At 40.6% G+C, this 70,881-nt stretch overlaps 2 protein-coding genes across 2 annotated transcripts in view; both read left to right on the forward strand.

Moving 5' to 3' along the window:
- Positions 1 to 6,403, forward strand: part of tp53i11b (tumor protein p53 inducible protein 11b) — a 36,861-nt gene extending 30,458 nt beyond the window's left edge. Inside the window, exons 3-7 of the mRNA XM_080505080.1 lie at positions 160 to 218; positions 401 to 449; positions 719 to 815; positions 3,271 to 3,372; positions 3,944 to 6,403. Of these exons, the coding sequence (XP_080361206.1) occupies positions 160 to 218; positions 401 to 449; positions 719 to 815; positions 3,271 to 3,372; positions 3,944 to 4,077 (441 nt within the window). The 3' untranslated portion in view covers positions 4,078 to 6,403. The remainder of the gene's footprint in view (positions 1 to 159; positions 219 to 400; positions 450 to 718; positions 816 to 3,270; positions 3,373 to 3,943) is intronic.
- A 4,390-nt stretch (positions 6,404 to 10,793) lies between these two features.
- cd82b (CD82 molecule b) lies at positions 10,794 to 35,292 on the forward strand. The gene is made up of 9 exons (XM_080504564.1): positions 10,794 to 10,925; positions 16,300 to 16,372; positions 17,496 to 17,568; positions 23,355 to 23,479; positions 25,322 to 25,396; positions 27,742 to 27,840; positions 29,932 to 30,105; positions 31,641 to 31,724; positions 33,368 to 35,292. The coding sequence occupies exons 2-9, from the start codon at positions 16,310 to 16,312 to the stop codon at positions 33,443 to 33,445; spliced, it is 771 nt and encodes a 256-aa protein (XP_080360690.1). The 5' UTR covers positions 10,794 to 10,925; positions 16,300 to 16,309; the 3' UTR covers positions 33,446 to 35,292.
- The last annotated feature ends 35,589 nt before the right edge of the window (positions 35,293 to 70,881 follow it).

A 70,881-nucleotide genomic window follows, 5' to 3' on the forward strand; every position in this document is an offset into this window, starting at 1 on the left:
CACTGCTTTCATATTCATTCCCCCTTTACCTTGGCTGTGTGAAACACACCTCCTCAGAGTACACCTCATTCTTAATGAACATCTGTTAAAGTGACATGACTGTGATTACATTTACCTTCTTGGGGCTCATTTCTTTCTGTCTTTCTTGTCTGCTTGTAGATCAGTCAGATGCTCGGAAATGAGTTGAAGTTTGCGGTGCGAGAGCCGATCGGGCTGAGGTGAGACTTCAGCTGCTCACTCACTCATTCTCAGAACAGCTCACAGTTAACACGACAGATGGTGCAAGATCATCTGTGTATCACTTCCAGTGAAGTCCAACATCCTGTTAAAATCACCGACAACAACTGTACAATCAGTATGAGTAGTCACAAGGATACTGTGTGCAATTTTCTCTTGCTAGGGTGTGGATACTCATCTCAGCGGTGGGATTTACAGCTATGGCTCTCATGGTAAGTTTTGTTTGAATTATGTACAAAACATAAACATGAAGTAGTGAGTTACTGTAGATCCTTTAACAACTGGTCAGAGAGGGACATCTGCAGAAACAACTCTGTCTTTGTCGGCTATACTATCCAAAGTCTCATTATCCTCAGTGTTCAAGGCTTAAACACTGATTCTAACTCTCAAACAGGAAGTCTTTGGGAGAGACAGAATGCTGCTGTGATGATATGACAGAGCTGCATTGTGCTTTTGTGCTTTTTTTTCTTTTTGTACACAGGCGCTGCTGTTTCCAAACCAGCTATATGAGCTCGTTTTTGAGGAGGAGCTCTCCACGACGAGCCTCTCGATCCGCCTTTATGGAGGAGCGTTGCTTAGTAAGTCTTAGTCCCAAGATGACAGCCAGATAATAGATTCATGCATCTATTCTTGCTGTTCCTGTTAATATCCGCAGCACGGGGGACATACTGCATAAATGAGTGCATTTGCTGATGCTGACACAAAAATATTTTCACACTTTGTTATATACCTCCTGAAAATAAACGCCTCTGAAAGGCATGTGGTCTTTAATGTTAATGGCAACTAATGCATTCATCACAGTTCACATAGACGTTCAGAGACTGCGAGGAGCTCCTTTTCTGCTTGAAATATGGTTCTTTGGACTCCAAACGCAGGTTGTTTAATTAAATTCAACTCTTGGTGTCCACAGTTCACTGTGAGCGCCTGCAAGAGGTACAAAGACTGCGTCGGTCGCCTCTGCTTCAGTGGCGTCATATATCAGCTTTAGATCTGGTGGGAACACAGTGGGGGATGGCAGGACAGTGAATGTAGTGTGTGTATGTGTGTTTTGCCTGGAACGCAGAGGGAAGGAGATGCACCACTTTACATTCGGATTTTTGCTGCCTGCTCACAATGAATTAAACTTTTTTGCTCTTATTTGCTCTGCAATTCAAATGGGATGGAGCACATAAACATGTAATTGTGCCGTTGGTGTTTCATGCCCCACTTACATTGAAACTATATGAGATATGAGAGCAATAGTTGTAGTCTGTTTCATTAGACACGACTGCTGGTCAAGGGATTTTAGGTTTCATGATGGCTATGTGAGGGGGTAGAGAGCCTACAGGTTGCAATAAAAGGGAACAACACTTAGACCAACAGCTCAGCTTGCAAATAAATATTCTCGTGATACATTTAATTAAATATCATTATCATGCATTTTGAAACATTGTTTAATGTTGCTAAAGTGTTATAATTGTGGATAAGGATGGTTTGCTATCATTGGTGAAAGGTAAAGCAATGTTTATGTGAATACGTTTAACATTTGATTCAATGGAAATGTTACATTTTTACAGTGATTCTGAAGACAGAAGGCCCATTTGAGCTTAAAATCCCACTCATGTTACATACATTCTGGCCAAATGGGGCTGGTCACATGATTTGCATATAATAAAAGATTAAATAAATGGCTCCAAATGTATTATTTGCCACAAATTTAGCAATACAATAAAAGTAAAATCTTTAAACCATTCTCTAATCAAATAAGAGTGATAGACATGATCATAATGATGTCACAAGTCAAGGATCTGGTCATTGTACTGCCCAAAATGTGTTGCTCCTTTCCTTGTGAGTGTTGGAAGCAACGAGGTAATTCACACGAGCCTCACGTTGTGTAATATGTTCCCAAATGATAGAATTGTTGTATTTCTGTGATTTTCCCCAAATGCGGTTTTGTTCACAGCTCTGAGGGTGCATGAACAATAAGAAAAACAAACACCAAAGGAAGCCTGCCGGAGGCTTTCATTGTATATAGTCAGATACATCTTTATATAAAGCTCTAAAACAGCTCCTGTTACCCTTGTGTTTTTTAACCACCATTTATTTTCTAATTGTAATTGCCCGACATTACATTTATATCACATTTGCATCAAATGTTTTGAGAATTAATTTATGACTTCACTAATTCCATTTTTATCATTTCTTCTCTATTAAGAATAAGGCAAGCTTTAAAACAAAAAAAGTCATAATAAAGTTGTAAAATTTCAGAATTTACAGCTATGCCTGGATATTAAATCGACAAACTGTCAAACCTATTATAGTTTCCTATCCTCCTTATTTTCTTTTAGGGGAATAATCTGGAGAAACAAAATTATGTGGCAGACTGTATAGATATCTTCATTACATCAACAAAGCTTGAACAAATCAAAATTAAGCATTATTTTGATTCCAGTCACAGTAATATGACAGTATATGTTATAGCTTGGCGAGGGATCAAATCTAAATCACACAGCACAGTTGAGGAGCATGTGAACGTTCATGTTTTACTTTCCATAAAGCCAACAATAGACTGGCTTCTTTATTATAAATGTCAGCTGAGCTCTGGGGATTAGTGAAGAAAGGGGATGATGTCTCACAGGATAAGGTGTATTCTGGGGGCCGAAGGACGGGGTCTCATCTGCCACACAGATGGAACCTGGCAGGGAGAGGATGCAGTCCATCAGCCCTCCCAGCTCTCTGCCCACCCCCTCCTCGTTACCATAGCCTCACTGGTCTGTGTGGGTGGGAGTGAAACAGGAAAATAAACTGGAAGCAGGGTAGGAAATGAAATGATTGGATTCCAGCTTTTATCAGGATCAATATTTGAGAGCATTTAGCTCAATAAATACATTGTCAGTAATAGTGTGAAAGATGAAAATCTGAGGGAAGCTCCCAAAAAAACAAAACAAAAAAAAAAACATAGCAGCTTCTCCTTTCCAGAGCTCCTTCCTTTGTCTATTTTAATTCCCATGCCCCTAAACATATTAATTTCCCCTTGATCACGTTGTTTTGCAGGCCTGGCCCTCATCATGTGGAACGGTCTCTACACAGTGGAGAAAGTCATCATCCAGTGGACTCTGCTCAGTGAAGCCTGCTACTTTGCTGTCCAGTTTCTAGGTGATCAAACTAATCCAGTGCATTTGTTTACAGCTCTACTTTCCTCGTTTTGTGTTTTGTATGGTACCTTCACATAGACTCGCTCTCTATCTTAACGTGAGGGTCACTACCTGAGAAAAAACATTTTGCCAGTGTTGTTTTTACCAGTTTTCAACTGAATGTGTAGATAGTGCCCTCTTGTGTTTGAAATATGGAGTCACAGCCTTGTCATTACATGCTTATGATATATTTATTTTACAAGTTTAAGCAGATCTGCATGACTTCTTAGCTGCACTAAGTGTATATCTGTCTAAACATTTCATACAAAATAATACAAAATCACCATGAATCCCTTAGTAATTGTCACACGGGGCATATTTGATTATTCCAGTTATGTGTATTTTGTTTCCCAAATATTTCCCCAAGCTCAACAAGAATAATAAAACAAAACAACAACAAAAAAACAAGCAAGCCATACCCTCTGTCTGAGAATAGCAGTGATCAGTAAATCTTGTGTTCATATAGACAAGTTGAAAATATTGAACAGGGATCAATCATGTCATCTGCTTAAGTCGGTGTTCTTTGGTTTCAGTGACGTCCATCACCTTAATGGAGGTGGGTGCTCTTCCCTACGCCGCCATGCTGCTGCTCCTCAGTCGAATACTTTTCCTGATGATCACAATGGCCTACTACTACCACCTGGGCCGCAAGCCGAAGAAGATCTGAGCTGTGTGACGCTGCAGGGAGGGGACGGTATCGCTCAGATGACGAACACGTTTTCAGAATGTTTGGATTATTGTCTGACTCGGGCTCGGAGCTTTACTTTTGACCCATCGGTGCCCCCTGCCCACAACCACGGGACCAAGCCCAACATTAACCCTCCCCACCCAGTATTTACCAGACAAGCACATTCCTGACTCTGCGAGATGAACGAGAAAGGTTTTGGTGAAAGTGAGCCACTCTTTCACTGGGCTGTGAGGTTAAACCCGTCGTGATGCACAGTCCTCGTTCGTGCAGCTCTTGAGTGCTATCAAGGAGTTAGCAGTCGGTAGTGTATCGTGTTTTCGTGTCACCTGGTTATATATGTACAGAATTAAGTAACTTCTAACATCTGACTTGCTCATGTACAGCTGAGTATTTAGTGTTTTATCTATCTTAATCGCGCTCAAGGACCAAGAGTTTCTGTTGTTTGTTTCCTCTCGGTTGCTGTTGACTCGGGTGTGTACAGTATGTGTGCTAACACTAAACTGAAGTTCTCCTGAGCTCACGGAGGCGTTCGGACCCACTGAATGGAGACAACATCAACATTGCTGTAACACTGACAAGGTAAATGCTGAATGATCACTGTAAGCCATTTTACTCACTGCTCTCTGAAGATTCTGTTAAAGTTGAGGTTTTAATCTCAGTCAGGGCCTTTAATCAAATTCACAAAACCGAAAAAGAATTTCAAATTTCACAGGGTCAAAGCTTCTATTTTCTTTTTGATTCCTTGAGATACAAGTTCAAGATGTACCAACGTGACTTGTTTTATACCGATAACTTTCAGAGCTGAGATTAAATTTACACACGTAATCACAGGCAGTCGGCGTAGTTCTCTCCACTAAACGCTGTGCGCACAGCTTCAGTAAGATTTTGACCTTTACCGCAAAGCTAGTGTGACAAATCGAGCACGTCAGTGTGCATGGTAAATAAACCTGAGCTGGCTCCTCTTTAGTCATGTAGCAGTTTTTTTTTTTTTTTTAAATATACACCATATCGTTAGTCTTGCCTTAAAAATCCATAAAAGAACAGTCATTAACACTGCATCCTACTTCTTGTATAAATGTAAATAAAAGTATTTACTATTTTGTGGTGTTCTTGTGTACCAAACAGGGAATTTGTTCAGTATTAGTTCAATGATTTTCAAAAGTTAATCTTTCACTTGGCGTGTTTTCTTTTGTACCTATTTAAGCGATATTTGTGTTTTGATGCATGCAATGTAATCCACCAAAAGTAAAAGCTCAACATTTGTAGCATGCTGCCACCAACTAGAAAGCACCAATAATAATTCAAGTGGCAGTGGATGGATGCAATAACCAAAAATGGAATTAAAAGACACAGAATGGAAAAGATAAACTTAATGTACTTTGAAACACATTTAATATTTGACATTTTTTCGCCCAGTAAGTCGTTTCTCTACGTATTCTACCTCCCGATACTTGGCATGCCCTCAGGTACGAGGCGTCCCAGCTCACTTTTAGAGCTCTGTCAGTAATTTGCCAACTATGACCTCTGCAGCTGAAACTCCGCAGTCCAGGCCTTTCAGAATTTAACTTGAAACATAGTTTTAGGTCAAACAAGGAACATGCCGTCTCCAAAGGTGGTCCGTATTGTTGGAAATGACCACGTTGAGTCCTGCCTTAGAAGGGAGTGGTCCTGAGGTCAGAGTAATTGAGGGTTTGCAGTGGTGAGTCCAGCGTCGAAGGCAGATGTGCTTGTTATTTGGGCACGCTCTCAGTTCAGATAGGGAACGTGAAACATGGGTGAGGTCTCCCATCCCCCTGGAAATTGGTAGTTTTCCTTTTGCCAGTGTTTAATTAGACGCAGCTCTCCTCAGAGACATTGTGTGCCTCAGCCTACGATCCTGCTCCAGTCTTGACTAGCATGATAATTATTGAGCTTAAGAAAAATGTCAGTCCGCTTCCGTCAATACTCGAGGTTTCAAATCATCAGCCTCGTGAAACGTTCAAAGGTTTGTAGAGCAGGATATTTTCAGAGGGATGGGTAATTTCTGAGGTGGCCGGCTGAAAAAGGGAAGCACAGAGCACTCTTTCATCCTCCTGCTCCTTGACGTACATAAGGCAAAGTCTTGCTTCGGTATATCGTGTCTTTGAACTTTGGCAGTGAGAAGAAATGATAAGTGGAGTTATTCTTCTCTTCCTCTGATGTTTTACTGTTGTGGATAGCAAACATTTTCAAGCTGTTTAAAGTTGTAGCATTGTGTTATGTATATATGTGGTATATTGTACCTCAGAAATGCATTGTTATGGATTTTCATGACTTAGTTTGAAATAAAGAACACCATTGTTTATTTTGAAGACTTGAAGCTGGGTGTTATCATTTCTAACAAACATACAGGGCTGTGATATCTTCACAAGGCCAAAGTCATCAGTTTATAGTAATTTGTGAGAAATAAAGACAGATTGTATTTAGAAAACAAATGTAACAATCAATCATGTATTGGTCTTCCTGAACAAAATAACTACTGAATGGTTGATATACTATGTTTTCAATAATGGAGCCCAAAGACTCAAATCCTGTTTCAAAAGTTTGCATCATCATAATTGGTAACAAGACAAGAGGTGGAACAATGTATGTGAAAACAAACACAAGTAAAGTGCAGATTCAGGTTCTGAAATAAGGGCATGGAGGAAACAGACTCTGAGATGTACTCATGAGTATGAAGATGTGAAGTATCCCGTTGAAGGATATAACCAGCAACATGTTACACTGCTTTATCCACCTTAAATCACATGGTGCTGGAGCCGATTCCAGGTGACGACAGATGAAGGCAGTTGCAACCTGGACAGGTTGAGAAGTCCATCGTAGACGATTCAGATAAAGACCAGAGTCTCCATTCAGCCTCAAATGCATATTGTTGGACATTGGGAGGAAACTGGAGTAGTGCTCACCACTATGTGCACGTCAATTCCATTACAGCGAAACACATTTCTTTTTTTTAATAGAAAAGAAAACTGGATATTGTGCATTAAAGAGACTCGTGACTAACACTTTATGCTAAACATTGCTTTTTGGGGGGACTTATTAGAAATGTACAATACTGGAGCTATTTTGTCTTCTTATATTTACATATTCTAATACAACCCAACCTATGTATCTATTGATTATTTGATATACAGTGGCTTGTAAAAGTATTGATACCCCTGAAACTTTTTCACATTTTGTTAGCATTCATGTGATAGACAAACACAAAGTGTCACAGAATTGTGACATACAAAGTAAATAGTGGTTATCAAACTTTTTTTGTATCTGTACCCATTTATTCTGTCCACAGGACAACTATCCTGCACTCTACAAATCAAGCCTCAATTGAAGAGTGGCAGGATGACGGCCAATGTTGAAACAGAGCCATAAGAAATTCCATGTGCAGTTTGCCACAAGCTAAACATGTGGAGGAAGGTGTTTTGGTCCAGTGAGACCAAAACTGAACTGTTTGGTCTAAATGCAAAATGCAAATGTGTGGTAGAAAACTAGCACTGCACATCACCCGGAACACTCCATCCCCACTGTGAAACACGGTGGAGGCGGCATCATGCTGTGAGGAGGCTTTTCTTCAGGAGGGACAGGGAGGCTGGTCACAATTGAAGGGAAGATGGATGGAGGCAAATACAGGGAAATCTTGGAGAAAAACCTGTTAGAGTCTGCAAAAGCAAAAAAAAATAATAATAAAATAAAATTTGACACTGGACCAAGGTTCAGCCTCCAGCAAGTGGTATGTGTGCACTTCCTCTACTAGTTTGTGGGGTCAAGTCATGTCTCAAATGTCCAACCATCCTTCCACTTTGTTCCAAAATAGTCAGTCGACTGTTATACGCAGTATAACAGTCGACTGACAATAAACTGAGGCACATATCTTTGGACTGTGGGAGAAAACCTCCACATACAAGGCAATCATCCAAACTCAACACAGAAAAGACACGAGAATCGAGCCAGAGATAAACTCCACCTTCATCTCAGATGCATGAACTCAGAATAGTTTGAATCCATGACTTTTAAGTTGACTGAAATGTATAACAAAAATGTGTATACACTACATGAAGGCAAGTAGGTGAGCAGCATTCTTCTTGAGTGCAACATTCAGAGTAACTCAAAGCTCTCTCTTTGTGACATGCGCCTACTAAAAAAGGTTTTACTGACATAACTGATGCACAGCAGCAAGGAAACGACTGCTTTCCAGACACACAGGTATAAACTTGTTTATTAGATAATAAAGGGCCCAGAGCAACACTGACTGTACACTAATGCACACCTAAAATGATCTAATCAGGTGAAAGCCTTCAGCAAAAATTTCCTGCTTAACTTGGCACATGCCGTCAGTAAACTGATGCTACATATTTGTCATAACATGTTTCTACAAAAAAAAAACCTAAGCGACCTCTGATGTAATCTGATTCTTTGTTTGGTGTTTTCTGTTTTGTAGCGTTGAACGTGTCATAACAGGATGATCCTCTCACTGAATTTAAATGATGGCGTCGCCTACTGCTCACTCAGGCGTCACTTTACCCATCCTATCACAGAGATCGCTTTTGCCCTCACACACACACGCACGCACACACACGCACGCACGCACGCACGCACACACACACACACACACACACACACACACACACAGACACACACACACACACACACACACACACACGCTCCCTTGAGCTGAGGGTGAAAAGGAGGATTGTGTGGCCCAGGAAATGTGTGTGTAGTCAGGGCTGTTTATTGGCTAAAAGCTCCTATGTGTCCCTGTGTGGATGCATTCTTGCCATACTTTCCACCTCAAATGTTGAGTCCTGGTTTATTTCTCGGGATGTGTTGGTAAGCAGTGTTTTAGTGTGATGCACAATGGATCCTTTAAAATCTGCAAATGTTTCTCAACGTAAATGAAAATAAAAAGTAATTCATCATTTTTGGGGAAAATTTGCATCAAGCTAGGTTTCCTTCTTGGGTTAAGTAAATAATTATGAAATAATACGAAAACCAAACTTGATAAAAACACAGTAATACCAGTTAAAATCTTTTAAAGCAGTGACGTGTGGTGAGGTTCATGGCTGGTGAGGCACTGACTTCTCTGGACTCAGATTTACATTGTAAGAAGTGTAAAGAGCATCTTATTTCACTATTTATCCAACAGCATCAACTGGTAATGCTTTAAATTCATCAGCATTCCTCTTTCAATCACTTACAACAACACAAACAAACACAGGAACATATTTGTCCTACAAAGAAAGTTTCTTTTATAGAAATGGATGGCGCACCCTTCTTGTGTCCAAGCAATTCATATTTACTGTAAACAAATTAAAGTATAGAGATGTGTGCAGCACAAATTTAACTTTGACCTTCAGTAAAAATGTAAGTTATTTTTCAAACTTTAAATTCTGGTGCTTTAATCAATTTTAACAAAGGTTGTCTATGAAAATGGTAAGGAAGAATTTATTTTAGGACAAAAGTTTAGTTATCACATACTTGAATTTTTCTTCTACTTACTCCCATCTTATTAAAAAAAAAAAAAAAAAACAACAACCCTTCTTCTCAAAAGAGACTGGCCAAAGTTCTGTGTAGGCTCCAATGAGGTGAGGCTGGGTACCTGCATGCCTCACTGGCTTGACTTTTCTCTGAGCTTTATGTATGATCCGCAGGAACAATTCTCTCACACACACATTAAATACATGACACAGGCTGTAGAGAGTCCTGCTGTATAACAAATATTTCTGTAAAGTTCATATTGGCGATATGTTGAGGAACAGACAAGGGCAGCGTCACGTCACCCAGTTTGTATTGGATCACAGTTAGACATGAGGCACAGCTCTTCAGTTCCTCACCCGGGATTTCTGCCCTGGATTTGATTTCCAAATACTCAAACTCTGCCATTTTTAAAATGTCAAAAATGTGTAGAGTCATACTGAAAATGTGTCTTTAACACAGATCAGTGGAAAATATTAATATTTATTTTATGTATGTTTTTCTTTTTTCATATTGGCCTCAGCTGCCTCCCCTGACCGCAGGTCACTGCTAAAGTGTCCACCTTCCAAAGGATAAAGGCCCACAAATACCACCCCAGCCCTCATAATGATATGTGTGCACAAACCCTGCAAACTGTGACACTCATTATCTCTTCTCTAAATATTTATATAAGTGTTTGGATATAATTTACAGGTCTCGCAAACATCCTTGTCGGGATTGGAACTGGGCTCAATAAAACGTCTCTACAGATAGTTTGTGGCTGATTTCCAGCACTTTATAAGTCAGCCGGAAGTTACAGAAGACCAGTTGTTACAGTGGTGAAGTTCGTTTATAAAATGATAACTCGCTGTAGTTACTTGTAATCGATCTCATCAAGTTCTATGTCTCAATAACCTGCACAAGACCGCTGCCAACACAATGTTTTGCAGAGGTTGTTGTTTATTTGTCTCATCAGACTCACTGAGAAATGATACACTTTGTGATCTTGTTATGGGTATGGCTCAGTATGAGTCCTAACTGAAAACATTAAAAGATAAATAAATAAACAATTAATCACACATGGTACGTTGGAGTGATTATTATAAAGAAGGCCCAGAGCGCAATGACCGGGTGTCGGTTTGGAGCAACTTGTTGGGACAGGAGAGGGTTAAGAGGAGAAACCACGTCTGCCCCCGCGCGGAGGGGGAGTGTGCACACACGCACGCACACGCACACACACACCACGCACACACCACGCACACAGACACGGACACACATTGTGTTTCTCAGCCTCTTTCAGTCGCGGTGTCGAGCCGGAGTGAAGCGAAGTGTTGAGCAGCGCCTCTGAAGACCAACTCACAGTAAGTTTTCACCACGTTTCAGTCGGTAACGATCACGGTTTAATGCTTCCAGTGAATAAGACAACACGCCTTTGTGAGTGAGTCACCGTCTGCTCTGCCTTTGGGAAAAGTTTGGCGCGACTTTATTGTATTTCATTTATTTTCTGCACGTAGAAACTCATTACTACACTCTTCACCTCACATCGGCTCATTACTGCACACTTTAATGAGCTATTGTCGGTTTCAACGGTCACGTGCTTCTTTTAAAAGCAAGTTTTGTTTTAACTTTCGTATCCGAGTTTAGGTGTTAGTCAAAAGAGAAACAGACTTGTTTATCAACGTGCTTTATGTATTTTCTGTTTGCGCTTTTTTTTAAAGCCCTTGACATGTGCTGTATGTATCCACAGTCTGAGTTGAGCTTTGTTCACTTGATGATCTGATGAACTAATACTATCCATAAAAATGCTATACTGTTCTCTCAACTTTGATGATTTTTGAAAATTACTTTTTCGGGGGCTCATAAATGTAAACATTTAGCGCACGCAACACATTTGTCCCCATTTGGCTTCCCCCCCCCCCCCCCCCCCCCCCCTCTCTCTCTCTCTCTCTCCCCGAACTGACTCAATTCTATAAATACCCGAATCCTCAACGCATCCGTCTGTCATGGACTGAAGGATAACCTGTAAAGAAGTGTTTCAAATGCTTAAAGTGTAAAATCTCAGCCAGTGTCAGCTTCTTTTTCTAAACCCACTGTGATGAATACTTTAATTTCTCTGTCAGGTCATTGCACTGAAAAGAGCGTCACAGTATCAGAAATATTACGTTACCACAGACAATAAAGAATAAATTAAACAAATGATGTTTTCACATTAACAATATTGATTTCTTCTGTTTTCACTCAGTTAAACCCCAGAAACCCACACACACAGTATTACACTCATATTACATTTACAACTTTTTCCTTTATAGAATAGATGGTGGTTGGTCCTCACTGCCAGGAACACTGCATATAGGCCTGAATGTTCTTGTTTGATTGTCAGTCTATTGCAGACACTGGCAACCTGTCCAGTCCTGACCTGCATTATTTAGATATAGAAGATGGATGGACAAATGGAAAACCACCAGAAGTATTTCTAAGAGATAGGGTACTTTTAGTGGCCACTTAATGAACCGGCTCGTGTGTAGCATCCCAAATAATATGATTATAAGATGGCGATGATGCAGCCACTTTGCTGAGTTCTGTAGTGCTCCATTTATCGCCAAATTTAGCGTTATGATAGCAGCTATCGCTGTAAGGGCACATTACTTTCGTGGTGTGTATTGGCACCTCATATTACTGTGCTGGAGAACGGAGTGGAATGAAAGATTTTCACTTTTAAGAAAGTTTAGATATCAGCATGGTTTTATGTCGCTATGACAACATCATTTGTCAGGTTCAATGAGGCAAACTGAGAGGAAGTAATGAGTCAACCACACAGTCTTGATAACATCCAGTTACTATAGTCTCCTTGCAGCTGTCAGCTTTTCAGTGGCACGAGGTGATCAGATTTGAGAATGTAAAATGTTTGTTACTTATTTTGCTGTCTGCTGTCCTCCACTGTGCTCTGAATTAGTTTAGCTCGGTTGATTAAGAATTGTATTAAACGTGCTTCAGATTATGTTGTATTTGTATAATTATTATTTCAATTATTTCCAATAAAAAATGTTTAGTTTTCTTACAAAAAATACCCAAACCAATACATCAATGAAAACATAGTAATAAAGTTGAAGAAGAAAATAATACAGTTCAATAGAGAACCTTTGTCCATGACAAAAAAATGGAAAATTATATGCTTCATTTTTAAAAAGCTCTATTGAATAGACACCACAATGAAAGATTTTACTGTTATTGAACATGGCACCAGTAGCTTGGTGGTTTTTTACAGCTGTTTGCATCTGGTCACTTTAAGCATTATTTTACACATCAATGAAATGATGGAAATGAGGCCAAATTATCACTTCCACTGAATGCTGGGAAGTTGCTGGTAGACAACCAGGGTGAGGGATTTCACCAATATCACTCAGAGCTGAACAGCCTGATAGATGCTTAATGGGAAATCCCCATCATCCCACAAAATGCTTTGCTGTTTATCAGTTGGAAAGGCTGCAGAACTCTTGGCTCCATTCTACAGATAGCACATGACATAGATCAATAAACATCTTTGTAAATGTGAACAATCACCTGTTTATAAACATTGTCCCCATTTGCACCTGTAATATTACTCAAAGCCACATTTTGTTATCAGACCATAAGCTGCTTGTGGAAATGGATGTATGGTGAAGCTGTTTCCTGTCACCAAACTGCCCCAGTCGAGCCAACAAGCTGCATCCTGTCCGTGCAGAGGGATAAACATTGTTGCAGATGTTAATGCAGGATTCTGGAGTGGCATTAAGAGCTTTAATAGTAGCAGGTCAGTGGCGGCAGGTCCATTCCAACGTCAATGGCCTCACAGACGTGTAAGTGGGTCATATATGAATATGTTGAAGAGGGATGGTGAGACGGAAGCTGGCACATAGCTTGACTTTTTGTGTCCAACGGGGCTGTAGTTGATCCATGCTGGGTCCATTACAGACACAGTTGCTGCCATCTGCCACCAACGCTGTCTTAGTAATCATCTCAGTACGCTGTGCGACTGAGCAGGCTGCTCCTACTAGAAACAAAGACTGATTTAAGCTGAGCAGTTTTTGGTTTGGTATTTCACTGCACCCCCAACGACCATATTCTGGTGATCACACCTTGTGCCAAAGCACAAAGAGAGAAATGAGCACTGGAAAGAGAAAAATAAATGTCTGTGTGAGGTCATGGAGTTTGGAAAGTCCAGGTGACTCACTTGTAGTGATTCGTTTCTGTTGTGCACATGTTTGTTTTAACCAATGTCGGCCTCGTCTCTTCTCTTACAGCTGTTTCATTTCAGATAAACACCGTCTACTGTATTTGTCTTTCTTTTAGCAGTAGTATATATCCCAGTTGTTATACAAGGTTATAATGACACTGTTGGCATTGCTTCTTGGCTCCATTTGATTTTCCGTCTGACTTTCCAGTCTTCATTTTTCTTGGGAATAGATTTGTTACTTGAATCCAGGGAGACCAACATGTTTTGGTCTGCATTTATAGATACAGATGTATGCAACCTGCTCACTATTGCAAGGACACATCACCAGGAAGGTAAAACTAACCCGACTCACAACAGTCTCATTCTTCCTCGTCATGTTCCCTATCAGTGAGTGAACAACTACACTGGCCTGGTAAATTGCTAGTTCGCATTTAAGTATTGTCTATGAACTGTTTTCATCTGTTTGGAGCTCAGTCAGCAAACAAAGGTTGTCATAACTAAGCCCTATTTTAATCTGCTCAGCTTTTCAACAACTAGACATAAAGACCACCAATCTCCTTTAAGGATTATCTACTTTGCAGGAGTATCTGCTGCCTGATTCGGGTTTCACATTGTATTCTGCTTTGTAAACAGTGAATGTTACTTGTATGTGGGTTATAAATATATTTCAAAGACGGTTCATAATAATAGCATTAATGTCATCTGTCTATTCATGGAGTCACTCTCCAGACAGTGTGCTCCACGTAAAGCTCAAACTGAGCCAAACATATTGAACCACAAGCAGGGAAATGGATTATGCATGTTTGCACTCTGTGTTGAGTTATTTGTGCTCCTGTGTTGGTCCCCAGCCCCTAAAATCCCAGAACTTGCTCAACCCAAGCAATGATGTTTTATTAGTTTTACCTCCTTATAATTCTGTGTAATTTTGTATACCACTCGTGTCATAGAGAAGATATTTGCACTACTGAAAAGCACAACACTGTTTTTTTCGCCTTTTATTTATTTATTTATTTTTTATTATTCACAGTGGAGATAGACAAGAAATGGGAGGGGAGAAAGCGGGGAATGATATGCTGTGAAAGTCTGACCTGGCTAGAAGCTGAACTGGGGATTTCACAGCAAAATGCATCTTAACCGATGTGTTGTGCTCCGCTAACGTTTCAGCCTCTGAATCTGTCCCAGCATGACAACGTTTTTTTTCCCAGGGTTGTTATTCTTTTTAAATACCCTGTTCCACATTTAAATCGGGCTGTAAGTCATTTCCTGTTCTTGTGTTTTAAAGATGGGACAGCGAGCGTCATTGCTTCACTTTACCCACAAACACACAACAAACCAAGTGAAGAGGAAGACAAAAGTCAAGTAGTCTGGTGAAACTGAATGACGTCACCAAGCTTAAGTTGCGTTATTTTGATTTTTTTTTTTTTTTTAGGAAAATACCTCAAAAGTAATTTGCAAAATATAATGAGTAATACTATTTCAGCCCTGTTGAAAGGGATGTCTTTTTCTCCCCAAATCTCATGTTACCAAATATTCACGAGATAATAATGACCTAAAAATAGTGTAAAGTGGCATATTTCAAACAGTGAACTGCTATATATAGATTTAACACACAGTTAACATCAGGTGCTGCTTTTAGCTTCCAAAAGTGATGTTCTCATATTTCAAAGGCACACATCATTGAAGGTGCAGTCTCAGGACAAACCTGCTGTTTTCATTTAAAAAGAAGCGACAGAAGAGAGCAGCATGTCATCTGATACATGGGGAGTTGTCTTCCCTGGGTATTTTCAGACTCCTCAAATAACCACAATGGCTGGGTACATTTTCAGGGCTCCCAGTGTCTGGCGGTAGTGATTTATTTTTTTATTTTTACTTTTGAGGCTGACTCATTCTGCCAAGAGTTTCCCAGTGTGTGCTGTATGAGTTGCGGGGCTGGCCAGCCTACAGGTGTCAGAGGAAAATGTTATTCACAGAGAGTGAATGAAGTCATATGAAGGAGTCATACGAAGGAGTCAGTATCATGTCTGATGGTTAATCTAGTTGTAAGACTGTAACGAACATCATTCTGACATGTTCAAAATGGCTTGACTGCAGGATTTTTCACATTATCGTGTTGTGTTTCTTTGTTTGTGGGACCTGAGATAAGATCTGAATTGTGTTCCTGTTGTGCCGTTATGTTGACAAGCTTACGGGCAAAAACAGACAATATAGCTATAAAACCAATGATAGTTTCACATAAAAGTGGAGAATACTGAAGGTTGGGATATTTATTAAGATGAGAGAATTAGTCGGATGTTGTTGCTTTTAAGATTAAAGCTGTGATTAATCATGAATCCATCTGTGCAGATTTTAATGTTTCCCTGCTCTTTGGGTCTTTCACTAGTTTGACAAGGCTGACTCAAGGCTAAGTATGTTTTGTTGCTGTTGTGTCTTTTCAGTCTCCGTTTTTTATCTCACGCCCCCGCCACACTGCAACATTACCCTCTGGTGTTTATTAAGCTAATAAATTCTCCTCTGCCTTTCAGAAAGACAACAATGGGGAAAGGATGCATCACAGTCACCAAGTACTTTCTGTTCCTCTTCAACCTCCTCTTCTTTGTAAGTAAATCACATTTCTTCATCACTGTTTTACCACCATCCTGCAATACCTGCACTATTTCACAATGCATGACTTCCAACGTGTTAGCAGCTCTCCTTACCCAATGCACTGCTTCAGACACTCATGACGCATTGAAAGCCACTTGTTGCCTTTTCAGCTTTATTCTTTATTCATATATCACCAAAGATTAGTGAAGGTGCACACAGAACTGCTGCCATGAGTCTGCCTGGAGCATGAGACTTTACAGGGCAGTCACCTAAATAGCAGCAGATGGTGTGTGTTTGCTTCCTCTTTTCTTCCACTGGTCATTACATAAAGTCCAATGGGTGGATGAAGCCCCCCCAGACTCCTAAACCTGACTCTGCAAGGATGTCCAGACCTTTTCAATGAGTCTGCGGCTGTAAACCTGAAGCAGACCTTTTGATGTGAACACTCGACTGGTGTCTAATCGAAAGCGTGTGTGAGTCCATGTTTGTCCATGCGGATAGATTAGATTCGGGGGGGGCTCGGGAAGCCAGGAAGTGGTGGGCTAATGATGGCTGCTGGGAGCTCCACGGTTTCCCTAAATGAACAGCTCTTAACCAAGGCTCTAATTATTGTTGTTGGGCAGGGGAGGGGCAACGCGACAAGAAGAAAGCTGATGACTCCACAGAACCGCTCATCTAAGGGTTTTGCCCCCATTTCAGTACCCCGCAACTTCTAAACAAGGACTGCTTCATTGCACAACCATTTTGAACTGCATAACCTCATTTATGAGGGTAGATAAGGTCAAATGGATCATTTCTGGAGCTCCCGTAGCCCAGTTTTGCATAGTATTCCACTTTAAAGGCTGATAATCTTTTCACTCTTGATTTGAACAATGCTTTCATTAAAACTGTTCAGTGTGTTTTTAACATGAGATGGAAGAACCACCACAAGTTATTGTCTTGATCCTCTCCTCACATCCTCTTTCGATCTAAGTTTAACTGTGGGAGAAAGAGACAAGCAGACAGAAAAACTGAGCGGAATTCTGATTGATCCCAAATGTGACTGGCATTTAGAAGAAAAAAAAAAAATCAGTTTTAAGACATACCAGCACATATTCTGTGTTTCAGACTGATTACTTTCTTCTTCTCTCCACAGATCTTTGGAGCATTGATCATGGGCTTTGGACTGTGGGTCCTTTTTGATGACCAAAGCTTCATTGCTGTTCTCCGTAAGTGCTGCAACAGTCATGCTCACCCACTGTTTTACTTACACATCTGTCAGTGGTAAGAAACTCTTAAGAAAACAGCAGGCATTTGTGACCTGGTTGCTATGAGCACACTTGGACTCTCAAGCAGAGATTGGAAGATACATCACATTCCGACAACAGTTGGATTTTTCTGGATCATTCTCATGAAGTCATTCCCATCCAAGGGAGGTTCACACTTATTCAGAAATATGAGTCAAAGGTAACCGGATGACATCCTCAGCTGCATCAAATCTGCCCTTGAGCCATGCAGACACATGCTGGCAGGCACATCTTCAGAGAGAACGTTAGTCAGGGAAGGTGACATGCCCCTGACTAACAAGACGCGTCAAGTTGTTTCATCTTTTGTTGGAAAATGGCAGTTAGATTTCCCACACGACTTCCGTAGTGTTGGACTTTGAACTTGCTCCACAGATGGCACAGATAGAAACACCCCCCCCTTCACATGTGTTGTCACAGATCGACGCCGTCGGAGAAACTCCAAGCCTTGAAAACAACACCCTGTTAGAGGCTTAGTTATTGGGTTTGTGAAAACAACAATGTATTAAAAGCTGGGTTATCTACTCTGACACTGGAAAGAGCTTAATGAAACACAGGTCGAATCTTTTTCTTCTGGATGGAAATTCTTAGTCACCATAAATCTCTTCATAAATGCTTTCATTGTATTCGTCCCTCATGGAGAACGTCCAGGAGCTGCAGTTTTGTTTTCTCTCAGTTTAGAGAAAGAAAATACTTCAATTTATTATCTGGCAACTTAGCAGGCTACATGTTGGAAACCATATATAGAGGCTCTCTCAACTGATACTACATTCCAGGAGGCTCATGCATATGATAAAGCACAGTCTCGTGACGAATGTGTTAACGAGTTCAGCTCTGATGGGACCTCTCTGCATATTTTGGTTTTTAGTTCCAAATTTGACAGTCTGTCAAATATATTGGCTGCATGGTGAAGTCGTAGTTATCTCTCTCATCTCACTGCAGTAACATTCCCAGTTTGACAGTTTTTTTTTTTTGTGTAGAGTTTGCATGTTCTCGCTGTGCAACCATGGGCTTCATAGTGATTTTCCTCGCACAGCATCAAAACGTGTTTGAAGTTGAGTAGAAATTGATTGTAAGTGTGAATGTTTGTCTGAGGCTTTTGTGTGTCTGATGAACTGATAACTGACACAAAATATACTTTGGCCTTCACTTGTAGTCTGCTATGCATTAGCTATTACCTAATCTGGAATTATCTTTTGTGCGTTGGTCATATTGTACATTACTTTTTTAATCTCTATAACATTTTAATGACAATATGACTTATAGATTGAACAAAACAATATTGGTAGTTGCCTCTCGGGCTGCTCTTTGCTCGCCCTTAGTTTGTGAAGGTCATACAGAGTTGAAGACATTTTCAGTACATTCAAGGTTATTTGATTGATGACCTGTGACAAGGTCAGAGTTTTGATGGCGACTATGACTGACCTTGTGTCCAATACCGGTCACATTGAGTGGTGTCTTCCTGTTTCAGTCCTGTAGGTCTCGAACAGGGGGAAGCATCATTCCAAGGTTGTTATTCTGCTGAATTTGCTTATCTGTAGTCAGGCCTCCAGAAAAAAAAAAGCCAGTCCACTATCTATCATCCCTGCCTGCCCCAGGCCTATTGTGATTATCCAGCTGTTCCTCCAGGAATAGAATGATTCATCGATGAACTAAAGATATTCCTTCTATGGGGGGGATTGATGACCTTCTGTCTTATGTGTATTTGTTTTGGCCCTACCTAGGACGGGTCAACCTGAGCTCCCTCGATTTGTAACCTCACTGGAAATCTCTTACCACTTTGTAGAGGAACAAAAGCTCTATTTATTGATTCTGTGTGTTCCCCTCAGAAGTTCTACCATTGCTCGACCATAAACAGGATTTCTGTGTTTTCATTTTCCATTCTTTATGAGTTATATTCGTAGAGGCCTCTGCAGCTGCCCTCATGACTTCAGGCAGGGAACATTTGAGAAGGTTGTTGCTCTCAGGCTCTTTTATTGTTCAGTTAAAAGAGCATCTTCCTTCAGTGTGTCCCTCTCTTTATCAAAACAGTGATGGTAATAGTTTACTGCAGTCAATTGATGACAAGAGTTTATCTTGCTGTTGCTAGCAAAAACACAGCTTCCCCCATGTTTAAACAAGAGACAGGCTTGGAAATGAGGTATGTGGGCCACAGAGTGCGCCAAAGCACAGTTTGGAAATGTGCCGCTTATTAATTCAGAAACCTTTACAAAGTCTCACTGAGAGGAGAGCTTGTAAATGGATTTACTTTGGACCGTTTAAAGTCAAATCCAGTGTTCAGCTCAAAGTTTATCTACTCATGTTTGCATTTCAAACCTGGACATAATGTCAACTGTGACTTCTCACCATCTGAATGCAAGCTGAACCTGTGGCTCCGGATGTGTTTACAGAACCAGGACCTGCAATACTAAACAGCGCTCCCTCCTCCGTCAGCAGCTTTCTCCAAGGGGACCATAATTCTTTCCTCTTTAAATGGAAAGTTCCATGGAAACCGCTAAAGGTCCTATTTTTGAATATCTAGCAAGGACCTACATGGAAACTTGCCATAGTACATGAGGGAGCAGCACAGCACCAAGGCAAACACATGCTGACTGCAGGAGAATTACATGTTTTAGCATTACCGCAGAAAAACACAGAACCTCGCTACACAGCAGGAAACATGTCAGGTGTGGTATCTGGTGTGCGACAAGTTTCATGCACCTGCAAAGAGGAAGCACTTTTGTTTTGTTGAAGAACTTCCTGAAACTACTTTCTATTAAGCAACCACATTTCGTAATGTCTGTAACTGCTCTGTCATCGACGCAAAAAGCAGTCAGTTTATCGATTATGCTCTGCTGTACTGTACCAGATGTATTAGAATGACATTGAATACATTCTTCTGAGAGGCAGGATTGTAACACTGCGTGTGTGTATTCACTCAGACATGACCGAGAGTTACCTCCAGCGTCAGGCCAGGAAACATTTGCATGGTGGCTTTCTCTGCTCTGCGTCCATGCCAGATATCGATCTGCTGTCGTCCTAACTTTAGTCCTTTGCATGCTTTGGTTTGGCAGCACTCAGCATGTTCACTGCCGATCAGTGCACTCTGTCCCAACTGTGACCAGTTTGAGACCTCTACTTAAAGTACTTCATGCAGGCCCCCCAAATCCTCCAAGTAATTAGTGTGTTCAAGAAACCTTGGACATCTGTTGGATTTGCAGAAACGTGTGTACGTCTGTGCGTGTGTGCATGTCAGAGAAACTGAAATAACATGCTTCAGCAGAGTGCTGGATATAGAACCTACAGTATGCTTGTCCGCCTCCCTTTAAATGTTACCCTGTAGCCACATAAATACTCTGCATATGTTGACTCAAGTACTTTTAGCTTACAATTATTCTCAAACCGCCACAAGTGCTGTGCTCTGCTGTGGTAACTCGTGTAGAGTCAGCGATGTGCATCCATTTCGTGACGACTTGGTGCTAGCTTTGGGCAAAGTTAAGGTGAGTACACACACAAAGTTGTTGAAGTACACAACATCTTTGCATGAACCCTTATGTACATTATTGCTAAGGGTGCATTAAGGCTACAACTCGGTAAGACATTTGGAATGAGCACATATGATTTGCAGGGCCTCATAAACATTGTCACTTCAATTTCAAACATGTTATAAAGTTTTGCAAAACATTCCCTTTCTAACAAAATAGCATTGTGGCCCTTGCGAATGTCTCAAACCCTTCCCAATTCAGTTTCCCGAAAGTGTGTGAAATGAGCATTCAGCAGGTCAGCCTGGTTCCAGTTGGAGTCTTCATCCAGCAGCTTCTGCACTTCCTGTTTGAACTCTGTGGTTCTTGATGTCTGATGACAGAACATTTGCTGGTCTAGCGCAGTGTTTTTCAACCTTTTTTGAGCCAAGGCACATTTTTTTCTTTGGAAAAATCTCGAGGCACACCACCACCCGAAAATGTTAACATTTGAAACTCTGTAGCCTATATTAACAATATAAAGTCATTCTCATCAAAGTTTTATCAGTAGGAATCAAATAAATACAGAAAAAAAGTATTTCCCAATGTCTTTTTTTTTAATTTTTACTCACTCAGTGTGAAACCTGGGCCTGTTTGGATGAACACAGAGCTGAGATCCTGCCAGGAATAGAAGACAGACAAACACGAACATGTCTAGTTCGGAGTTCGAATCCTCCCTTTTCAAAAACTTCTCCATCACTGTCACTGACACAGTACTTTGATACAAGATGGTAGCAGCCGCAGGTGGTGGTGATTAACAAGCCTGACGTCTGTCAGTTTCGATTTCACCGGCACACCTTAACGTCTTGTCTCAAAGTACTGTGCTGCCATCTATTGGCGAAGAGTATTTATATATGATTACTCTGCGACACACTGCTCTCACAGCCGACAACGGCTGTGAGGCCAAATGTTTTTTTAGAAAAAATTTTTAAATTGGATAATTTCCCACGGCACACCTGACTATATCTCGTGGAACACCAGTGTGCCGCTGCACAGTGGTTGAAAAACACTGGTCTAGAGAGAGAGAGATGTAAATTTTATGAATTTTATGTAAATGCAGCATTACGTTTGTGACATGGAGGCGAACACCAGGTGAATCTTCACCCATATATTCTGCTGGAAGCTTGCAATGTTCGTGTCTAAAATGTGCTTTCACACCAGCAATATAATATTTGGGTTGATTTAGTGGAGTTTTTGGTGTGAGTGCAGTCCGGCTGAGCTGCTGCAGAACCAGCAGAACTAAACTCTGGTCTGCATTGAAGCAGCTGCCCTGGAGAGCTGGTCTCAGAGCAGCTGCAGTTGAACTCTGCAGTGACCTGAATGCAGTGTGAAAGCATTAGAAAAAAAAAAAAAAAAAAAAAAAAGGAATGCTCAGTATGCCTTATCTACTTTACCTCAACATCATAGGTGATATCAGAACTAAAAGTAGCTTCATATTAAAAAAAAAACTTTTTTGAGCAATCTCCAAAAAGCAACAATGTGTTCATGCATAGCAGAGCAGCAATGGTGGAGCTGCTGCGTCTTTTAGCCTCTTTATCAAATCGATGGGAAGGAGTTTGATTGCTCTGCCTGGTCTGGTTGGCTCAGGAATCCATGAAAGTTGGAACCATTTCACAAAGCTCAGAATCTGGCTTCATCTGCAGACCAGACTCTGTCTCTGGAGCTCCTCCAGCCCAGATAACAAACTGCCACAAAATGGCTCCAGTTTATCTCCTCTCCAACCTCCAGTTTTCATTTTCAGTCCCCGCCTCTATCTCACCCTGAATCGCTCTCACATTATGTGAAAGAAAAAGAGGAGAATCAATTCATCTTGCTGCACATATTCTTTCTTTGCCTAATGTTTGCTGGAGGGCTTCTGTTTCAAAATAATCATCCATGTGGGGAAAAGGGGGACATTTCAGTGCTCTGTGAAGCATTTCAAGTTGATTGTACCCATCTGTGTATAAAAAAATAGTTTTTCAACTGAATAATGCCTAACTATTTCATTTGTTGGCAGGAGCACATTGTGGTTAAAGACTAACAAATGTTACATTGCCAGTGGAGTTGTGCTTTGCAGAAATAAGAGCTCACTAACAAAAGCTTAACTGTCAATTAAAACAATTGACAAAATACTGACAGATAATGTAGAGCTGCCGCAGCAGATGTATAGTTTGCGTGTAGTTTTCAGTGGTTCTGTGTACGCTAAACTCTTTGTGTTCATGTTTTCTCCAGAGGAATCATCAGACACCGTGAAGGTGGCTTCATACATACTCATCGGAGTGGGATCCCTGTCGATGGCCATGGGCTTCTTCGGCTGCATCGGAGCAATCTATGAAGTCCGCTGCCTGCTGGGTCTGGTGAGCGATTCATTCTGCCTTTCAACATGAAAATGCATTTTATTAATGGAGCTCTTTTCATAAAACTCAAAGTGTCTTTTCAGTTTAAGCACTGAACATACACATAAACAACACTGTGTGTAATACAAATATTTTAACAAAAATGCTATTCTGATTATGGTTCAAACATGACTACGTAATACACATAGTTGTGTTGGATGAGAGAGATTTTGACTGTAAAGTGAATAACAGAGAATATATTTAGCATCTGGATAGGCTGTTTCAGACTGCAGTTCTTGCAAGGTTATCCTGGTCTGCAGTTGCCAGTATTTCTCAATAGGGTACCCATGGAAGGAAATGTTAGGCAAGTGGTTATAATGCAATTTTTGCAAAACAACAACAGAACCCTGAGGGAATATACGTAGTATACTTGCCAAGATTTCTACTCTACTCAATTTGTATATTGTTGTGCCGACAAGTTCTGCATTCAACGTGTTTATACTCATAGCAAAACCTTTTTTTTTTCTTTTTTTTTTGCCTGAAACATTCACCTTAATGCACCTGCTGGCGCTCTAAAGCATGGCTAAGAACACGTGACGGATTCCTGCTGACAGTAAAGCCCTTCAGCGTCTCTGCTAATGTGTGGGGACGGGAGCTCACAGTATGTGTGGATTTACTGAGGGGAGGGGGTGACAGAGATAAAGCCAGTGAAATGTAGGGGGTACAACAAGAGTGGGGAGGGGGGCACGACCTCTGCAATGTTAAACCTGCTCGGGGTTAACTGAAGAACAGCCCTGACCTACTTCCCCACAGTGACCAGCTGGCATCAGGAGCCCCCATATCTCTTTCACACACATGCACACAATTAAAATTGTTCCTCTGTGTGTGTGTGTGTGTGTGGGGGGGGGGGGGGGGATGTGGGTGTATATATATTATTATTATTATTATTATTATTATTATTATTATTATTATTATTATTATTATTATTATTAATAATTTATTTATTTATTTATTTTTAGACCTACGTGACAGGGTTGCTGAGTGGCGTCAGTAGGTTTGTGGGTTTTTAGAGCATTTCTATCAAAAATAGCTCTGACGTGAGAGATGAGAATGAACGGATTTTTTGAGCCAGGGTAGAACGGCCAAGCAGCTGTTACTTTCTACTAAACCAATCCAAGCTGAGAGGGGGCAACAGATTGGGCAGTTAAGTCTGTTTTGGGTTGTTACTATAAGTGTACCATCAATTCTGCAAAGCGCATGTTTAGTTTTATGTCGCCATCTGGTCATTTCATTGCTGGTTGAAGGTGTAGAAGAATGATGGCGGGCGGATTTTCCAACATTTCCAAAGTTTGTGACAGAGCTGAAGCAGCATGTGAGTTAGAAGAAGTTGCATGGTGCTAATTCTGCTAAATCTTAAAGCGCATATGATGTATGTGAAAGACCTTATTAACAGCTAAATCAGAGTGTAATTTATTGTTATTGTTAGAGCATTTTTGATTTTTTTTTTTTATTCTTCTCTTCTTCCAGAGAGAAACAGGGAGAACAAGTGTCCAGGGTGGGTGGGAACCTTTATAATACAGCTGGCCTTTGTTTTTTGGCTCGTCTGTGTTAATGTCTCTCTAAGGGGGGGTCATGTTCTGTTAGGATGTGCTCATATTGGATTTAGCATTACTGCTCTCTCATGACATGAGAGTGAAAATGAAAGTCACAGTCATTACGGCTTTACGCCTGGCTGTTGTGAAAACACTAATTGCAGGAGATGATTTCCCCCCTGGTGTTACAGCGCTTTGTGTCGCAGGTGTTCAAAAAGCATTTATTGTAAATGTTGGACTGTGACATTTCCCTTTGTCCCCCCCACCACAGTACTTCACCTGCCTGCTGCTCATCCTCATCGCTCAGGTCACTGCTGGCGTTCTCATTTACTTCCAGAGAGATCGGGTAAGACACCGACTGTGATCGTCAATATCTGCTTTCTCTCTTATTTCTTGTTTTCACTTATTTGTGATCTGACCTTTTTTTTTTTAACTATTCTGTTTTGAGCATTTGCTTTCTGGTCTAATTTGGCCTTCTTCCACACTTTGACTACTGCTTCTTATTCATTCTCACTGACATGCCCTTCCACTCACATGTGTCGATGGGGCTCACAGTGTCCTGGTTGTCTCTACTCCACAGCTGTAATTGGCAGCTTGTAGGTCTTCCCCACCTGTCAAGAAGCCCCCTGCATCCTGTCATGAAAGGCAGTTTTGTTGTTCAGTGACTGGAAAGTGACAGGATGTCGGTTTGTGACTGACGTGACTTTGGATGCTGAAAGAAAGTGAGGCGAACAGGTGGACTGAGGGAGAAATGTGACAGTTACACGGGAAGCAGCTCACGGCCGCTTTTATTAAATGTTTCCATTGTTGTCTCGCTTCCCCCGCTGGATGTTTTTTGTTTTTTTTGTGTTGGTGGGAGGGAGGGCACATGAATTCCTTCTGAATGAGTGTTGCTGAAGCTGCTGTCATGTGCTGACAAATTAAATAGGTTTGCCCACCAGACGAAGACAGTAATCATCCCACAAACACAGCTGGCGACTGGTTTTAGTTGTTTGTTAGCACGGCATTTTTAAAGTTGATAACACAATTATCAGGCTCCTGAAAAGCTACTAAAATAGATATAATTGTATTAAATATGTGATTGGGGAAAAAATAAATAAAAAACACAAATTACCCTTTGTTAGCTAATACTCAAGATAAGGACAAGTTAATAAGTAATAAGTGAGTAAATATTGCCAAAGTGCAGATAGAGGCTTTCTAACTTAAATGTTGTAGACATTATTCTTGCAAAGCAGTGTCTAATCTGACAATCTCTCAAGAGAATGGACTCAGCAATACGTTTTGACTAATGAAGGCTAATGAGAAGCCACCTACTAAAACCAAAATGAGGTCAGCAGAGAGCACACAGGGAAAAACATCAAGAAGTTACAGTAAAAAAAAAAAAAAAATCCTTTTTAGAACAAATTAGAGAGCCAGCCTTAAATAATAGAGCTTGTGTTTGTTTTGAGGGCGTGTCCAGTCTGCGCACGTCTCAAACCGGTTTCATACTCTGAACATGGACATTCCCTCCCAGGACATGAAAAGCCATTCCCTTGATAAACTTCACCCCTGCAGGAATCATGATAGGTGGAGCCAGTTGGAGCTGTTCGCCCTCCAGCATGTCTATAAGTGTGTCTTTATGTGTACATATATGTTAGTGGCGGCACATGTGTGCCTGTATCCTCAGACACACTCCCTGTGTTTTAAACTCACCACAGCGCAGGGTGGTACCCTTTCCCAGAAAAGGGTGAGGCTCGCTCTGACCTCCTAAAGAGCACAGAAGCTACAGAGCTGCCGTTGCTCTGTGGTCTTACACACATAAACACAGTCATTCTCTTGCTAAGTTGTAGATGTGGGATATTTTCATGCAGCGTGGAACTTCACAGAGCAGCGTCACATGTGGTGATGTCCTGAGTTGTGAAGTTGAGTTGCAGGAAGTAAATTAGGGAAATAAACAATGTAGTGAGTAATTCTGTTAACTTATGTGTGGGTGGTTTGAGTTGCGAGCACTTGCTTCACACTTGGAATTTTCCTTGTTTAAACCCGCTGTTCACTGAGCCTTTCTGTGGGAAGTTTGCATGTTCCTCCTGTGATGTTTTCTCCAGCCATTTGGATTTTTTAGTGATTCAAATTTGGACGTAGATGATACTTTGGGTGTGGGTGATTATGTGTGTCTCTTTTTCTTTGCCCTGTGATGGCTTGTCCAAGATGTACACCAGGGGTGCCAAACATATGACTCACAGGCTCGTAAAGTATATGCGTGCCAAAGAAGAATTTTACTAAGTTCATGGCAGCATCACTTGTCTTTGAAAGATCCATGATGCATTTATAGAGTTTTGTGCCAGGATACACTGAAAAAGAAAATAATAATAATAATCTAATTCATAAACTTAACTTAATTAAGTTTGAAGAACTTAATTCATTTAGATGTAACCAATTGAAACAATTGAGTTGAGTTGTTCCAACTACTTTATTTTTTCAGTGTACCTCATGACAATTGGCACGATGTTGACATTTTTAGAGGTTCAAATTTCAAATTCTGTTGAATGTATGAACTTAAATGAGATAAACTGGTTTACCATTGTTGAGTGTCTCTCCTTCATGAAACAAAAATGTATATGTGCAACAGTACAGTTCCATTGTTTTGGCTTTTTTTTTTTGTTTTGTTTTAAATTCTGTACTGATAAAAATGTGTTTTCATCTATTTTCCAGTTGAAACATGAGATGTCCAACATCATAAAGGGGATGATCATTAACTACACCGGCCAGAACAGGACCACAGAGCACACCTGGGACTACATTCAGAGGACGGTCAGTAAATAAATCATTCTGTTTACTTATCCATGGTTTAAAAAAAAAACAAAGAAACAGTCCACTCTATACCGTGAAGGTTTTTTTTAATCCAAACCCAAGTGGTTTTCCAGACAGTAGCAGGAGACAATTAAGGCTGAGAAGGTGGAAGTGTCCAGTCTGTCATCACCTATTAATGTTGCTCCTTGTTCTTTCACGATACACTCAAAATTGATGAACTGTGAGAAATCTGACAAGAAGAGCTTGTTTTGTAAAATACAACAAATACAACCACATGTTAATGTTCATTTGCATTAGTTGAAACGTGCTGTTCTCTCTCTGGAATAGTTAATGTTGAGTGTACAATTGGTTTAATCTATTTGAAATCACAGTGTGGCAATGCTCACAGCTAACAATAGTGACATTATGCAAGCCATGTTTAAAACCATTAGCCCCCATCTGACAGTGATTTAACTCCTGAAGGCCAATGTTTTGCCACTCAGACTCAAATCCAGACTAGATTGAAAACAATCATTTTGTCCCTTTGACGACCTTATGTTATGATTCTTACTGAGGTAACTACTGAATGTTGAAATATTTTATGTCTCTTTAGGAATCTAAAGGAAATGCTTTCAGTTGTTAGGTCAGATTTCATTAAACCTATATCAGTTTCCAAACTTATTACAGACTCAATACAAAAAATGTTATGACTCCCTGAGATAGCCTCATAGCATGAGTACATTTAGTACTGCTGGGTTCTTCGGTAATGAACACAACAACAGTTTAATTTAGAACGTTTGAACATTTATTACATTCATTACAAAGTAGACTTCACTAAACAGTTTTAACTAATCACAAAGTAAATCTGTGGCTACTAAAAATAAAGAGAAAAAAAGAAACATCCAATAGTTTTATACCCAGTACATTGTTATTCCAATATAACAAAATGAGACTTCGCTCGTCTTATTTCCAACAATTTGGGGGAAAGATATTTTTATTAAATCTGTTTTGTATCTTCATTTGGTTGCCATTTTCAGGCTAGAATGAATACAGGTATACAGTACAGTTACTGCACACTCTTAATTTTGTTTTAATTCCCAAAATTCTGAAAATGTCATTCTATTCCTGACTTGTAGTTTGGTAAACACTGATAAATATGAATTAATGGTTTGTAGCACTCGGTATCCATTGTGGGTCTTCAATAGCTTTAATGCATCTTCATTTTGGAAAGCAACCCTTTGCATAGCCTGCTGATGATTTCATAAGAACGTATGCTGAAACTTATATAATCAGAGCTATTATCTGAAGTGACTCACAGGATGTTGAGTGCTGTTATTTTTAGAAAAGGAGGCCTGAGTGTGTTACCAAACATGTTGTGCTTTTTCAGTTAGTTTCTAAGATTCACTTACGTTAAATTAAAAGTGGACTTCCTGTTACTTAAACTCATTTGAATATTTTTTTGTCACGACCTAAACCCTTAATTGAGTCTAACTTCACGTATTCTGAGTACTGAAGATAATTTCTTGTCTTATTTACTTACTTTGAAAGATCCACAGAAGATGGAGAGGAAACGAATTGCGTTGAAATTGTCCAACCTCTACATATGTGGATATTCCTGATTAATAGACATTACTTGAAGAGAAACATTTTGTTGCTGGGTATTTCACATTTCTTTGATTAATCGTGCACAAAAAAGCCTTCCTTCTCTTCCATAGTATTGCAGGGGAAACACAATACAGAAGCCACATGATCAGACATGAAAGAGAATGGAAAGATTGAACATACTAGACTCCTGATGAACTGACTCATTAAACTAATCAGCCCATTCCACCCCTATCTGCTTCTATCAATTCTTGCCAAGACTCCCTTCTCCCCCTGATCCTCCAGGAAAACAGCAGCCCAGAAGACATTGCTCTCAGACACTACAATAAAAATATTCCTTCTCTAAAGCCAATGGATTTGTGAGCTCTTGCCTTCATCTTTTCATTCCATCAATTACTGTCTTTTCTTTTATGGGGTCTTCGCCTTTGTGCTCTTTCATCCGAGGCTCTTCTCTTTGTCTCCCGACGTTTTGAGCCACATCCTTTCTTTCTCTTTGCCTCGCGTCACCAGATGAAATGCTGTGGATGGACTGGCCCAGGCAACTGGTCCGAGAACGTTTTGATCAAGAACAGTTCCCAGACCCTCTACTCGTGCTCCTGTCGCAACGACTCCCTGCCTGGCACAGAGAAAAGGGAATACGGCCTTTGTGAGCACCTGTCTTCAGAAGCACCTGTCTATGAAACGGTATGTGTCACGGGGCTCAATCTGCAGTGTGGTTTCTAGATGGGTTTGATACTGTAAATTTACATCCTTGTCTTATCAAATTCCCAACTATCAAAGCTCAAATAACAATTATCACTGCGACATTATTTACAGTACTAATGGAGACATTTAGTTATAATGGGATTTGACATGGCATACTCCTCATACCTCCTTTATGAGAAGAATCTGTAGCTACCTGTACATGAAAACAGATACATATAGTCATTATGGTAACCGAAAGGACTTTTGTCCAAAAACAGAAAAGATTCATGAGCATGTCATTGATTTGTATAATTTTTTGGTCTGTCAGATCAATACTCAATACTGCAGAGGCACGTCAACCTAACTCGCCCCACAATATCCAGAGCGTTCAGCACTTACATGGATGAGCATATCTCATCTACCCCGGGGTCTTGCCATCAAGGGGGAAATATATGTGGCCTCCCCAGAGGCCTCCAGCCTGGCTTCCTGTGAGGGAGCCATGGCACTCGGGGTCAGGACTGACTCAAAGTGCTCCCTCACCCTCCTCATAACATCTTCTTCAGAGGTCAGAGGATGTCATCTTACTGAGCACAGCTTGAGCAAGACTCCCTCAGCCAGCAAGTCCCTTCCTACAGTAACCATGGAAACACTTCCAAGTATGGAAAGTTAAAGTCATTGGGGTAAAAGAGACAAAAGAACTCACTCATTCAACATGTTTTTGTTTTTTTTATTCTGAATGTTGTTGTAGTCATGGGCTCTGTGCTTTACAAACACGAGGAAGGTTTTACGTCACATGTCAGTAATTACATTTTATTTATTGATCCTTTGAGAATTTTTGGTTGTTGTTTTTGTTTTTTTAAATATTTGCTCTGGGATACTTTATAGATATAGTAAAATAATGTGACAAGAAGTTGTGTACAAATATCTCACAGCTATAATTAAGTAAAGCTCCCTTCCCTTGCATTCCCCCACTGTGAAACACAATTTGCATTGTTTTCCATAATAAATGCCAACCACTCGCATTGTTCGTTACGTAAGAAGTAACATTTCATCTTGACGTTCAGACCGTGTTGAGTTATCGTTCCCATGCACCTGCGTTGCTCTGACCGACACCTTTTAATCAGTGCTGAACTTGGTTCAACTTGCATTGTGTAACTCTGGCTGCCTGCTCAGTGTGGCACTGCGCTTGAACTCAATCAGCTCGGCCATTAGTGACGGCTGAGGCAAGTTGTGCTGCGTGATTTGTTTGAGCGCCAGGAAAGCTCTGTTGTTCTGCTGTTTGGTCTGCGTGTTTCAGAAACTGTACACTCTCTCCCAACATTTTGCTCAGCTCAGATAAGCCATGTTATTCTTTCCCCACTCTCGCTGGGTCCAAAGCCAACAGTGGTGTTTTGAAAAGGCTCTGTCCGTGTCCGGCTGGGATCACGTAGCCATTCATCTCTCGGCATGTCAGCCTGCAACCGCCCCTCCTTTCTTTCCATGTGTGTCTTAACCTCATTCTTCCTTTGTCCCTCCTCTCTTGTTCTCTCCTGCAGGGCTGTATAACCAGTGTGGAGAAGTGGCTGTTGGACAACTGTGGTGTTATTCTGGGAATCTGTGTCGGTGTTGCAGTCATAGAGGTACAGTATTTTGTATGATCGATCTCGACCTGTTGTGAGTTTCGACAATTGCACACATCATGACGACTCCGCATTTCTTGGGAGCACAAGCTGTGAAACGCAACAACAAGATGCTGTTCAGAACGTAAGGTCAGATCATCACATTGGAGGAAAGTTTGCCAACAATTCAGCACAAAAGTATTTTGAGTAGGCTGTAATCTTCCTCTGAGTGAATCTTCCTCTATCACGACCCTCCATGACAAAGCTCTCACGTTCTACTCTAAAGCAGAAGGACAGACAGCCGTAGTAAAATGATGAATAAAAACTGAAATATTTACTGATCCTGGTGGAAGTTCTCGAATTGTGAAAGTCGTGCGGTCATTTGAAAGACATTTTCTCCATTGTTTTCAGCAAGCGTGTCCAAGCTGAGAAAATGTTGAAAATGTCTCCGGAGTACCACCACTGTAACCAACATGACCATAAAATAACTGCAGCTCCGGGCAGTTCACAGAGAAGACCTACTTACTCCTATTATGAGGAGTAGTCATTGGTCACTTTCGCTGCACTGCTTTATCTCCTATAAATACAGTGAGCCATATTTTAGCTGTTTCTCCTCAAAGCAAAGGTATTACTTATTTTAAGTGTCATATAAATATACATCTATGCAGGTCAATCCGAGCTAACTGAGGCAAATGCAGAATACAGGAACAGTCCACTCCTGAGCAAACAGAGGTGGAAAGAGAGACAGACAGACAGACAGAGACAGACAGACAGACAAGAGTCACACATGCGCACCAATTAATCTTGGATGCATGTTTTTTGGACTGTGGAAGGAAACTCATGCTCGAAGGGACAACATGCAAAGTCCACTGACAGCCCACGTCTAAATTTGAATTCCTATTTCCCTTTTGTCATTATGCGGAAAATGCCTCACCACTACACCATCATGCTTGATAATACTTGTTTCAAAAGAAATTATATATTTTTCAAATATGACTTTGGCTGCTGTACCACTAGAGGGAACTCGGGTACCGCCGGTGGTACACATGTCGCGCTTTGTGAATCGTTTCTCTGATTGATTCATAAAGAGCTCATTCTCTAAATGCTCGAAGCTCTTTTGTTTTAAATCTTCATTAAAAAGTTGTTCTTTTCCATTGCAAACATATTGATTAAACTTAATCAGGAACCTGAAATATGTTTCAAGGTTAAAGATGTATGCACTACTCACCTTTCGGGTGAAATTTCTACTATGGCGAGGCAGTGTTGATCACTGAGTTGTGTATGAAATATGAAATGGTAAATAGTAGTCAGAATAAGGAACATGTAAAAGAAATATGTACATATACACAGAATCTCCACCCCTACGACAAAGTATTTGTACTCCTCTGTTGTATATCTCTGTTACTCTCTGGTGTTTGAATTCTGATTGACCGGGCTTCATGTCCTCCAGATACAATTGTGAATGCAAATATGATAGACATGTGTTGAATCTGTCATATACTAAAACCTGATAAGAAAGCTATGGAAAAAAATGGTAACAATTCCTCATAAAAAGTACCTTGTGGTAATTTCAAACATGAACATTTTCTAGCTTCAACACCTGCTTATTGAAATGAACGCTGAGCCGGTCAGTTTTTCACAGTGATGACTTAATTTCTCTGCAGCTCCTCGGGATGATCCTCTCCATGTGTCTGTGCAAGAGTGTTGTTCAGGAGGATTATACCAAAGTACCCAAGTACTAAGAAGAAACCAGCTCCACATCACACACAGATGGACGGACTCTCTCTCGCTCTCTCTCTCCTCACTACACACACACACACACACACACACACACACACACACACACACACACACACACACACACACACACACACACACACACACACACACACACACACACACACACACACAAAGACAGCTGTCTTCACCATTTAAGCTTCCTGTGTGTTCACAGCTGCCCCCCCCCCCCCCAACACACACACATAGCAGTAACACCTTTCAGCTTTCAACCTTGACACACTTGTTGAACACAAGTTGACAAGTCATCTTTTTTTGTCTTATTTGTGTGTTTCAAGAGGAATTCTCTGAAGCTAATGAGTTTTGTGGTTTGATATCATGCAAATGTGTTGTTTTTTTCATTTTATGTTTTTTTTTTGTTCTTGGCTGACCGCAAATCAAGCGCTTAATGTAACGGTAGCGAGAGAGAGCACTTTAGTGATATATTGAGTCATTGAGATGAGAGGGACACGGGAGGGTGTGTGTGTGTGTGTGTGTGTGTGTGTGTGTGTGTGTGTGTGTGTGTGTGTGTGTGTGTGTGTGTGTGCGTGCGTGTGTTGTTGGTAAACCCTCTGAAGGATTAATGCCACTCTGGGATCCTGCAGCTGGTATTTTTTGGTGCAGAGGATGGAGGAAAGGCCCAGGGCAGGGCTGCTGCGGTGGAGGTTTTGGCTTCTTGTCATCAGCTCCTTGTACCCGCTAGGCCTGATATTAGTCTCCACCGACACCCACTGTCACTGCCTTCTCCTCCTCCTCCTCCCTCCTGCTATCCGTCATCTGTTAGTGTCTCTAAATCTACGTCTTCCTCCCGGGTGTGTATGACTGGTAACCAGTAGTTCTTCAAAATGATCCGTTTTGCATGAAGTAAAGAAGTGTGTGTGTGGGATACGTTGAGTTAATATTATATGTCTTTTTTTATATTCTTGTGTCATTTTTTTAAACAACTGTATATATGACTTGGTAAGGGATTACAGCACTTGAGTGCTTGGTCAGTGTTTTATGTAGGAAAGCATTCACCCACATGCTCTTGTTTTAGGAGTCCTATTGTTCTTCATTTCCTCTCTATTGTTATGGTGTGCAGCGTATGGCTGCCGCAGCAGCTCGTCAGCACAGTTTTGGTTTGAGTAAGAGAAATTGAAACCCTTGGAGGGACTCGCATCATCACATAAAGCCATGTTTTTATGACTTGTACATGGTATGACTTCCTGCTCTGAACATCCTTATTTAAGCTCCTCACATTGGCCTATATTGTTATTACTTTCTTAACTGTAATACGAAAACGGCAGCTTTGTGACCACATTGTACATTTCCCTGTCTGCACAAATCTTTCCTGAGAAGTCATTATTCCTTGTTTATATAATTAGTAACAAGATCAGCAATGAGCTCTGAGAGATATGTGGCTTATTATTTCAGGCTGCTCTTCCAGTTTTCTCGTCCCATTTGTCAGCCATCTCATCATTTCAGTCCTTCCACTTCATTTCAAGCACACTATTATAGCTGTAATTAAGGTTAATTTAGGGAGTAGATTGCACTTTTATGTGGCTTGTGCCATTTGACACAAGTCTTCAGATTATCTTCATCATCTGTGGGTTACACACAAGGGAGGAAACTGACCATATAAACAGCAGCAGTCAGCTTCTGTTTTTTGACTCAAACATTGATATGAACTCGATGAAAATGAAGGCTTATTTTATTGTTAAAGTATTTTGTACACTTTTTGGAAAAAACTAAATCTGTTAAATGGAAAAGCAATGTTTCAATAATGTTTATTTTTCTTTATTACTGAGAATTAATAAACCTGAACACACCAGAATTTGTTGATGTTGTTGATTTCTTAAAAACCATATATATACAGTGTTTAGTTAAATACCTGGGATCCATGATTTAAACAACATTTGTATGATCAGAATTTTTATTCCGATTTCCAACATTTTTTACCTCAACAACTAAATGTTCTCTTTTTGTGAAATAGGAAATCAGACTCACCTGTGGGGTTGAAGCTCAGTCATCACATGACATCATTTTGACCAATAAATTGTGATTTCAGTGCATCAAGGCAGGAAGTTGGTTCCTGTTTGTCCTTTACAACATTGAAGAAAAAAGATGCATGAGATGTATCAAAAAAAGTGTTTACAAAATGTATTAAAGGATGCTTCAGGACATGGAGTTATGAGGAATGCAATGAGGAGAAGTCTGTTGTTTGGTTTGGTATGAAAAGCACCACGCAGCACCATAGATGAAAGCTGAAGAGGACAACAGCGCTGGAGTTCAACACAAAAAGGCAAGACAATATTGATACTCATCAATGAGTTCAGTTTTTCCTGTTTGCATCAATTTGTTTATGGAAATAAAAATGTGGCGATGCAGCCAAACTTTAAGCTTTAGATTTGCTCATACTATGGAACTACATTTAGACCTTTGGCACTGGAAAAATTGTCATGTCAAAAGATTATATTGCAAATGATGATTACCAAAACTTTATGGGGAAAAATGTTTTCTGAGAGTTTCACATAAATAAAGCTGAGGTTACAGTATTGACTGTTTGAGCAGGACAACGAGCCAAAGCGCACATCCACCAGCATAAAGGAAAGGCTGGACTGTTAACTGGCCAGCTATGAGTTTTGACCTAAACTCCATTGAAAACCTTTGGAGGGAGGTAAAATCTGCAGAAAGATCTCATGCAGAGTAGAAAACACCACAGCGGGGGACTGGCACAAATAGTTTTAAGCAGCTATTGTGCATAAAAGAAATACTCAGCAGCTGCCATTGCTGTGATAATGACATGTGTCTTATTTTATCTCTAGAAAACCTATCGTTCTTAAATTCTTTAAAAATATAGCTGTACAAAAGAAAACAAATATTTGGAGAACATGAGCTGATGTGTGCAGAAGTAGGAATGCTGACTATTCATTTTTTTTTTTAAAGTTATATGCCTAAAGTTACCAGTAGATGGCAGTGTGTACTCACATGGCTCAGGCGGACAGACATTGCACAAAATGAGCATCATTGGTGTGCCATGGTCTATTCGGTGTAGAATGAGGAGTACTTCATTATTGCTCTAATTATCTTCTAAAAGTTGCTGCAGGTTTAATTTCTGGGTTTTATCCAGGATCCGTAGAAATTAATTCCCTTTCTATGTTCGCAGTTTTACACCTCCAAGCTTTTTTTTTTTTTGATGACTCTCTAATTTAGTCTCTGTGTTTTCTGTTAATTTAGTCTGACTGCCCCGTGGCTCCTCAGAACAAAGAGCTCCACATACATAAATTTCACTGCTGGAAGACAAATTGTCCCTAGCAACAAATGCAAAGGAGTTTCTTTCTTGTAAAATGTAAGCGCGATGACTTTTATCAAAGAAAGAGAGCCTTATGATGTCACGTCATGCCAGAAGCTCATACGTCAACACTGACTTTGTTGCTCTTCGGCAAAAACAACACGACCACAGCAGTGACCTTTCTGCTCTAATCCTCTGTTTAGGAAGGCACTTAACCTCAGCATGAGTACAACCCAGTGCTTTTTCTGGAAAATGTTTACGAGTTACTCTTCTGAAAGAAGAGGCTTTTGTTTTGCTTTGTTTTTTGTCATGTCAAACAAAAGCTGTATTGTTGTGGTTGTAAAACGCTAACGGCCCAGTATGATCCCCTTGAGATATAACATCTCGGTTTCAAGATCCCAACCGCCTTCCATCAACCCTCCATCCATGTTGCTTTAAGTCATTGTCACTGATCAAATCCGACTATGTTGAAAACGGACAACTTCGAGAAGAAGAAAAAAAAAAACCTACTCAAATGGAGAACATGCAAACACAGAATCCAGTGTCTCCTTATCAAATGAATGTTGGCATAAGTCTCCCACTTCTTGTGTCACATGATCTTTGCAGTCTTCTGGATGTGATTTACCCTCCCAGTATGCTAATGCTACTTCTCTACCTATATCAATGATCTTTATGTGGCGTGTTATGTTGGTCCCTCTTTACTCAAACAGACCGGCCAATAACCACCACCGGAGAAATGCAAACGTTCAGTTACTTTTACCGAAAAAATGATAATTTTACTTCAGATTTACTGATCTGTTTCTGTTGCAATAAAAATAAATAAATAACAGGGCGAGTTTATTTCATGGCTCTTTTTGACTCATTCACAAGAGGTGAATCAAGTAGTCTTACGAGATGTGTAATGTTTCATCAAACTGCATCAGTCAGTGGAACAATTTAATATAGATATATCTGATAGATCAGATTTAACATAAGTAATGAAGGTTCTCCACATACTTTTCTGGACAGCAGTCCATCACAGGGAAAACACTGAGAGAAGGAGAATCTCCTGAGCCCGGAGTTAAGTGAGGCTGAAATGAAGACTAAAAGTGCTGACTGTGTCACCGCCATGAAATCCCTCGAACATAACTCCTCCACCTTTCAATATGAAAGTTATTCATTCAAGACATCTTGACGGAATAATTTTTTCCCCCCATTTGACAGAATATGGTTTCTTGAATTTTACCCAAATGAACAGTACAGTATAGCTGTATTTTGTTGAGAAACAATATGTAAGTTTTCTTTCATGCTAAATATAATTATATTTAGCTGGATACAGATCTATTGAGACCTTTCTTTTATAATGATTATACTAATGACTATGGATGAAGAAGCAGTTGATTATGAAAACAGTACAATAGTTTATTAAGATTGTTTAATTTTCATGTAGGCTGTGGAAAATGTGCATATCCATCAGGACAGTGTGCTGCAGCTGCATTCAACACAACATGACGGGAGGAAGCAGCCTCATATTCTTTCCACATAACTGTCAGTCAGTGAGTTGGGGGCAGAGGAAGTGGGTCAAATGATGGCCCCTCGGAGACCAAATGAAATAAAAGGTGAAGAATGAAGATATCGAGTTCATGTTATGGGTAAAACACTGTGTGACCAGTACAGATTCAGACATGCATCGATCTTTGACAGACAGTTAAAACTTCTGTAATACTGTTCTTTGTCAGTGTGGAGTATGTATTTATTCACACCAACACACTATATTCATGGAAATAAGTTGCATTTTTACCAGTCTGTTCTGTGTAATTGTGTCCTGGAGCTCATCCAGCACATCATTTTGGAGGTCTCTCTGCAGCTGCTGGCGCTCTTGTCCCCAGCATCCTGTTCACACTATTTCACGGACATGTTGGGGCAGCACACTTACCCTCCCACCCACTCACCCCCAGCCCCCCCCCATCCTATCTGCCCCTCAGGGCCCCCAACTCTGGACCCCACCTCCACCTGCAAACCGACAGCCCACCCCACCACGCCGTCCCAGTCCCTTCCTGCTGCACTGTCCTTCCTGTGTTTAATCTCTCTGAGGCATCATACATAAACAAACCGTGTGCTCTGTGTCTGCTGCACATTTCCTCCTGATAGATGTGTATAATAACATAACGAGCTGAGTCGATCCCCTGTCTGGTGCAGAGTAGTCTTTAAGCCCGAAGAGCTCTAATCAGAAAAGAGCAGCATGAGTCACGGTGTCCTCGTATGGGACAGAAAGCGGGATCATCCTCCTCCCATTAGCCGTTTAAATTGTTTCTGTGATAGGCTAAGAGGTGCAGGCAGCTGCAGGTCAGTTGGTGTGCTCTGCCTCATTTCCTGCTCAGCAGCTTGTAGGATTCAGAATGATCCTTTGCACTCAAAAGCTACATTCTCTCCTCTCTCCTTCATACCCCTCTCCTCCCCCTTGTGAGTAAATTTCGTGTGATAGGGCCAGGATCTCCTCCTCCCGGGGTCTCTCTGGCCCAAGGAGAGTAAAGGTTGCTGAAAACACTCTTGGCACAACTCTAGTGCCTTGCCAAACACCAACATGAGCAGAGCCTGTGAAAAGCGACCCTTTTTGCCATGCTGTCCTCAGAAACCGAGGTGTGAGACTCTCTGGGCACAGTGTGGAGTTGAAGAGCAAGAAAACATAGCTGAATGGTAAAACAACAGCACAGAGCCAATTCACTATGGTGGACCATAGTATAAAGTATATGTGTCAGGCATATTTTGAGTTAAGAGTACCGAGGGGAACCTACATCATGTATACCTGCTCTCATTGCTTCACGGTGTAAGGTTTTATTTTAAAATAAACAGATAATTTCCTAGAATACCATGCAAAGATGTCAAGTTAATGAAATCGTCAGTGAAATGCCAGATATTTGTAACACTACTTCAGACCTGGGTTTTCAGTGTAGGAGGATGAGCACACCTCATAAAGCAGATTGAATCCTTCCACTCCCTCCACAATAGACCATTTGTCTCACACCAAGTAGTAATTTTTGCACGAATGCTGGACTTCTGTACACTGTACTTCCTAATGTTTTTTTCATGTAATAGTGGCATTATTTTTCTGTTGCGGTCTCCATAATAATATGAGCTTTGTATACAGCCTGAATTTTCCACTGTTTGCCACACCATTTTAAAATTGTAGATTAGCAAAATAATTACAGTTTCATCCTCAACGTCATGTTGGGACAAGACTTTTCCCTGACCCCAGAATCTGTTGCCCCTTTTCAAGGTTTGTAATGCCCCTCCAGGAGATCCCAGGCCCATGCTTTTGAAACTACGAGTTGATATGATTTGTATTTGATCCGATTTGTATCGTATGATGGTAATTTCTAAATGAACTGGCCAGAGGGTGAGGATCTGAAGTGTGTGATTACATCGGCAATGCTCATTATCTCAAAAGCCTTCAAAAACCTTTTTTTGTGTTTTGCAATTAGACTCCAATCAAGTGATTGAATACATGAAGAAGCATTTTGTTTCTATCAATGAGTTTAACAGTCCTGATTACTTTTGATTTAGATATTTCTTACATCCATTTATTATCTGGTGCAATGTTGAAAGCTGGACTCAGACATTATGTGGATTATTTTCACTGTAAATATGACTAAACCATACCTACAAAACAAAGGTTAGAGTAATTACTGTATATGTTAATCATAAATATTCAATCTAGAGAAGAAAATGTGAACGTCTTTAACATGGAGGCAAAACTGCTATTTATGTTGGAGTGTCAAAGCACATTTTAATCACATTTTTCTCAGACATAAACAAAGATGATCCATTTAAAGCTGGAGTTTGAAGAAAAGGAAAACCTCTTCAGCTGCACTTTATCTGAACTGTGTGGGAGTGAGCTGATCAGAGTTGACTCCGTGGCAACATCAGTATCGGCTATCTCCATTGGTGCATAATAACATGACATCAGCTTCGTCCAACAGAGCTGAACAAAGAGCTCAGATAAAACCAGAGCTGATGAAATCTGTAATGTGAAAAGCCGTTCTTTGGCTGCCTTCACCACTTAATATGCTGAAAGTCATGAGAATGCTGGGAATGGGGGGCGGGTGTCTGTTTTCAGGGCCTTAAGAATCTGACACCACTGTCTTTACAGAGATTGCAGACTGCAGCACCACCTGTACTTAACATATTTTGATGATCACACTTCAGGTCGGTGCTCGAGGTGCTAATTATCTGTTGTTGTGTCCAGAATTACCTCATATTCACACTGTCCTCTTCTGCATCCATTTGCTGCCATAATATTGCTTTAACAGTGCAAAACCACAATCTATTCGTGGCCACCTCTGCATTGAATTGTTGTGGGTGTTGTAGGCCTGCAAGTGTTGCTATAACTGTATACACCTGTGTGTTGGTGCACGTGTGCTGGGTGCTGGAGTGAGAGTTTATGTCTGATCTGATTGATGGAGGCGGTTGTGGAGGCAGCACTCCCTTGATGGCAGCTACAGGCAGCACGAGGCTTCTCATTAACCTATGATAATGTACCTGTCACCCCATACGAAAGCCTCTCAGCACATTTGTTGCGGATGGCTGTTCCCGCTTCTTCTTCTTCACGTTTTTTTTTTCTTTCCTTTTGCCAGACTTCCCATCTTGCTCCATCCATCTCCTTGTATCTCTATCTCAGCCCATTCTGTGCTCATGGGCTTTAATATGCAAAAAGTAAGCTCTGCCGTTTGGGGAGTCTTGCTGACGCCGTGCCAAAGCTGACCACAGCAGATGGAGGTTTGTGCATTTGTGCAACCCCTGCGCTCCCCGTCCTCTGCTGAATGCAGCAGCAGCTACACGTATTTAATGAGATCTGTGTTCAGCAACCCACTGGGACCAGGCTTGATACGGGATCAACTGTTCCAGCTTTCACAACTTGTGTTGTGTATGGACTACAAATGTGGCGGCAAGAATGTGCCACAGTGTGTGCTTTCACACAACATAAGCCCGCTTGTGTTGACTTGTGTGCTGGCTGGAAAAGATGTGATCTTCCCTTCTGGTCAGTGGCTTTAGCTCTGAATTATCAAACAATTCAAGTTTGTTGCTGCACCAACACCAGCATCAGACTGTAACAAATCTTTCTTAATGTTTTGTAGATTTTTATTTTTATTTTATCCTTAAAAAGCATTATGATTATCTTAATAAAGGGCTGATATATGAAAAAAAAAAAAAAAAAAGCATTATGATTATAACCTCATTACATATTAATGATTTGATCAATCTAAGAAATCTCCTAATAAATTAAGAAATGTGTAAAAATGTAAAATGATTGCTAGGACATATCTAAAGTTGTTACAGTCCACCAAAATGACATAATGTCATTACAATGTTATTCATTAACATAACCAAATGTGAGCATTTCATAATTGATATTGTTTTGTGCTGATGAAAATAAGATTTTTGCTTGTTTTAAGGCAGTTTACCACCTTCAGATCTTCACCCTCTTTGAAGCATCTCTCTTTTGCTTTTTCAAAGTGCAACGGCTTCTCCGTCTTCTTTTTTTTTATACTTTAATTTACTTTTAGGTGCCACATGTGACACTTGAATAGAAGGATGCTTCAAGATCTGTCACCTAAACTACGTGTCGTAGTCTACATCTTTTTCTCAGTGCCTTTCACTGCAGATGATTAATGTAGAGTTTCCAACCCCACATCTCTGTGAGCTCATGATGCATGAATCACAAAAAGTTTAAAAGGGAAATTGAGAGTATTATTCAATTTGTAGAAACTCTCTAGAGAATGTTAAGCTGCGGCCAAAATGGATCTTCTGGCAGGGAAGGTAGCAGACCTTTGGTTTAAAGATTTAGTCTAACTTTTGAAATGCTAGGAGTGAAAGTTCGCATGAGTTTCAATTATAATTTTATGATCTCATAAAGGTAGGGGTAGGTAAGCACTAAAGTGCGTAACTATAAAAATCCCACGCCTTCCATTTGGGCATCTCTCTAAAGACACTCCAGATAAATGCATGTACGTGGACCATCTGGACATGTAGAGATGAGTCCGACACCGAGAATATAAGGTTGATGAGCACATTGTCACACAGTTTCAGTCTCATACACATGTTACAAAACCACCCTGAAATACTGCCAATAGTCTTTGATATGAAATACTCAAAATTGATTTATGATCTCTAAATTTGGTCTTCCTTATGTTGAACAAAAGTAACCTTATATGTTAAAGAAGCAAAAGTGGGAGTGAGTTTCTGGTTGCTACCATGTGACTACTCTAATACCTAGTCAGTAATTCGGGTCACACACACTGAATAAAGAGGAAGGTGGGAGACGAGACAGGCTGGTCTGCCGTCGTATCACTTTCCTGTGGGCATCAGACTCTATAACTAGTCCTTGTAAATATTACAACCTGTATTTACTCATTTAATATTTTACTTATTCAGTATTTTATTCAGTTTCTTATTCTAAATGTGATTCTCTTTGTGAAGCAACTCTATCAAGAATTTCCTCCTGGGACTAATTAAGTATTTATCTTGGTGCAAAAACAATGGAAAAAATTAATATTAAATGGCAACTCCTTCACATTTATCTATTAATTTATTTGATTTATTCAGTTGATTGTCGTTGAAATAAAAAGAAAGTTACTTATGAAATGCATTACCAGTTCTTTCAATAAGCAGCTTTCCCAGGTCAGTTGGCACCGTGGGCTCCGCAATGGCCATTAAATCGTGAAGAATAACTAATCTCAATGTTTGCATGATATGGCACGCTTTAATTTACCGAGTGTTTGCTTAATGAACACCTAAATTAAATTTGATGAGCTGATGTGATGAGCTCCAGTAGTCAATGTCTCCCTATAAGTCATTTTCTCTTCCTCACAACAGCTCCAACTCCTGTGCCAGATGTCTTCTTTATCCCCTATAGCCCATTTCACTGGGCTTTTCTGCACTCGGGAGGGCCTGTGTTTGATTTATTTATCCTATCTGAACATTCAGTGCCAGGAACACACCCCGAGAGCTCAAAGGACGAGGGCAATGCTGCTTCAAGCCACTGGAGAGAGTCGAGAAAGGGAGAGGACTTCGAGGACAGGCGGTAAATCAACCTGGACCTGAAAAAGAGCATCACGTGAAGTTCAGAGCTGCTTCAGAGGACATAAACTGAGGGACTTGGAATACATGAAATTGTTGAGGCTGTTTAGGGTCGGGATTTTGGGGGAGTGAAGCTTCCGTAGCTCCCATTAGTTACTCTGTCAGATGCTTGCGAGCTGGAGGAGGCTGTGCCGGTTTCATCTGATGCCGAACAGCCTTTGGAATTTAGATTTCCCAGTATTGGCAGGACTTGATCATGATTAAAGAATGAGCATGTGTGGTGTTGGGAATGTTATTGGCATGACACATCGCTTCCAACCTCTGATCTTCACTGTTTTATCTTATGCCATCCTTATGCCAAATTTCTCCAAGGACAATGAAATGGTGCATGCCCTGTTAATGTCTCTGGACAAAAGCCCAAGTTTGTTTGTGTTGGATACCAGCTGCTGGCATTAAGGAAAAACAGAGGAACAACCCTTTGTGGGGGTCACACTTTCCTGTTTAGCAACCAGCCAACTTCCTGTTGGACCCCATCGTGTGAAAAATGTGACTGATCTGTCACTGACACCCTTTGTCCTGTGACTTTCTGAGGTGTGAACCTGCTCAGCACTTTGGATACCCACACACACATCCTGCCTTTCTTTTTATCCACACACTGATCAATGATGCGTGAAAAGCCTTAGCAAATGACTTCACAAACTTCAAGTTCCCAGCATCATTTGTTCAAAACTTCTGAAAGTAATTCAACTGTATTTATCTTGTAAGCTGTCATTTGGAAATGACACGTTTTCAGCATGACTGCTCATTTATTTCCGCTACTTATTGAGCGGGGCTGAAATGATGGAAAACAAGCTGCTCCTGATGTGACAAGGGCAGAGTGGGGATCTTTAACGTGACAGCCTGCTGTGTTTCACATGTAAAGAAAGCCCGCTGGACATAATGCAGGCAGGGAGCAACAGATACAATTTTCCCCAGTTTGAATTAGACCAATTCAATAAAAAAAAATAAAAAAAGAGGGGGGGGGTTAATGGTAAATTCATGCATCGGAGTAATGAAAATGAGAGAAGGAGGTGGGGAGCAGAGCGGATGGCCTTCAGTGAATATTCTCAGCTGCTGATTAGAGAAGCCATGTTAATGAGATGCATTGACAGTCTAATACAGAGAACAGCATGCCCCCTGCTGTGGCTGTCTGTGCCGTCCCTTTCTCTGAGCCGTCTTCCTCGCCTCATATTTTGCTCTTTTTCTTGGTTTCTCCCCCGCTGCTCGTCTCCTCCTCACAGAGGGAGCCATGTCTTCACCGGACTCAGTCAGTGGGGGATCTGACTGTTTTCCACCAAATTCTGTAATGATCACAGCTGAGGAGTCGTACCTTTAACATCACATGCTGCTGACAGCCCAACTGTCTCATCTTCCTCTAGGGCTTTAAGCACACACACACACACACACACACACACACACACACACACACACACACACACACACACACACACACACACACACACACACACACACACACACACACACGCACCTTCTCCAAACCTGGAGATATTCCAGCACATTTGTATCCCTTTCTGTATTTGGCCAGTGTTTTACTCTTCTGTCTTTGTTTTCCACTACTTATGCAAAAACAGTAATTAGGTCATAGCATTCTTTTCTTAAACAAAAGTACTTGAACAATAGTTGCATCTTTGGGTTTTATTTTATTTTTTTTTATATATATAAATACTGTTTACATACATGTTGTGGAAGTGACGGCAGTAAGGGTTTTTGTTCTTGGGTCAACACAGCTGAAAGCCTCAGATGTTCTTGCCATGAACTCATCCTTCAGCTTACTGAGCTAAAACATCTGGGTCTCCGACTTCAGCTCCCAAATTTTCCACTGAGTCCAGAGATGGGTCCCACAGGATACAGCAGGTGGACAGCACACACAGTTTGCACACAGACACACACCTGCACAGCACACATACAGGGATTGAGTGACGGGATTGGAGAAGCTAAAAGAAAATATATATCTTGACATCGTTTGTCAAAATGTCTGTTAACATGGCTCAGCTGCTTGCTCTTCGTGTGTGTGTGTGTGTGTGTGTGTGTGTGTGTGTGCGTGTGCGCGCATTAGTTTAGAGCCAGACTAAAGTGGCCCAACACAGAAATGTGTATGTGCGTGTTTAAAGGTGTGATCTTGTTGCACAGCGAAAAAAAAAAAAAAAAGTCAGACAGGTCTTAATGGCCTTTTTCAAGTCACACACTTCCTCATTGGTGTTAGCTGAGTGGCCGTGGCTTCAGTGTTGTGACAAAAAGGCAGAGGTCAGTAGAGGTCGGGGTCAGTGGTGGATCCAGGGGGGCTGCAGCTTCCAGGAAAAACAAAGTCGCTAAACCACAAGAACAACATTTAAAAGAGGCCTCATATACTCTGTCTGTGTCTGTTTTGACGATGTTGACTCTTCCTATCATTTTGAAGCAGAATTCACCAAGCGTTGGATTGTTCAGCCACTATGGCCCCATTTACACAACAACGGTTTCAAGTGAAAATGCTAAATTTTCATTCACTGGAAATGCTTGGGGCCCATCTCCTTGTCGACTGTGGAGAAGCTGCTATTGCGTATTTGAACCACGGCCGTAGTAAACAGTTCTTCTCCACATGCACCAGGAGATGGACAATAACAACAATGGTGGCCTCCAGAGTGGCATGACTCCCAGTTGATATTCTCTTGGAACTTGATAGCTTGATAGTTGAATGTCTCTGGGAAGAGCAATCCAACTTGGTCGTCTGTCCCTATCAATATTGGTGTACGAGCCATTGTTTATGTTTATAGCATGTTGTTGTCTGTGCACATGTGTGTGGTTTCATTACAAAGGCAAAGAGCACCCACTCATGGCCATACATGAAAACGTCATCCTTTTCAGTGCCATTGCAGCGTAAATGGAAATTGTTTTCAGAACGATGCCGTGTATAAACCCAAAACCTTTCTGAAATGAAAATGTGTGCATTTTCACTTGAAATGTGGTAAGAACTGGGCCTCATAGGGGAAAATAAGCTGAGTTTAGACAGTAATATTGATGAAGCTAAAAAGAAATTCACTTACCCACACGGCGCTGACAGGTCAGCTAATGGGGCATAGCAACATCACGATAATTCTGCTGTATGAACATCAGTAAGAGTTCCAATTGAGAAAGACTGTTAAACACTGTTTGAGAATTGTATTTATTTTTCAGAGTAATCAGCTACATTTTTGATTCAGTAATTAATAAAATAAGAACTAGTGAATGTATTCAGATACTAATATTCAGTAACTTGCACCAAATGTGATGAGTTATTCCTTTGTCACAGTGCAGAAGGCCATATTTACCAGATTGCTCATTTACAATCTGTCCTGCGATGCTGCAAGTACTTGGAGAGAAAGAACATGAGGTGAAACGTTGGCTAAATACATGTTACGCTTATGAAAACAACGGAGAAAGAATTGCAAATCAATTCTGCTGTAATTTTCAAGGAGTGATGACTGTTCATTAAACTCAACTATTCACATACCTCAGTTTCTACTTTCACTCTGAGAAGAACTTTTCTTGAAAGCCAGAACAACGTTCATACAAACTTCTTATCCACTGCCTGTGGTTCAGGACCTGTTATCTTCTCTCACAGACGAGGAGGAGGAGGTGACCCTTCCTCAGACTAAGCAGCAGGACAGGATGAGAACCACTGTCTGAACACAGACAGACAATCAGGTTGCTTCTTTCTGAGGGTTCAACCAATCATGGCGCGGGTAGACAGAGGGCTCATATGAGACTAGTTAAGTGGTTTATGAGACCATACCAGACAGGCGGTGGGAGTGAGATGGAGGCGTACTGTCTTTTAAGAGCTGTTGGGGATAGTGTCCTTCCATCTCAAGGCTGTTAAAGGTGTCCTCGGCATGGGGCCTGTCACAGCCTCGGGGTGAGGCTTACCGCACCTGGGCTCAGGCTGGAGAAAGAAATTTGCCCCCTTTTCACCTCATCGCAGCTGACCTTACCCTTCATATTCTTTTTAGTATCCGGTCTGGAATTAATGTATTCAAACTGTATTATCTGTCCATCGGGCTTGCATCATTGCAGAGGGAAACCTGAATTCACTCAAGAGAAAATATGTATATGTTTTTAGAGTCGGCACAACATCCAGAGAGAAGAGATAACTGCGGTTGATGGTGAATGAATATCCAGTGTCTTACATTCGCTACAATTTTCTTCAACAACTGTTTTCAAGTTTCTCTTTCAAATGTACTAACCGTTACCTCCGCCAAGTTTGTTGGGTAATTGTGCTATTATGTTCTAGAATCTCAAAAGGCCATATATTTGAGTGATATCAACTGTGATGACTAAATCTGAGCATTTTCAAAACAACAGGTCTTGTAGATAGGTCTTTAGATCCCCAAATAAATGTTCTTTTGAGTTCATTGTGCTGCTGCGAGACCCCAAATATTTTCACAAGTGATGTTGGCATGTGCCAAAACATTAGCGCAGACAGACACTGTCCACCCATTCATTCAGCGGGATTATGTTTCCCAGCACACAGCAAACACTGTACTGTAGAATCCATTTCACAAATACAAGTTCAAGGTATTGGGTTGGTCTTTATGTTCCCAACAACCCAGGTGAAAACATGGAAGAACAAGTTGGCTCTACTACACAATTGGGAGAACTTGGAAAAATGTCCTGCAGAGGTCTTATTACAGCTACTGCAATCAGTTATTTGTTAATTTTTGAACCAGTGTAGGGCACTTTTTAAAGTACTTAGAAACTGAACATTTCATAAATAGGTCTTATTAAAAGATGTAAACAATAATGTAAGGATATTAACTCCATTATATGCTATATCTATATAATCACATTTGTTGGGAAGTGTAAAACTGATAAATGCATCCTTCCTCATCTTTTTATTTTAATAACAAAACCTGTTATTGGTCAAAAAGAAAACAAAGGCATCAGCAACTCCTATAAGGTTAACATTCATTTTATTTGAGGTCACATGTACTGTGGAAGGAAGATGTTTCATGTTAGTTCAGTGGTAATGAGGTGGTCTTTACCAATAAACAGGAGTTTGTTGAAATCGTAACTTCTGGTGTGACAGTTTCAAACTTAAAAGCTGCCACACTGATGGAGAGAGACATCGCCTCAACATTTTTTTTTTCTGAAACAGCAAAAGTAACAGGCTCCCAGGAATCTTTAATTATAACTAAGTTATCAGTTTTTCTGTTAAAGCTTAACTTTACACTTCACTATTTCCAACACTGCTGACCTCACGGGACAGGTTCACAGATCTTTATAAGTCCATACCTGCATAGGTCAAAGCTGTTTGTCAGAGGATTTACACAACATACAGCAGGTGGCTGTAATGTTCAGTCTGATCCGGTATCTGTGCCCTCTCGAGGTGCTATTAGTTTTAAGTCATGGGGCAGCTGCCGTGTAAGTGAAAGTGTTTGACTTTTACCAACCTTCCTCGTCTCTGTTGACGGGCCCTTTATGATACGCATGTGGTCTCACATAAAGCCAATGCCTTTATTACTGGGAAAATGCTGGTCCAGTAAACCACTGTGTGATTAACTCCACTGCGGGGAATAGGAGGTGTGGTTGTGGAGGCTTCACACATAACTGACTTCCACTTTTTAAAATTTAACTCGCAATTTCCCCAGCCTGTCCTCCTGTATTCAGCCTTCCGGAAAGCGGAGCCGTTTACAGCCAGCAAGAGTGAATTTGTTGCTAGATTGGCTTTGTCATTTTGATTCATGTGGGGCGCACTGCTGAGTGTGTTATTGTGCAATTCTGCTCTCCTGCTTCACCATGCTCCCCTCCTGGTGTTATTAACTTAGCATCCTAGACGTGCCCTGTAGAAGATGAGTAGTCACACAGGGGCACTTTGATAATAATAAATTGTCAAAGGAAAGTTTTTCTTTTCTCTCACTCCCAAAATGTTTTTTTCTCCTAAAGTTCTGACTGAACTCTTTGTGTCTTTACATATTGCTCCTTTTCAGAGAGCTGAATGTTGGAGGATGCTGAGGAAAACAGAAGAGGAGTAAAAAAAAAAAAGAAGAGCTTGAGGAGAAGGGAAAGTGTTTGCATTTTGACTGCAGCACATGGCACAGGTTGACAATATATGACTAAAGATGTGACATCCAGCTTTTTCCACCTTCTACCTTCCCTGCTGCCACTGAACAACTTGCTCCTTCCTCGCGGACTGATCAAACTGTGTTCACGCAAGACAGGGGAAAATGCAGCGTTCTGAGTTATTTCCTGATTTGACTGAACCGTCAAAACCTCAACATCTGTTTCGAGTGCAGCTCCAAGTGAGTGCAGTGCCATGACATGATGATGAGATGAAGACACAAAAATAAGATTATTACATTCTTTTCCAAGTTTAGGGCAAATATTTAGCTATCGCTGGAAAAGTAGGTCTGGAACTGTTGTTTCCACTGAAAATAAAATAACTAAATGATTGTGTCATATTATGAATGCTGTGTAATTCTCTCGATATTTAACGGAACTGGACTTTTAATTCCTTTCATTTACAAACAGGTTTGTGACATCTTTGCAAATTATTGCCAATTAAAATAACATGCCCCACTTTTGTACTTTTATTTGGAATCCCAAAATATGCTACCAACTGTAATATTCTAGTATTAATGTGACTCATTAGCGGAGTTGTTGGTACTGTGTGGGTCACCCTAATTGGTGATTAACTCATTACATTCAGCTGAATTACTATCAATTAAAAGGAGGAAGATGCTCTAAATTCTTAATGTTAGCATGTTACGCAACAAAGTGATTTTTATAAACAAATTTCAACAAGAAGAAACATTATTGGGAATAAGCTACAAGCATTTAAATGGCAGCAAGCTCATGAGTTACTACAAACATGGTCTTAAAAGGAGAACTATTTTGCGTCCATCATGTGTTTATGTTAAAACGGGGAAGAGACGAATGTGTGACCACACAGAAAGGACACAAAGTGAAAGTGATGGATGTATTATTAGAGAATGGTTGAACACAAACTTGATAACATCGATAATGAAATAGACTCAGACCAGCAAGACATTTACAGAAATATTATTCAAAGACTAGTATTCTCTGCTCACACAAGTAAAGATGGTAAATTTGTGGTTTTATTGTTATGCGTTACATTATATTTTGCCTCAAGTCTTGTTAAGTGAAGAACTTCTGTATTAATGTTGCCCTTGAAACTTTGGTCTGTATCTTGTTTCCAGTTTTCAAGCTGACCTAAGCTGAGCAGCTACTGGCAGCAGCTTCATATTTAGCATCCAGGCATGTGAGAAGTATCAGTCTTTCCATCTCATTTCGAACGGCAAGAGGAAAACCATATTTCACAAAAAGTAATCTGTTTTTCAGATCAGTGCTAAGAAAAAAAAATATATATGTCCGTCACTCAATTTGTAGCATCTGTGTTTCTTTTCCAACTGTTTTGTAATTTTTCCTTCTTCTACAAGTGTGTGCTGAATTGCAGTTGGGACCTGTGCCACACGATTCCTGGTCTGTAGATACTAAAGCGAAAGTGACATGGCAGGACAGCAGCAGTCCCTGGAGAGACTTGATGTCCTTCTGCCTCAGCGGTGAGCGAGCATCAGCCAATCCTAAATGAACGCCTCAGCCCAGACTAATGATGGAGCCTCAGCTCAACCCTGATGTTGGTGACCAGACTTATTCTGTCCAGTGGCCACGTTTACATGCAAAACCCCACCCATGTGATATATAAAAAAAAAAAATCCATCTATTAGAAGGAGAGCATCTTATAAAATGCTTTTGACAGTTCAGTCTTCTCAACAGGTGTCATAAGTTTGGCTCGGAGCCACAGTAGTTTGCGGTGAGGAGACATGACATGGCAGCAGCCATCGAGTGTCATTATAAATCACTCATGGTGGAGTTTTATGGGCTGGGCTGCTTTAGTGCATAAGCAGTCGTGCTGGTAGACCACAAAAGTCTGCTCTGTGATTGGAGGGAGAAATGATGGGCCTCTTGGTTAATGGGGAAAGCAAGCAGCAGTGGAAGCTTGTGTTTTTGTTGCTCATCTGGCTTAGATTAGAGCATGTCTGCTCTGCACTGTCACAGGGAGAGTGGAGAGGAGATAGAGGCATTAAGAGATGACTGGAGCACAGAGTAGGGAGGGGACTGGGTTAAGACTGGGGGAGGGAGAGCGGGGCCTGGGGGGGGGGCAATAATAAAGACTGAGAACAGTGATGGAGCAGAAAAAAGGCCTTTGCAAAAGGTTTTTGGATTTGTGATGAGCTTTGGCTCTGTCACCCAACGTGCTTAGCACAAGTCACAGGCATAAACCCTTTAGATATGCCTTGTGTAACAATGAAGAAGGGAAAAGCTTTTAAGATGAGACTGTGAATGAAAGCTCAGGGTCTGGATGCAGGGAACAGAGCCAAAGACAACCTCCTCTAACTGCCACGTCCTTGCCCGCTAACTAAATGCACACACCCTTTCCAGAAGGGCAACTTTCAACCCCCTCACCTTCTGAACATCTTTCTGCCTCAGCGGCCACCCCCTCCTCCCCTGCGAATGCACTTGAGATGGCCCCTAACACTCTGACAAGTCACTCTATGCACTCCAGAAGAAGGAATGAAAAGCACAGCCACAGCATGGAGAGGGGATCCATATCAAAGACTGCAGGTTGATGTTGTTTACATGGTTTCCCAGTGATTTCTGCCGTTCCGTACCTGCACAGACAAAGAAACAATTTACAGACATCCTGTAACTAATTATTTCTTGTGCTGACAGCGTTGCGGTTTCAATGTCATATTTTAGCTGACTGAGTCAGTGATGGTGCATCGCCTATATCTGTTTACCTTCTTTCAGTATGTACATCTGTTTCGGGGTGAGACATTTTTTTAAGTGGCATTTTCTGTCTGCATGTATTTTGTTTAATGAACGGGTGTACTTATGTTTGTGAGTTAATCCAGGCTTTCAGACAGTGAACTGAGGGATTGTAGAATATTTTGAGCCTCTCAGTCTGTTTCAGCTTGTTATGCAGCCTTCGTGCAGACATGCTTTCTGGGTCAGGTCTAATTGACAACCTGTATTAATAATAGTAAGTGGTGTGTGTGTGTGTGTGTGTGTGTGTGTGTGTGTGTGTGTGTGTGTGTGTGTGTGTGTGTGTGTGTGTGTGTGTGTGTGTGTGTGTGTGTGTGTGTGTGTGTGTGTGTGTTACTGTCCTGGATTTTGCAGCCTCACTGTCCTCAGGCATAGCTGAGACCCCCCATGAGCACCATCTAGTCCCCTGAGAATCCCGTCCTCCACCTCCACCCGACAGTGTGAGCGTGAGAGTGAGAGTGAGGGTGAGGGTGAGGGTGAGGGTGAGGGTGAGGGTGAGGGGCTCTTCTGTCACTGTGGACTGGTACACTGTCATTCACACTATTGTCCTTACATGGCATCTTCTCAGACTGGAGTTGGGGGAGTTGAGCCTGAAATCTTAACTAATACCACTTCTACAAAAAGGTAGTTGACACAAAGCTGGGTTTAGTGGCAGGCGTGTTTTCCAGCAGACACAATGTGAAAAAAAAAAAGTGTTTGGATTTTTATCTGAAAAACAATGTCTTATTTTTCTACTGAAGAAGGCAGCAAGGGACCCAATGAAAAGAAAATGTCAACAGGTTGATGGAGGCTGGAGCTTAAGGGACGTGCAGTCATCCGCACTTTTCATCATGAAAAGTGAAAAAACTATTTGTGTTAAATAAAAGCTATTGTAATATTTGTGATATTTGATGTGCAATAGTGGTTTATAATTCTGATAATTTTCTAGTATATAATGACAATTTTGTCTATTTCCTGGTCAAACAATGAGGAGATAAGCAGGTTTCATGTTTTGCCATGCTGAGATGCATATATTCAGGGAAATAAAGATGTTGGTTCTTATATAAAATGCCTGTCCATCATTTCTACTGGCTATGCCAGCGTGATACTTTTATGCAGTCTTTGATACAGGATAAAGACACGCACTTGTGTTTAGAAGGTCACTGGTTTGATTTGAAGGCTGTTGAATATATTGAACTTTGCTTGTACTGAGGTGCTCTTGAGAAAAGGCTGTATATTTTAACTGCTTCAGTGGCTCTGTTTAGTGGTCAGCACTGTACAGGTTTACCAATGTCGGAATATGGCTGAGGTGGTTTGACTTCCTTTAATAAAAGATAAAATAAAGACATGTCTTTCAGAGTTTGCACTGATATGGATTGATTTACCAAACATGACATTGTCATACTGTACATCATATTCCCAGAAGTCTTATTTTTGGAAGTAGAACCGTAAAAACTGAAGTGTGCTGGACTGTATCTTAGTGCACACAGTTATTTAAAAAATGTAGTTCTAATCATAGTTTTCTTCTTTTCTTTTTTTTTCCAGTGGAGTTCATAGAACGAATTTAAAAGTAGTGGGATAGGCCATTGAATCATTCCGTTCAGTTGGTTTCCAGTCTCGCCTCACAGTGAGAATATCCCCAGTTCAGTTCTGGGTTTCGGGTCATGTTAAACACTGTCTGGGTAATGATTTCTCCAGGTAATCCAGGTTCTTTCCTTAATTTGAGGACGTCTATTAAGTCAATTGGTTTCTGTCTCCGTGTAGGTCCGTCTCTGTGTGTATGTCCTGTGATGGACTGCTGACCTGTTCATTTTGCTCTGGAGCCCCCAACAAGTTAGGCGAAGCCATAATATTTTAAATGCATTTGGACTATTTCTTTGCCACTGGAGTAAAGGAACTAAACGTTGATGTCACTTAACAAATTGCTCTCTGATTCCTCCTTCACTGTGGCGTTAAATGAGTACATTTGCTCTGACTGTTTTGCTCTTTAGGTCATCTCTGATTCGGAGAGTGAAAGATGACGTTAGAGTCAGACCCCTGTCATTACAGAGGATCTCTTCATCCTGGAAAATTGCTGGTATATTCATTTAATTTCACTTTCCATTTTGATGATTTTCCAATTCTACTACTGTATCTCTTATAAAACATCTCTCTAGACAACATGTAAGCTTCCTTTGAACCAATAAGTCGGTGAAAACTGTTACTTTAAAAGCCAGTAAGTTGTTGTCTGCGCAGCACCAGGCTCTTGCTGCATGTCTTCCCGATCAATCATGGAGCTGCTGTTGCCAACACACGCCATAATACCCTCCACCTTATTATTCTGACACGAACTTCAGCTTTATTTGGTGTTTCCTGGCTCTTATTTGTGTTTCATTCACCAGCTGTAGCTGGAGAGAATCTCTGTTTCAGTCTCCATCAATCTTCTGTCCCAAAACCGCTGCTGTTCCCAGAGGAAATGTCAGCGTGGAGAGAAATCATGTCCGTGTTTGCAGAAACTTCAGTACTCTGACAGGATAAAACCCAGAGCACCAGCAGCAGCGCATGTGCACGAGGGAGTGATGGAGAGAAGTGAAGGAGAGGGGGGATATATGTTTGCTTTGCATAAGTGATTGTGTTCATGCATGCACTCTGATGTGCTGGTTTCAAAAGTCCTCTCTTTGGTTCAAATCCAAGTTTGGGACAACAATAAATCCCAGGCTCCTTGTTAAAATTGTCGTGCACTTGGACTCAAGCACACACTGGTCTGTGGAATGTAATAGTGATAGCTTGTAACTCCTCACATCTGCTTTCCTCATAAGAGTTCACATCTTTATATGGTCAAAGTATTCTGCGAGGCTCGTGCTATTCTGTAACAGCATCTAGAAATGACCTGAGATCATCTAATCACATCCATACCTACACTGGGACATCTGTGGTGGAGCTTATTCCCACAGCGAACAAACTCTGTAATTCTAAAACGTGTGTCTTTGCAACGTTGAAGTCAATACAAGCACACAATAACATGAACATCGCTTCTGGAGCACGCTTGATGTGCACATTGTTTCACCTCTCTGGGAGAATTGTACTTTTGTCTGAGCAGACTGACGGGGCCAAGTCCCGCTCGCCTCGCACACACTGAACTCTGTTGTCATGGTGACAGAGACGTCGCGGCAGCCAGCAGTGCATCTCCTTCGAAAATAAGACCAGCGCGTAGCATTATGCATCTACTCGTGCTGCCTCTTTACTATTAATGGACATAAATATTTATGTGGTTTGGAAGCTATTTTCACAGTGGAGGAGAGCCGGTGGCCTGTGGTGAGTGCAGACATGAGCTGATGAAGTGGTCTGTGTCAGACATTTGTGACCAAGCGCTCATGTGTGGATGCACAAGTGCATCTCTAAGCAGCACACTATATAGGAATAATAACGATGGGTTTGAATGCAATATGCAAACTGGGCTGTAATTGTACTCAGCGTTCACTTAAAAGTCTCTTTCATCTCCAGTGGTGCTCCAAATTCAAATCATTAATCTTTGTTGCAAACATTGAGTCGCTGCACTGCTCTCTCTGTTGATGCAATTAGAAATGGGCATGCAAGAAATGTATTTGGATAAGATAAAATGTCAATGTATTACCTGATGAGGTACTTAGATTATCAAACCAAATTACAAATAACACTTTAACTTACCGGTAATCATTTAATGAGGGCAACATTTAGGATTTTCAATCATAAGCCTAATTTCCAATCTAAATGTTTAAATGACACATAATGGACTTAAATTGTTGGATTGCAGTCAGGTGGAAATGTGATCTTTTTTTTCTCTGTTGACAGAGGAGGTCTCATGGGAAGCTCTGTGGACTGTGATATTTGCCGATGATGCCGTGATTTGTAGTGAGAGTCGAGCGGAAGTGGAAAAGAAACAAAAGAAAAGGTAGTCGGCAATGGAGAGAGGAACAACGGTCCAACACAAGACACAATAAATGTGTATGAGTGAGAGGGAGGCAGGTGGAAAGGTGAAGACACAAGCAGTGGTGGTAGTAAAGGTGAATGAGTTCAAGTAACGGTTGAGGAGGTCGACGGTATGGGGAGATAGAGGCATATTATGTATTGACTCTAAAGAGAAGCATTGTCAACGTTGTTGTTGGCATTTTCAGTGTGAGAGCTCACAAAAGAGTGATGCTATCTTCATGCACAATTTCTATGCAACAATCACTTCCTTCCTAAAACTGCTTCCTAAAAGCTACTGAAAGGAGTGTTTGTTGTGGAAAAGAGGAGTATGTCAGAGTAACGCAATTTACTATGTTGTGCCTCCAAATAGGACTTTGGCAAACAAACTCCACATAATTAAGTAAAGATGCACTGAACCACAATAACATTTTACACCCTGAAGAGATAAGGAGTGGTGCCGCCATTCACACAGAGGACGGTACATGAAGCTGAATCTGATTGGCCAAATTGTGATGCCAAGTGATTCTTATCACTATGTTAAGTTTCTACCTGTAATTTTAATATACAAAATAAATTAAACTCTAACTTGAAAACCATTAAAACCTAAAGTGCTTGCTGCACTCATCATGTGCTTGATTTTATTTTGATGATAATTTTGTCTCTTTTTCAGTGTAAAAAAATGGAAAAAACCATTCCACAATGTGATGAATGACAATGCAAACATAAGCTGCTTAGGATCCTGTTAATGATTTCAGTTACTGCACTGAAGAAGCAGATGGTGAAGAAAATAATGTAAACAAGGGGGCATGTCCAATTTAAAACTGTCAGAGGAAAACTGGAACGGCAGTTGCACCTTTTTTACAGAGACATATACTTAACTTTGTAAAACAAAAGCAAGATGAATGAATGAATGAATGAATTAAAAAATACACTAACTGAACAATTACAAAAACATTTCCCAGTTTGTGGTGTAAACATGTAAGCAAGTGTACAATTCATGGATGTGTAAAAGGCCCCATACAATGAGTATCTATAAAGGTTACTTAACATTTAACATGGTCACTTAGGGGGAAAAAAAAGTTGTGTCCATTTGTCAATAAAATCAGTTTGGTTTGACACATAAAGGAACTCGCTAAGGCTCGGGGAATGTGTTTAATTTGCTTTGTTGGCTGATCTTGTCGATACCACTCTGCACACACAGGAGCATCAATCTTCTTATTGACAGACTCTCAGCAGAAATAGGAATCTTAATTTGTTACCCACATCTCTGTCTAACATTTCATATTGATTTTGGTTAATTATTCTTACTCATTACATTTTTAACTATTATAAATTAGGATGTTTTTCACAAAGACATGAATGCATTCATTGAAACATGCAACGTGACAATAAAACGTACATACTTGAATAAGTGTTTCTTCTCTAAAAAGTTTTTTACTGGTCAATAAAAAAATTCATAAATTGAATTTGCCTTTTATAATTAATTGTCTCTTTTATTGAGGATATTTTAATGATGTACATCTCGCTGGTTTGTTTTGACACATTCGCTGAGCTGTCGGCTCTTTGTGGGTCACCCTGACTGATCCACTCATTACGATCAACTGAAGCTGCATCACTTGGAAGTCAAATGGTGCTGCACACATGTTGCTTTTGGTCTGTTTGATTTCATTAGTCTTCATTAAAGTGAAGTAATTTCAACTACACAAGCTCTCCAAGTTATTTGCAGAACTCGGCTTAACAAATGTCCTTGAAGGAAAAGAAAAACTTGACAAATTACAAAGACAAAAAGCAGCAACAAAATCACTGTGACAACACATTTATGATATAATGGTAATTGAATGTTAGTGAGATAATGTGATGACGACTCCGACACAAAACAAGAGTCCCTACCACTAAACCATTGTGAGACAGTATTGTTTGTACTCTAATCTGGATTAAAGTCAAGAATGTCAGCTTATCAGGAAGATAACTTCTTCACCAAACACATACAGTGGAAACGATTCCAATAAAAAAATGTGCATACCAAAAGAAAAATTTGTGTCTTCAGTATCACCTTAATGCAAAATATGCAGTAATGCAACAGCAAACAACAAAAATGTGTTTGTTTGTTTGTTTAAACATATATAGATCTATTCATTCGTTCATCCACCAAAGCCTGTTTTGCTTCAAGATTGACAAAAAAAAAGTGAATCACTCATTATTTTTCAATGTGACACACAGGACATTCCTTATTGAGTTCATTGAAATGTTTCTCATCTGTGACATGAATTTTGAGTCAAAAGTGTCAATATAGACTGAATGTGCCCTGGTAAATCCATAAATAATTTCCTCATAATAATGTTACAGTCAAAAGTAAGGCCATTACAGTAATCCATCATCTCTTTATGCTGCATGTCAGGCTTTGAGAGTTGTGGGATCACATTTAATGAATGCAGTCTAACCTACCTATATTTACATTTCCCTTTCCTCTTCTCAGCGCCTGATAAAAGGTATTCTCTGGCTACAAGGTCACCCCTATCACTTCAATGTGATGTCTGAGATCTATATTTTATTGGCTGTCTTTTACTGTGCCGCCTGCATTTTGCACCGGTCGCCTTGCTCCTCCATTTCTCTCTCCAGCTTTGTTCTCCAACACACACATCCTTCCTTTGTTTCCCCCTCCCTCTTGAATCTGCAACATTATTCCTGTTAAAAGTATGGCACAGAGGCTCCCACAGTGGGCTCAGATTTATCGCAGATTAAATTATAAGTAGAACCCGTGGATTCTACTGGGAGGGAAGAAAAATCCTCCTCTTTATATTTCATTTGCATGCTTTCCTCATCTTTCCTCCAGGCCTTTTGGTTAACATGACCCACCTCCCATGGCTGTCTCACAATCTATCCTCTCCATAATGACTAATTTAAATGGCTCTGATAATCCGTTAGTACTATGAATTAAACGGCCATTAGCGGAGGTTTCACAGGGAACGATGGCCAGAGTTTTCAGTTCACTCCTCACGCTGCAAAAAACAGAGGAAGCTCTTATTCTATCCTTCTAACTTTTTTTTTTTTTTTTATTATGATGGCAGGTATTTCATTCAAAAAGCTTTTTTTTATCTTCTCACAAATTCAACATACTTGCCAAGTGGGTGGTACTTTAACCTTACAGCAACAATACCTATCTGAATGTTTGTTGGTTTTTTTTTATCCTGGTAGTTCAAGCATATGTGGGATTCATCAATGACCAGAATTTTCTGTGGGTTGACTTCTGACCAGTTTCTTGTTGCCCTTTTCCATTTACCTTTTGCCTGGGCTCCAGCCCTGTGGCTATAAAATGGTGAGCGCAGGTGTGAAAAAATGGAAGGGTGTTGGTTTGTTTCCACCTTTCAAATGACTCTAATTAATTTATTTTTAAACAAAGCTATAGTTTTACAACTTGTCAATGTCTTTACATAGACTGCATGTTTTCAAAACCTTCAAAATTATTACAAATTATAATTAAATGGAAAAAAGGGAACACACTAAACCAAGCTTGAGCATCAGCTTGATGTAAAATTTCATATTTTGTTCCTTATCATTATTAACTTCTTTATTTTTAATTAGCCAGGAGATTCACATTGAGGTTAATAATCTATTTTACAAGTGTGTCCTGGGCCAGGACAGCTGGGGGCGGGGGGGGGGGGGGGGACGACAACTTTCTTGCTGTCATTCGAGAGTGCTAACCAGGGCGCCACGGTAACTCCTGAATGATTCTTTTGTGCCAACAAGCAAAAAAGTCATTTTATCCAGTTATGCCTTTCTGAGACATAAACCTTTCTGTCATACTGCCATAAACAAGGCCTTGGCATTTTGGAATCTACTCCCTATGCGGAGTTGCATAGAAGATCAATACCACTCTCACATGTACAATAAATATCAAGATAAAGGAGCAAATATAAATGTTGGAATGAGAAAAACAATAGCAGCTTGAATGTGATAGAAATCAACCCATATCGCTAAAGTTCAATAACGGACCCTTTGTTGTCTTGTTTGTCGATGTACAGTACAGCACGTCTCCCAGGGTGCTTTGACAACACATCTGTCATATCTGATGGTGAGAGCTACCACATTTTCCCTGTATCTTCTAGTATGTGTGTAACCAGAGCAAAAAGCTGTGGCTGAAACTGATGGGTGGAGTTGGAATCATTGAGTCTAAGGAAAGTCTTAAGTTCATGGCTCAAGTACGTTCAAGCTTGCCCACATCAACATTTTATAGTTTCAGAATAGAAATGTTAGCTTATGATTCAAAAGTACTGGAATTAATCTCTGTTTTTTAACCCAGGCCTTGCCTTCAGCATATCTTAATATACCATCTCATTCTCATTTAAGAACCAGGTACAATTACATTAAAGAACCATGAACCCTTATTTTCCCATAATCAGATGGTATCAGCTCCAGTGCCCTCCCACCCCGAGGATCAAGTGGTATAGAAAATGGATCTATAGATGATTGGTTTTTCCAAGGACCAGATAATTAAGCTTCTCTACAGAGGAAACAGGCACTTAAAATACAAGGCTTAAGCTCCCTGTCACATGTCTGTCCTCCCCAAATAATATACTGAGGAGAACAGTAATCTGTTGTTTCAAGGAAGAGTCCAGACCCACAATGCCCCTTTCCTTAATTTTGGAGCTGTCCTCTTGTTTGAAATGAAGCAACACTCCTGCAACCCATCCACTAACATCTTCACCCACTTTGTTCAGATTAGGACTGTGAAGGCTGAAGCATGTCCCAGCTGACAGTGGGCAAAGGGCAGAGTACATCCCGGAGAGCTGTCCAGTCCATCACACAGTAAACAAAGAGAGACAGAAGGTCAACAATGTAGTCACTCACACCTGCAGGCAATCTAAAATCACAATGAACCTCATAAGCATGTCTTTTGATTATATGAGGACGCTGGAGTACACGGACACAGGCCAGCAGGCACAGAAATAACTCCAACCAGACAGTCCTGCATGGGAACACTTGTTTGTTTGCTTTGACATAAGAGTGCTGAAGAATTTGAAGATGTTGGGGGGTGGGGGGGGGGTGGAAGACATAACATTATAAAAAGGACATGTGCAGATTGTTAGCTTCCAGGTTTTCACAGTTTTTTTTTCTTAAGTAAATATCAGCTGATTTATTTCTGCCCTCCTTGGTTGTCAACAGCATTTTTTATGGACACTAAAAATAAACTTTAAAGTTCCTGGCTGCAAATGCATTATCAGACCAACGCACGGATGATCACACGTACAGTATATTGAATCAATCAGATAGATGTAATTGTTACACAAATAAAACTAAATCTAGATTTGTAGCTGAATGACTGATCATTTAAGGTGCAATGTTAGTCATGAGTGTTTTTTGTTTTTGTTTTTTTGTGGCAGTTATTGTGATGAGTGGGTGGTAGGGATGAGTCGAATGAGTGGTGATGGAGGATGGATCGCTTGGGGTAAAGAAGTAGTTTCTCAGTCTGCTTATGTGAGATTGTGTTGCTCGGCAGCGTTTGCCTGTGGGCAAACGTGTAAATAGTGGATGAGCGGTTTGAGAGGTCTCTGGAATGGTGCTGCTGGCCTTCATTTTTAGACGGTTGATGTGGACATCCTCCAATCTGACCACACGCTGTGCAATCTTCACCACATGGCGTGGGTCCTTCTGCTCAGACGCTGTGCAGCTTCTGTACCCGACCATGATGCTGTTAATGAGGATGGTATCAACGGTGGTCTTGTGGAAGGTCAGCAGCAGTGTTTATGTCTGATGGCGTCACGCAACAACAGTGGACATTTTCCTGTCCATTTTTGTGGCTCGTTTGCACAAAGACATTTTCAGTGTGTTTTCAGTCCACTGAGAGCAATCAAACTGAGGACAATTGTTTTACATGTGACACAACTGTCTTCTATACTGTAGAAGTCTATATTTTTGGGTTATTGTCATCATTCTGTTCAAAGATGATGTAACTTCCAGCTTACCCATGTTGACCTCTATTTTGCTGGTTCAGCCTCTAATAAAAGAAGCATGAGATGCATTGTTGACCAATTGTGTTTTTTGAGGTGGAATTTGAAGCATGAATCATATTAATAACCAGTGCTGTCCTACAAGAGAAGAGTAAAATTTGCTCCAGTTTACCGGTAGTGTACACTTTGTCACATCCCCTCCAGGAGAGAAGAAAATACATCCATTATTAAACAAGGCCCTTTGGCGCCGAACGTCTGTATTGTTAGCAGTAATTAACCAGGCACTTTCCTTCAGAATAACAGTTTAATAAAGAAACGGAAGTGCCTTTCGAAGGAGGCTCTGGATAAGAGGGGAGTAGCGAGAGCTGATTTACAACAAGCCTTCCTGTAAAGCTTAAACAGGGAAAACTGATGGGGGGGGGAACGGGGGTAGTGTTTTTATATATACACTGCATTCCCTGAATCCACATCTCACATTAAAGTTTCATGTATCTGTCAGCCAGTGAGTGGTATCACAGAGTCAGAGCAAATTGGACATTCATCCTGAGGGGATATAAATATCGCATCAAAGAATGGGATCCTTTTTATTAAGAATATGTACACTGCCAGCTGACACAGGCTTCAATTCTCCCTTGATAGAGTTGAACTTACGGATTTATGATTTTAAAATGAGCTCTTCGATGAGACTCTGCAGTCAGGTGTTTCCCCTGGAACCACCAGCTGAGTTTTGACAAGGAGAGGAAATGAAAACTAACTGGTGTTGCTTGAATATTTTCTACTTTTTTTATTTTTTATTTTTTATATTCCCTCTTTGCTTGCCTTTTTCATTAAGCCCACCACCTCATATTGCATGTGACATGTTTGCCATTTCTTCCTTGATGCTGAAGCAGATGGCTCTGAAAGTCGGACTTTGATACAAAAATATTTCCCAGCTGATGCGTGGAGCTCGCCAGTCCAGCCTTGAATCACCGCTGCTGATGGCACCTCAAGGTTAAATGTTCCATCAGGCTCTCCTTCTGCTTGTCGATGGCTGCCGAGGCTCAGTCTCTCATGATAGACTGCGGCAGTCAATCACTTGGATTATCTCTGCAACACCGATCACATCATCAAATCATAAGAATGAAAATTAATCAGTAAATAAATGTGTCTCATCACTCTCTCGGATCATCTTGGAGGCCGGGTTCACAAATAACTGCCTGTTTACTGTCCGTCTCCTCACATTCTCTGACAGGCTTGTTGGCTTCAGGACCTTTTCAGCCAAAGCGGGAGTCCGAGTTGTAAGTTAATTAATTTCAGGCATAAAATGATTGTCGATAATTCTCTGTGATTTACAATTGACTGGTCATAAAAACTGGTATAATGTGTTCAGTAGATTTGAAAGCTGGGCAGTGCTGAGAGTAAGAAGCTGGATTTAACCTCCATGAAGGCAAACATGTCTCACTGAGAAGATGATAAACAGCTCAGTTCAGTCCACTTCAATCTCACTGGTAAATATTTTATCATGCCGTGACAAAAAGATACACTTATTCAAGGGCTCCATATTTCAAATATCTGATCAGCCAATCGCATGGCAACAACTTCACTGCAGGGCAGACGAGACGACTAAAAACCACCTGCTCAGTCTGACGCTGTCTGCAAGAGGGTCCAGCATCAAAAGCAAAGCCATTACACTGAAGAACAGCTTCTTTCTATGCACGGTGGACTAAAAGAACACCAAGAAAAGTCTGGATACTTTAGACACAGCACTGAACAGCAACACCCATATTCATATACTGTATGTGTGCATGAGTGCATACATATGTACGTGCACTTTATATGCATATATTTGTATATCATTACCAAATACTGTATAACATTTTTTTTCATTAACCCTTGTCACTTGTCCACCTTCATTTGTTTCTCCTGAACAATGTCCTTAATTTTGTAAATGCTCCACACCATTTTACATTTTTCACATTTCCTTATTTGTATTTTTTTTTCATTTCTATGTATTCTATCAGATTTTTATTTCTTTCCAAATAATTTTTTTTTTCAATATTAAATTCATGGGTTGTTTTTTTTGTACCAAAATTAACTTTGAATCAAATCACTCAAATGCTTGTCAAGTGTAAACCTTTCTGAAGTGAACATTTGACTTCTTTAAGGAAATGAAAGCAATTTGCTACCTGTAATATTCTTAATGTTCCACCTAAACAAGCATACTTTAGTGCAGTTTTCAAATGTACACAACAAGCCGACTAGAGAGACAACTTTGATTTATTTGGACTCATCATGTTCTTGGCTACTTGGTTATATGTACATTAATCATGGTTTCAGTCGCTGCTGAACCTTTATTGGAATCATTTAATTTTGTTTAACCTTTTTTTAGCAGCTAAATTGTAGATGGACAGGTGTTGTACAGAGTGTTCCTGCTGAACGGAGCTGTCTGGTATGTGTTATATTGGCTGCTGTTAATGGATTTTGAGTTTTAACTCCTTAAACACATAGGCATAGACATTTTTAATTAACAATGTAAAACTTTAACCCAGTTGCATAACAGTTTTAACAAACTGGTGTAGGATGCACGTCCTCCTTAATTTTGACTTCACTTTTCTGTGATTTGGGAATTGATGCATGGTAACTATTTACTTTCAGTTTTTATACATTTTAGTTTATTTTACAACACCGTTATTACTCCGGGAACATTGAGAGATGCTTTTAAATTAGATGTCTGGGCAGTAGTAATTGTCAGCAGATAAAGGTCTGTGCTGTTCACCATATGTGGCCGTTAGGCGCGAAAAGAGATCACAGACAGCCAGATCTGTGGATGCATATCAAGAAATAAATAATGTTGTTTATAATGCTTACTGCTCAAAGATCACCACTGACATTATTGGTTTCTCTGCCATTTTTAGTTTTTGCGGTTAGTTGCTTTAACAACCTTTGCAAGTCCAATACCCACATAAAACATAACATGTCTATTAAACATGACATTGCCTTTTCTGCAACATGTAGAGTTTATTTATTTGTATGTGAATAATAGACCAAACGGAACAAAGTCCATTTACACAGTGCGGGCTATTTTTTTTTTTTTTTCGCCTGTGAATTTCAGACATGGTTTGTGGTAGGTGGAAGTAAGGCTGCTTTCCCCGCTGAGATAACAAACACTGTTGTCACAGAGGGAGCACCTGATTTGTGTTTTATGATCTCAAATAAAATTATGCATGCAATTTCTGGCAAATTGAATACCTCTTAGCAATTTCTCTCAGGGAGTTGTGTTTACATCCATGCCGGATGACATCTGGAGTGTGATGGAGGAAAAATCCTGTGTTTGTGTGCTCAGATTTCTGATGGAGTATTGGACAGGTGTTTCCAAAGAGATGGTTTTGCTCTCCTTTTGGCCACACTGTGCACACACATGCACAGGTCCCTGATGGGTTCCCTCTGGCCTAGTGAATCGCACATAGAGCAGACAGTAATGAGAAAAAGGATAACTGTGTTCCATCAACAGCTGAGCCCTGCAGCGCCTGTCAACATTAAATGCACATACATAGCTGCAGGCCATGCAGTTGCTAAGGAAATGTTGGTATCCAAGCAGGAGTTGGCAGGGAAACATCCCCAAAGTTGATTCAGGAGATTGGATGCCGCTGGAGTTGATTTCGAGCCGCATCCATATTTCATTTATGTATACTTGTTCTCTGAAGGGACGGCAGAAAATTACCTGGACAGCTGCAAAGAGGCTGTACTGCAAAGTGTTGCACATCCAAACTAAACTCTGGGAAGGTCATCATCAGCTCATTGGGCATTTAAAACCAACCGTAGTTGTGGAGTTGGACAGTGGTAAAAGTTATGGTCCTGAAAAACCCCGGACGAACAGGTTTCCACATTAATCCACAAAACGGGTCTACAGCTGGCTGAGTAGGAAAAACAGTGACCACCATGACAGCTTTGTTTTCACACCAGGTTGCTATTCTCCAATCACAACCACACACACACACGCACACACACACACACACACACGCACTATAAATCAGCATAAAGCTATTTAGTTGAATAAACTTACTTACAGGTCTTCTCATCAGCTGCAGCCATAAACTGGAGTCACTTTATATTCCAATGGTCTGACCATCTGTTCATCCCAATCTCAATAAGGCAGTGGCCTTCAAACTGCAAAGGTTTTCTTAAAATGTGGTCTTTCCATTAACCTTTATTATTATTTATAGAGCGCTGCTTAAAATACTTTAAAACAATTGACCCAATGATGTTATTGAAACATATTTCGGAGCTCTATTTGTAATTGCCTTTAGTGACTTTTAAAAGATAGTGGTTTATTTAAACATTATTTAAATAGTCTGCTTGGAAAAATGCAAAACATTCCTCCTCTCACTGGGTTTCTGCAACATGTGGCACTATCTTGTTGCCCCCACATCTTATACACTTCTGATTACCATTATATTATAATCTCATATGGTAACAGCAAAAAGTTTCCTAAATGTGACAGGCGAGATGAAAATAAACAACAAATTAAAGAACTTTCTCATGGACAAAGTTTTTGATTACAGTGCATATAATCAAGTTTTTTTTATTTATTTTTTTATTTTATTATATTGAATGCACCAGTCAGATGTACTTTCTGGGTGCAAGTTAACTCATGGCCAAAACACTAGCATTTGTGTGATTTTGAGGAGTCTAAAGCAGAAGTGTTTTTATTGATTTTCTGAAATGTTTGATTTTCAAGTTACCAAATATGACTCTATGATCAAACAAGGGTCAAAGATCAACTGCTTAGAGTTTGGATGCTAAAAGTAAACAGTGATCTAATGATGGTTGAAATTCTGTGAAAAGCTTGTCTGAGAAAAGAAACCATTTAAAACAGACAGTTAAATGTCAACATTGACTATGCTGTTAATGGAAGATTTATTTTACTTCCACTAACAACACATCTGGTGGGCTGTCCTCCAGTTTTTCTATACAGTAGATGGTTCAATCGCCATCACTGCTTGTTTATGCGTCTGTGGGAAAGATGCTGAACTCCACCTTGCATGGCAGCCATCTACATTGGTGTGTGTGTGTGAACACGGGTGTACAATTTGACATTGCTAAAAAGCGGTGGAACAAAAGAGCCATAAAAGAGAAATACATTTCATCAAACAAATGATTGTTTTTTTTTTGCAGATGTGAGTCTCAAAATCAATTGTCTTTACACAGACTGTGCTATGTTAGTCTGCAGGTGCCCACTGGAGTGACAAAAAACAATGAGGGTTTTTATACCAACTAAACAAACCCGTCATAAGAACTGAAGAGCAAAACTCATTTCACAATTTTACTGAAATTGAAATCTTGAAGCCGACTGAACTTTTATCTCTTAGGTTTAACGAATTTAAAGCATTGTACAATCTACCAGATACAGTGCCTCAATTTGCACATTATAATTAATAAAAAGAAAAACTGGGCTGAACAAATAACCACCGAGCTCCATACTATGCAGCGCCATCAGATGAAACAACTCAGCTGTAACCCTTTCTGAAGGAAGTTTATTAAAGCATACGCATAACACATTCCCAGAGGACTGGAGTGAATATAAGAAATAAATCTACAGTGTTAAAATTTGTGTTTTATCCTCGATAAACAAAATCCCATGTGAAACGGCAGAGGAGAGAAATTCAGAGTGGCAGACAAATGGATGGTTCCCTCCCAGTGAATCAGACTTCTTGAGGAGGAGGAAGGGGATGCAGCGATGGCTCGCCTGGCCTACTTTCCTACATTCATCAGCCAGTTCGTCCTCATGGGAACACTGGAGGTACAGTGTATGGAGGGAGTGCAGCCACGCTTGGCCTGTCACCGCAAGACGGCAAAGAAATGGCTGCACTCTGACAGGGAGAGCGGATGGGTGGAAAGTCGGGGCACTTATTCCTCGCAAAGAGGGAGCTTGGGTAAAAACAGTCCAGTCGTGCCTTGTTTCCATCTTTACACTCTCCATTTCCTCTCAGCCTGCTGCCTCTGGAGAGTTTCTTTTCCCTGTGTGGTTAAGTTCAGGCCTGGCAGATGTTACTGCTGTGTGAATTCCTTAACCGAGAGGTGTATAAACTATCTGAATAGATAGACTGACATACATCTCTGCACTCAGCCCCCCCCCCCCCCCCCCCCCCCCTAACCTTCCTCCTTCGCTCGCTGTCATGTCCTCAGGCTCCTGTCACTGTCTGAGCTACTGCAGGTAGACATCCGTAATTATTAAGGTGAAGGGAAATCTCATGCTAGAGTGCCTACAGGTGTTCTGCAATGTGGAGGAATGCACACACAAACAAAGACTCTAAAGAAACACAGTCTGAAGCAGATATAATAAAGAAAGCATTAGACATCTCTAAAAGCTTTCTAATTCCCAGATATAGCTGTTAATGCTCCGATTTTCTTCTTTATGCCTCTTACTGCGGATTTGTCCAATTATTCCTCCAAACAGCACTGGGAGCTTGTTGCTAAGTTACCACCAGGTAACACACAAACACACACACACACACACACACACACACACACACACACACACACACACACACACACACACACACACACACACACACACACACGCATGCATACAGACACACGTACACACAGTTACCACGGAATTGTGAAGATGAAGGTGTTTCCTAATAAAGATGATTTTTTTTTTTTTTTTTTTTAGCTTCTGGGTGAGTGAGACTGTCAAATCTCCTGTCGCCTGCCTCTAACCCGTCCTCATCAGCTTGGTTAACATGACAGATGCAGACAGGCTCACCAAGGCAGATGGATGAATTCACACATGATTTCATGTGAAAGCACACTGATTTTAAATGCTGTCTTACACAAAGACTTGGGGGAACTTGTTTGCCACTTGCCCCAAAACACGGTTACACCAAAAGGAGGAAAAAAAATAAAAGAGAGAATTCGAATTTTCCAAACTTACCCCCTGAAGACAAATGCAAGTCTGAAGTTGAATTACTAAACCAAATTATGACTCAGACGATGAAATGGAAAAGGAGACAGTGAGCTTCCTCAACAACGGCGGTGGGTCTGACTGTGCGTTACAGCCCTGTAGGGCATCCAGGAGATGAGTCTCGCCCGTCTCCACCCCGTCTCACAGTTTGATCCCAGTGCTGGGGTTTTAGAGGGTGCAGAGGGCCGTGACGCATGGCACGTTTCCCCTGGGCACTGGCTGATGCCCTCTGACAGATTGAGGCTGCAAGGATGTGTTGACAGTCTCCGCGTGTGCGTCCTTGTTTACATCGGAATCCATGTGCAGTTTTTGCATCTATCAGATTCATAGAAAGACAACCACACAGTTGGACATGAGTCCACAAAAGCTCTACTTGTTTGTTCAACCAAGTCAGATAAATTAAAGAAATAAATTAGTCATGAAATCTAAATCATCTGGGTTTTGTAACTGGTTGTCCTACTGTGATTTCTGCTCGATTAACTTTTTTTTAGCATTGCCAAATCACTTTTTAATTGCCTTTTTGTTCAAAGAAGCCTGACGTGCACAGTTTACATTCCGCCATCGCAACTGTTTCTGATCCCCACAACAAATTTGTATTCACAAGTCAATAGTCTGACATAAAAATGCAAGAGCAAGTTCCTATTATTTCACAAACAATTGCACAAAACTTTCTCGAGTCTCGCGATTTTCCCAGTGGAGCCAAGTCACTGTGGCTTGTTCCCTGGAAATGGCTCAGGGAGTAAACGCCATTGGAAATACAGTGGCAGTTTCCCACTTCTCTCTGCTTTTATCAGGTGTAGAAATGATAAGTTACAGCATCACTCTGTCACACTACTACTTTTGGCAGTGAAGCCTAACCTATTGGGTGTAGAACTGAGAACGATGTTACAACTATTACATTGGATGTCAGCGAGTTACGTTTGTCCGTCATGAAATCCATGGAAATGCTGCTGTCTCTTTAGGACCGCCTCCCTCTGATGGTTCTTAACTTTTTGGCATTGGCTGTGACGTATTTGCAGCAGTAAAAACAAAAATAGAAGTTTGTTTTCATAAGACCTGTCAGCAGACGTCTCTATATATACGTTTCTGCTGCTTTGTCACTGCTGCTGCTGCTGCTGCTGCTGCTGCTGCTGCTGCTTCTTGTTGTTGCTTTAATTCGGTAACAATTCTTTTTTCTTTTGACAAGCAATGGTATGAGTTTTGAAACACTGCAAAAGTGTGTCCTCCCCCATGCAAAAGCATGTGTATGTGCAGTGTACAATACTGAACTTAATGTCTGATTAACACAAACAGACCCAAGTTATGTGTGTGTCTCGAACATTTGACTTATGTAAATTACAATGAATGAAATCAGTTGGTTTTCATTGTTTTTGAAGGACACGTTGTCCTATGAGTCTTTCCCATTGTTCTAATGCA

This window comes from Blennius ocellaris, assembly GCF_963422515.1.
Source record: "Blennius ocellaris genome assembly, chromosome: 11".
NCBI classification, from domain to species: Eukaryota; Metazoa; Chordata; class Actinopteri; order Blenniiformes; family Blenniidae; genus Blennius; species Blennius ocellaris.

Excerpts from the sequence above, each read along its gene's own strand:
- cd82b (XM_080504564.1), top strand. The coding sequence starts at position 16,310 with ATGGGGAAAGGATGCATCACAGTCACCAAGTACTTTCTGTTCCTCTTC. Across the intron at positions 30,106-31,640 it reads AAGCACCTGTCTATGAAACG|GGCTGTATAACCAGTGTGGA; the intron begins GTATGTGTCACG and ends TCTCTCCTGCAG. Across the intron at positions 31,725-33,367 it reads TCGGTGTTGCAGTCATAGAG|CTCCTCGGGATGATCCTCTC; the intron begins GTACAGTATTTT and ends ATTTCTCTGCAG.